Source organism: Prorops nasuta, unplaced genomic scaffold, assembly GCF_024137725.1.
Source record: "Prorops nasuta isolate Cenicafe-Biocafe unplaced genomic scaffold, Cenicafe_Pnas_1.2 PNAS00012, whole genome shotgun sequence".
NCBI lineage: Eukaryota > Metazoa > Arthropoda > Insecta > Hymenoptera > Bethylidae > Prorops > Prorops nasuta.
Window position 1 is genome coordinate 7,167,302 of NW_027116809.1, and position 62,040 is coordinate 7,229,341.

The window sequence follows — 62,040 nt, forward strand, 5'->3', positions numbered from 1 at the left end:
TCCATTTTGTCCCGTACGTGATGCACCACCGGGTACACGTCAGAAGAAGCTACTTGCAACTTTAGAAAATAAGGAGCGCTATGTTATACACTATCGTGCTTTACAGCAATGTATGCGTAATGGTGTTGTCTTAAAACACATTCATCGCGTTTTAGGATTTCAGCAGTCCACCTGGTTACGTAAATATATCGATTTGAACACTAGTTTGCGTGCAGCATCTAAAAATGAGTTTGAGAAAAATCTTTTCAAATTAATGAACAATGCGGTGTTCGGTAAGACTATGGAGAATGTTAGAAATAGAGTTGATGTGAGACTCGTGAGTAAGTGGGAGGGAAGATATGGTGCTGAAGCAATGATTGCTAAGCCTAATTTTCACAGTCGCACTATATTCAGTGAGAATTTGGTCACGATTGAATTAACAAAATTAGCAGCTAAATTCGATAAGCCTATATACGTAGGTATGAGCATTCTTGATATTTCGAAAACATGTTTGTATGATTTTCATTATGATTATATGCTTCCTACGTTCGGTAGCAAATGTAAAGCGTTATATACCGATACGGATAGTCTAATATACAGCATTGAGTGTGATGATATTTACACTATTATGAGGGAGAATCTTGCTAGATTCGATACAAGCGATTATTCTCCCAACAATCAGTACAATTTACCTCTAGTAAATAAAAAAGTCCCTGGGCTGATGAAAGATGAGAATAATGGGCAGATAATGACAGAGTTTATTGGACTGAGATCAAAAATGTACACATTTAAAGTACAAAATAAAATTATCAAAAAAGCTAAAGGTATTAAGACTTACGTTGTTGCTAGAAACATAACCTTCGAGGACTATAAGGACTGTTTAACAAATTTTACTGTACAAGTCCGCAATCAAAATTTAATTCGCTCAAAATTGCATAATGTTTATTCGATTACGCAACGGAAAGTAGCTCTCAGCCCATACGATGATAAGCGTTATATCGTGCACGGAACTGTATCGACTCTACCATGGGGTCATTATAGAATAAATTAATTATATTTAAATTGAATAATTTTATTAATAAATATTGTTTTTACAAAATATTATCTTTATTTATCCATGAATTATGTTTATTATCGAATCCTAACCACTTCACAAAGACCTTATCACCCTTCTTACGTAATACCTTCTCCACTAGATATACATTAGGATTAGCAGTTTTTAAAAGTTCATATTCGTAGAATCCTCCGTATATATCAGTACCACTAGAGTCTCTAAGTAAATATGTAACAAGATTTGTTTTCTGCACTTTTATAATTTCAAATATTTCAGTTGTCCAATTTGGTGTGTATCCCTTTGCGAATACATTCTTGTATTTACTGATTCGTACAAAATCACCTACTTTGAACTTGGCACGACCAACAATCTTTATATTATTGTATACTGTAGTCAGGAGCATATTAGCATGATCTGGCGTCACATCAACTGGTCGCATTCCTATAGTACGATGTTTTCTTGCGTTGTAGTCTTCAACTAGTCGCTGCAGTATGCCTCGCCACTTATAATTTCCATTCAACGTAAATCGTTTCCACATTTCAGTCTTCAGCGTGCGATTCCAGCGCTCAACTATCGTAGCTTTCAATACGCTGTATGTTGAGTAATGATTTATTCTACGTTTTTTTATAAGCGATTTGAAATCACTATTATAAAACTCCTTGCCATCATCTGTCTGCAAATTTTTGGGACATCTCCCACTTTTCAGAATCTTCGTAAATGCGTCTGTCACTTCCTTGCCAGTTTTGGTTTTTAGTGCTACTGCCCATCCAAATTTCGACAATGCATCAATAACTGTGAGAATATAGTGGTAACCTCCGTCAGTATAATTCTTCATATCAACCAGATCTGCTTGCCAGAGGTCATCGAAGCCTCGTATTATAACTCTTCTACGTTGAAAATTCCGTCTTGCAGGTACATGCAGTTCTTCGACCAATTTTTTCTTTTCTTCACTATCCATAACTCTTCAGGTATGTGTTGGGTTTACAGGGGTACAACGAGCACTGATGGTAGTAAAACTTTCTTTTTCCTAATAAAACTCTTTGTCGAATTATTTCAAGAAGAATTCTCCTTAGCATGATTCTCCCCATGAAAAATAGCACTTTTTTTTTTTTTTTTTTTTAATTCCGCATTATCTTCATTATATGTTTCTTTGATTCAGCATCCTCTTTAGTCTGATTCTCCATGAAAATTGATACATATTTCTTTAAATCTGCATTATCTTCAGCATGTTTCTGCATGAAATTACTCAATTTCACTTGAAAATCATTCAGCCTTAACTCGGTTTCATCCAGTCTTAACGCAATACTTCGTAAAATATCACTGTTTTCTTGCATTTCATTTTTAAGGTTCTCACGTACAGCATTCATATTATCCAGCAGAACACGCATATTCACAGCACATTTCTCATCAGTAGCATCAAATCCTAAATTTGAAATAATATTCCCCTTAGCATTAAATGCATTCATACGTTTATCAAATTTTAATGTTTCATCTTCAGTTTTGCGGAAATATTTTCTCACATTACTGGCAGTGGAAATACCTCCAAATTTATTTATCGACATTGTGAAGTAACACAATCAACTGGGAAATTATGGAAAGTGTAATCTCTTTTATAGGATAATACGTTCTTCATGAAGCTCCTCAATTATTGATTGTATCTCATTATGATGATTCGTATGTCCTGCAGCAGATGATGCAATCAAAAGTCTCAAACGTTCAACTAATTCGTTCGGATCATTCCAATGTACATAGTTCACTGGTTTATCATTAACACACATATAACCGCTACCTTTTACAAGGTTCTTTGGAGGAAATAATGGGCTAATTATTTTCTTCCATTTATGACCCTTATTCCCACGAAGCTTTCCCTCGCTACTGTAATCTGCTCTGTGTACATTAGTTTGAGAAAGAATATTCTTATATGTTTTTAAATCATCTTCAGTATAATCATGTGGCTCTTTCATGAAGATCAATTCAAATAGACCAATAGTACCCTGTTAATACTCATCATCATTAATAATAAAATCTTTACGATTTACTTTAAAAGAACATTTTCCAAGTCTCATTTTCTTAAGTCTAACATCTCGTTCAATTCCAAAATTATCATCAATTAAATCCTTATTTTTACGCAGAAACATCTCTATATATTTACGTCCAATTGGTGCATATTCTGACAAAGAACTATTTAAATCTAAGGATCTTTGCAATGGTGATGATGGAATTTCTGCTTGCATTGGTGATGGTATTGCTAAATCATTAACATCCTTTTCCACTTTCACTCCCTCCTCCTCCTCCTCCTCCTCCTCCTCCTCCTCCTCCCCATCCTCTTCCAGAGAAAGGTATAATGTTTCATTAGGTCGTGAATTTCCTTGCTCATCATAATCATCATCAGATGAAGGGGTTGGAATTTTAATTCTAGAGTTGTCTGCGAAATATTTACGTTGTGGAGTCGATGAGAAATAAGTTCTTTTACGTTCCGATGGAATAATCAAAGAATTATCGCTTACAGTAGTCTTCTGTAGCGGTTCCTGTTTATACTCATATTTCGGGGACACGAAGGTCATCTCATTATGTTCAGTGAGCTTCTTCAATGGCTCAACAATTGGTTTAAAAGTTTCATTTAAATTGGTTTCCATCATTTCTCTTCCTGATTTGAGTGCACGATATTTTTCACGAATTACTTTACTTTTCGCGGCAATCTTCTTTAGCAGGATCTTTTCTTCCATTTTCCTGCTTTCCATGTTCAATCCACGTTCAATCCACGTTCAATCCACGTTCAATCCACGTTCAATCCACGTTAAATCCACGTTCAAATCCACGTTCAATCCACGTTCAATCTACGTTTCCACGTTCAATCCACGTTCAATTTAGATTCAGTCCACGTTTTTATTTCCACGTTTATACTAGGTTTATTCCATGCTCATTTGATGTGTGTGTTTTGATGGACACTTAGCTCTAAACTGAACAATCTTAAGCAAACGGTATACTATTTAATCTTAGCATACTCATCGAAACCTTTCCGATATCTACCATTTTGAATTGTACTATCCTTGTCGATCACTAGAAATCCATAATCATGGTGCCAGCACTTTGAACACAATTCATTGAATTTTTCAAATGACATATCCGTGTTTACATGATCGTTATAAATATGTTTTAAATTAGTACCATCTTGCTTAAAGATTATGAGAAGGTTTGCATTATCACGAATCATGTGTTTAGGAATTTTAGCATAAGTCTGGCAGAGGTAGAAGCAGTCAATATTTGAATGTCTACCCATGGAGAAGTAGTCTCTGATATTATCCTGCTTATCGTTAGCAACATCATCAAATATGAAAATAGAATTGGGTAACGCCTCAGTTACCTTTACAACGTCGCTATTGTTTGAAAATTTAAAATATCCAATACCTTTTAGTCCTTTTAATAACCGTTCAAGGTATTGATACTTGGGTTGTTGAAGCGACTTTGAGTATACATAAATATTTTCAAATCTCACACCGTTAGGACTTTCTACGAGACTAAGCAGTACGTTTGTTTTACCGCAATTCGAGGGTCCGCAAATTATACTACGAATTGTAGATGGAAGTAGGGATCCATGACGTTTACTCCTTCCTCCACAACCCCCACCGACAATAAAACGATCGGCGTTGGAGACACGAATGTGCAGTGGTTGCTTTACGAAATCCATAACTGTAAAACTCTATGATCATGCAAGCTATTTATAGGCTCGAAGCAGATTATCTCATCAGTTCTCATTATGTCGTTGTTAATGTTAGATGTGCTACGTTTGGAGGATTTAACTATTGAGCAGCTTGAATACATTCCAAAAATTTTACTATTGAAGCGCTTTCCAAACAGTATTCGACTTGTTTGGTGTAAATTACCTGAGCACATTCGTGCAGATCCTGAAGTGCAACAATATCGTGCCTGTACGGAACATTATAATTTACCTAATCAAGATCAGTTTGATGGAATACCGCCTTCAATAAAAAATTGCTGGATGTGCCAACGAACCCGTTAGGAAAGCATGACATGATGAGATATGGTTGTGGATCTTTTTTCAATAAGCTGCTAAATAAACTACCCTTCGAGCTGCATGTACCTGGCTACAATTATTGCGGTCCAGGTACTCGCCTTCATGAACGGTTAGCACGTGGTGATCGAGGAATAAACCCTCTGGATGATGCTTGCCGTGAGCATGATATCGCATATTCAGTATATAAGGACCTGCCCTCGCGTCATCATGCTGATAAAGTACTTGCACGCCGTGCACGACAACGTATCATAGCTAGTGACTCATCCGTAGGTGAACGAGCGACAGCGACTGCTGTCTGGGCATCAATGAATGCAAAACGGAAACTCGGCTTAGGACTGCGAGTGCCTAGAAAAAGTACGAAGAAAAGAAAAATTCGTGTACCGAAAAAACGAGGTGGTTTATTGAGGAAAAAGTCACTTACTAAAACAAAACGGGGGGGTTTATTACCATTGCTTCCGCTGCTGAGTGCGGTGGGCGCATTAGCTGGCGATGCAGCAGGTATAGCAAAGGCTGTAAACGACACCAAAGCAGCCAAAAAACAATTGGAAGAAATGCATCGACACAATCGCTTAATGGAAGCGAGACGGGGACAAGGTTTATACCTCGCACCATACAGTCGAATAGGAGAGGGAGTGAAAAAGAAAAGGAAAAGAAAATAAATGGACTTCCAAAATCTGGACCTACTAGTAATATGCAATTATCAAACGTCTGCCGTAAAATACCGCATTTTCGGGGAGTCTTTATGCGTACATCTCTACCTCAAAATGCGCAACGCAATGAGTGCGCAATTGTGAATCTTGATGACGAACAAGGTCCTGGAACACATTGGGTCGCTTACGTTAAACGTAATAAGCACGTTAAGTATTTCGATTCCTTCGGAAATTTAAAACCGCCAATTGAACTTGTGGAATATTTTGGACCTTCTGCTATAATCTACTACAACCACGACCAATATCAATCGTATGATTCAAGCATATGCGGTCAGTTGTGTGTCAAGTTTCTACGTGAACAATGTCTTTAACAGTTACACTCTCTGGCCGTGACTCGGTATTGGGGTCAGATTTTTTCCCCCCGATCGATCTTCGAGATGGACATTATGAACTCGGTCTCGTAGACTTTCAGAGCTTCAATTCAATCTCTAATGTTGATGAGACAAACAATATATTTTACGTTGATGATCAGGAGCTAACTATACCTACAGGTTGTTATGAGCTCAATGCTATAAATGACTTTTTACGTGCTCAGATGTTCGAAGGTGATGAAGAAGAAGTAATTTTAATACGTGCTAATAATAATACATTAAAAAGTGAAATAAAGTGTAAATATCAGATTGATTTTACACAACCTAACAATATAGGCTCTTTGTTGGGTTTTTCATCAGATCGTGTTATTCCACCGAACACACTAGCTGAATCAGACGAGCCCGTAAACATTATAAGAGTAAATATTCTACGAATTTAATGCAACATTACAGCTGGTGCGTACACAAACGGTAGACCTCGACATGTTATACATGAATTTTTTCCGAGTGTTCCGCCAGGTTATAAAATCGCAGAAACACGGAAGAACGTCATTTACTTGCCAGTCATTGCGAAAGTAATTGACCGTCTCACCTTGCGTATTCTCGATCAGGAAGATCGTATAGTAAATTTCGGAGGTGAAGAAATCACAATTCGTTTACATATTAGAAAATGTTGATTTACAAGAATACTTATAAATCACCGATACTCGATGAGCCTATCAGTCCAACTGCTGCAGCAGGACAGAATACATTGAGTGAAGGTAACGCTGGAGGACAAAATACATTGAGCGAAGGTAACGTTGGCGCATCATTAACAAGAAGAAATATCACCTTTCTACAATCACTGGGTTTCAACGTTAGAAATAAAAATGGATCCATTAGATGTAACCGCTCAACCGGTGTTCGACAATCGCATCACTAAAATGGAAATGCATGCATACAATCCTTATGCAAATGCCTCATTGGGAAATAGTGATGAAATTCGAATTCCTATACAACAGCAAGATTTAATTCTTCTACCCTGTGAAAGTTATCTCTACATTGAGGGAAAGATAATCGTTGGAACCCGTGCTCCAGATGCAACAGCCCAAGATGTCGTAGGACTTGACTGTAATTCCATGGCATTCTTGTTTGATGAAATTCGTTATGAATTGAATGGTATTGAGATTGATCGCTGTAAGAATGTGGGTATTACTAGCTCCATGAAGAATCTCATCTCCTTAACTGCTGAGGAAAGTGCAAGTCTACGTCATTCAGGATGGTTTCTAACAGATCACAGGTCTACGAATCATTTCAACTTTTGTGTACCATTGCAAATGCTGTTGGGTTTTTGTGAAGACTACAGAAGAGTTATAATAAATGCACGTCATGAACTCGTTCTTATTCGAGCACGTGATGATATAAATTCACTACATTCTTCGAGAAAAATCATCAACTCCAAAATTGATTTGCAAAAAGTGCAATGGAGGATTCCTCATGTATCACTGAATGATTATACAAAACTTAAATTTCTACGTTTGATTGAGCAAAACAAAAGTTTAACCATGGCTTTTCGTTCCTGGGAACTCTACGAATATCCACTTCTACCTGAAACACAGAGGCATACATGGGCCGTAAAAGCTGCAACACAATTGGAGAAACCTCGATATGTTATACTAGCATTTAGACAAAATAAGAAGAGTACGCAGCATATGAAGGTGCTTAGATTCAATGACAGTTCTGTTCGTGATGTTAAAGTCTATCTGAATTCAGAATTTTATCCATATGACCGAATTGATAGTGATAGCGAAAAAAACCGTTATTCTGTACTATATGATATGTATGTTACATTTATCCATTCATATTATGCAGGAGAAAAACAGTCGAAACCAATGCTTAATTACAAAAACTTTGTGGAATACGGTCCTCTCTTCGTCATCGATTGTTCGCATCAAAATGAATCTATAAAGTCAGGCACTGTTGATGTTAAAATTGAGATTGATTGTACTAAAAATATTCCAAGTAATACTACTGCGTTTTGTTTAATTATACATGATAAAATCGTTGAATATAACCCGCTTACTAGTATTGTTAGAAATGTAAGTTAATAGACTAGATTTATATGTATCTTACTAATGTAGTGAGGGATAAAGAAAAAATAAATAAATAAGATATAATAAACATTTATTGATGTCATTCCTTAAAAACATTCCTTACAAACATTTCCAAAATTTATCTTATGATTATCATTGGGTAACTTTAAATTCTAAATTATTGTATCGTCATCCAACATATAAGATTTTTAATGTATTCGCTGATGCAGCATTTTGAAGTTCTTTGATTAGTTCAGGCGACTCCAGTAATTTCATCATCCTTGAGGGTAGGAAGAACCATTCGTCGGTAGCCAGCTTCGCTATTAATTTCTCTCCATATTTGGTCTTAATTTTCACTAATTCAGTGATTTGATACTCCTTATTCTCCTCAAAAGTATTCAGCTTTACGAAAGTCTTAGGTTCGTAAGTTACACTTGCAAGTGCATTGATCTTGGTTAAATCCATTTTTCTGTGAAAAAACATAGAAATTGAGAAAAGAAAAATATTGAAATAGAATAGCAAGAAAAGAGAATAATAATAAAAGAATAATTCTTACCACCCAAAAGAATTTCTGTGGTACAGCAAGGAAAATATTCGGAATATAGCTTTGCACTGGATCTTTCACCTCCTTGAAGCTTCTAATGAAAACTGACTGACTGAAATTTCCCGATTGCTGACAACAAGGGTTTTAAAAATAGTGGAAGGGATGAGATGCATTCATGGAAGGGGATGAGATGCATTCTTATTGGAAGTTAATATTTGGGTGGTTGGGTATTCTTTCCCACCTACGAAATTTGCGTCAAACAAGTCGTAACACGTTACAAGCGGTTTCTCCTGAATTCTTTTAATTGCATAATCATGTTGTAGACTTTTCTAAAGTGAACTGGGGAAAATTTGCGTCAAACAGGTCATGACACGTTACCAGTGGTTTCTCCAGAATTCTTTTAATTGCATAAACGTGTTGCAGACTTTTCTTAAGTGAAACGGTAAAATTTACGAGCACATTCCTCTCGATAGCTAGGCATATAAAAAATTGAGAGAATATGAAAAAATCGAGGATTTAAAAGGTCATAAATCAAGTAACAAGTCATGACATGACATGATCTCAGGCGTCAGGTACTCGAGCATATCCGTTCTAGAAGATATCAGCACACTCAGCAATCAGTTCTCCAATCGCTAGAATGGTGCCAATACAGCTTCTTAATGTCTAGGTAAAAGTTATGTTTTGCTTTACCCTTCAAAAAAATGAAGTGCACTGACAACTCTTTCCCTTTCTAATACCTAGCCTGCTTGTTAGATGGATCGTATGATATGCTTACCTGAAAAGCTAAAAATGGCTAAAAGATAAGTCAGGGAAGGCTATAAAAATTCTTAAAACTGTTTTTTATTCAATAACTAAAGTTTTACTATCAGTTACTCATCCAGTCTCCATGTCTCATCCTCCTCCTCCTCCTCCTTTTTCATCCACATCCTCCTCTTGAAGGTTAGCTTCTCTATAGCCGTATCCCGTGGTACCGCGAATGTATAATTTTAGTCAAACATCTTTTTATCACTTTAACTAATTCGCTCGTAGAAAGGTAAATGATTTCTTGAATGAAAGTCTAGAGAGGGTCCATAGAAGGAGAGAATAGTGGGAGGATCTAGGATTGGTTCTGAATGGTCAAATAGTACCCTCTAAGGACATACTATAAGTGAGGAGCTGTAAGGCCTAATAAATTGGTGAACCTGACCTGAGTATAGTAACAGCTAGGACTTAATAAGTTGCCCTATCAAAATATTAATATTCCTGAAATTGATGTTAAATTGTTATTCTCCCCAATAGGGGAGACTATTAAAACTATGCCCTTTCATTTAGAGGATATTTTGTTATCCGCTGCATAGGTTTAGTTAAAGCCATGCAAAGTTATAATTCCATGCTCGATGGAAAGTTAATTCCTTGCACGATATCAGCAACTTATCACAATAGCTATCTACAATTTAACTAACGAGAAAAGGGGGGATTGCGGTAGCCACCTAGCGGCAATTACTGGTACTATCAATTAAATTGAACTAGTTCACCCGTGTGTGTAATTACGTAATATTAAAATACCATTAGCGCGAAAGAAGATTAAGGAAGGCAGTCACCTAGCGGTGACTACTGGAACTAGCAATTAACTCAACCTAGTTTATCTGTGTAGCAGAGTCGGAAATAGTTAGGCTACGTAAGGTAACTAACCATCGACTTCGAAGGGTGAAAAAACCTTCCCTCAACTAGGGCCCCGTAGGATAACTTAGGTCCCCGTAGGATAACTAACCAACGGTACCATAGGGTGAAAAATACCACCTCCCTAACCAAACCCGGTCCCACTATAAGACCTTCCAACTGTGACATAGGGTGCAAAATACCCCCTACCTAACCAAACTCGGTCCCACTATAAGACCTTCCAACTGTGACATAGGGTGAAAAATACCCCCACCCTCCCTAACCAAACGCGATCCCACTATAAGACCCTTTCCTTCCTCATCCCCACCACTACCACACTAAGAGAGTCTTATCCCCACCCATCCCCCTTCCACACCACAAAACAGCTTCCCCCACTCCCTGTCATCGGAACCGCATAGCTCCTCTACTAACGAAAACTTGAATCGACCAACACCTGTAGGAAATCTAACCGCTAATATGGTATTACATACCCCTATAAAAAATTTGATCGAAGTACAAGCCGCTGAATTCATTCGACCGGCAACCTTACTCTTCGACACTGGAGCCGATGTCTCCATAATTAAAATAAGAGTCCTGCGCAAAGAAACAATAGCTGACAAAACTCCAATTACGCTAACAGGAATAAGTGGAACACCCGTGAAGACACTAGGGTCAGTTTACCTACACATAAAAGTCGGAAAATACACTATAACCCATAAATTTCAAATAGTACCAGACACCTTTTCGCTAATAGCCGACGGACTAATCGGCATGGATTTCTGGAAAAGAAACAGCTTCCATTATGAAAAGGATGTGTCCTTGACGATGCTGGGACACACCTGGCCAATGAAACAAGTAGTATCACGTACGGTGTCACTAAAACCGAGATCACAAACATTAGTAGCCGCGTTAACTGATAGTAAACAAGACGGTATTGTATACGGACACCAAATACTACCTGGAGTGTATATAGGTAACTGTGCCACTAGGCCAACCAACTCTACCTGCTGCGTCAGCATTTTGAACATCACGGAGAAAGAACTCGAGATACCCTTGCCTACAGTTGTGTTAGAAGATATTCCGAGTCCACCGACTCAGGGCGACGACCCTTCTGTACCCATAACCGTATACGCTGTAAATAATTGCGCCAGCGATCGACTCGCCCGGCTAAAGTCTCAATTAGAACTAAATCATTTAAATCAGGAAGAATTGCGCACTCTAACAGAACTCTGTGAGGAATACAATGATATATTTCACTTAGAAGGTGACAAACTCCTCACCACTGAAGCGGTAAAACATACCATTACTTTGGTAGAAAATACCAAACCTATCTTTAAAAAACCCTATAGGTTACCTGAAAAGCATAAACAGGAAATTGATAAACAAATTTCTCAGCTAGAAGCTGACGGAATAGTACGGCCGAGCCGAAGCCAGTGGAACGCGCCACTACTCGTGGTACCCAAGAAACCCGATGCACAAGGAAATATAAAAATGCGCATCGTCGTAGATTTTCGCAAGCTAAACGAAGCTACTATAGGTGATGCCTATCCATTGCCAAACATCACCGAAATATTGGACCAACTAGGCTACTCGAAATATTTCACCACCCTTGACCTAGCCTCTGGATTTCACCAGATAGGCATGGCCGAAGAAGACAAGGAAAAAACAGCCTTCTCCACACCCCTAGGGCACTACGAATACAACCGCATGCCCTTTGGATTGAAAAACGCGCCAGCTACGTTTCAACGTTTAATGAACACCGTATTATCCGGACTCCAAGGGATACAATGTTTCGTTTACCTTGACGACATAGTAATTCACGCCCCTACTCTAATAGAACACAATAAAAGACTGAAACAAGTGTTCATTCGACTGCGTGAAAATACTCTAAAGCTGCAACCGGAAAAATGCCGTTTCCTTCGCAAGGAAACTTGCTACCTGGGTCATATAATTACAGACAAAGGCATCTCTCCAGACCCAACTAAAATAGAAGCTGTAAAAAATTTTCCAGCACCCAAGAGCGTAAAGGACGTACAATCCTTTTTAGGCCTAGCAGGCTATTACCGAAGGTTCATTGACCATTTTGCTGACCTGTCGAAACCCATGACGAACCTATTAAAGAAAGGAGTGAAGTTCAACTGGACCTCCCTAGAACAATCATCATTTGAAAATCTAAAGGAAAGATTGACTACTGCACCACTTTTACAGTATCCAGACTTTCATCTTCCTTTCATTCTGACCACGGACGCCTCCAATAAAGCAATAGGAGCCGTGTTATCGCAAGGCGAGGTAGGCAAAGACCTCCCCGTTGCTTACGCCAGCAGAACGCTTAACAAGGCCGAAGTAAATTACAGCACCACGGAAAAAGAATTAGCAGCTATAGTTTGGGCTGTACAAAATTTTCGACCTTACTTATATGGTACTAGATTTACCATCATCACCGATCATCAACCACTCACTTGGCTTTTCAATGTAGAAAACCCAGGCTCCAGATTGATGCGTTGGAGATTAAAGTTAGCCGAGTACGATTACGAAATTAGATACAAACCAGGTACTCAGAATACAAACGCAGATGCGCTAAGTCGTATATACGTGACCACGCGCTCAAGAGCACGGCAAGCCGCCCCAAGGCCAACCGACTCAAACGAAGATGCAACCTCAGCTAACTCCGACGCCGAGGAAGAAACAGCTGATGAGAAACCATCAACCTATACTCCCGCAATGATAAATCAAATCCTTTACGAGTATCACGATACTCCCTTCGGAGGACATGAAGGCGTAAATAGAACTCTGCAAAGAATTAAAATTAAACACGTCTGGCCAAATATGAAAAAGGACATTGAAGAATACATAAAAAAATGTGACAAGTGCCAGCGCAATAAAACAAGCAACGTGAAACGTGCACCAATGCAGATAACAGACACGCCAGTAGAACCCTTCGAAAAGGTCGCCCTAGATATAATAAGACCATACCCTGCGACCAAACAAGGAAACAAGTATGCCTTAACCTTCCAAGACCTTTTTACAAGATACAGCATAGCCTTACCAATTCAAGACCAGTCAGCCTCTACTGTGGCACGACTATTCGTTGAAAGGATCATTTTTTCTTACGGGTTACCCCAAAAGGTTTTAACTGACCAGGGTACTAACTTTCTAAGTAACCTCTTTAAGGACGTCTGTAAGCTATTAAAAATTGACAAAATACAGACCACGGCATACCACCCACAGTCGAATGGTGCGCTAGAAAGGTCGCACCGAACATTGGCGTCGTACTTAAAAAACTTTGTCAACGAAGATTTAGATAACTGGGACGAATGGTTACCCTACGCCATGTTCACCTATAACGCTACGCCGCACACAGCCACAGGCCGAACGCCTTTTTCATTGCTATTCGGACGCGAGGTTGAATTACCGACCACGCTCAAATATCCGCCGCAACCTACATATACATTCGAAGATTACTATAACGAGCTTCGCGAAAGAATTCGCTCAACAGGTAACATAATGAAAGACCAATTAATACGGGAAAAAGAAAAATCGAATATCTATTACGATCACAACACACAAGAATCAAATTACGAAGTAGGAGACCAAGTATTGTTAAAGCGAGAAATGATTCGCGCTGGAAGACCGAAGAAATTGGAACCTCTATACGACGGTCCCTATACCATAACCGCAAAACTAAGCGAATTAAATTACGAATTAGCAGTGGGTAAAAAGAAGATTGTAACCCACGTCAATAGGCTAAAGCCTTATCACGTGTAGTTACCGACTCGACCACACACACATACCATCCTCTCTCCTACACTTTCCCCTTCACCCTAATTTACTTCTTACTACAATTTCATTTCATAATTACCACTAAAATTTAATAATCATTATATACTAAAACTAGTTAACTATAATAATGAACTCTTCTACGAGTAATCAACCTTACCATATTTTTATATATCAAAATCAACTCTTAAATATTTTCATTACAATTAATAAGTAAAGCTCGATTCAAAAAAAAAAAGGGGGGAAAGAGATATATATACATAATTTTAATTCCTAAGATATTTTTATAACTTTCCCCCTCCCTTATTATTATTAGAATTTCTCTAATTTCTCCCTCCTTCCTCTTGCCCTAACTATCTCTAAAACTTAACTAACAGGGAAAGGTACTAAAATTAGAAATTAGACATACATTTTAAATAAATTGAAATTTATTCAAGAACAAAGGAATCACCTCACCGTCTCTGACAATTGTTAAACAAAAAATTTTTTAAATATAAATACATTTGTTTAAATTTTTAAGATACAAAAAAAAAATTTTTTTTGGCTAAATTAAGCCATGGTATCGGAGGACATCATTTTCCTCCAAGGGTGGACCCGTCCACCCCTCAACCTGCTGGTTGGGGTACCCCCAACCACGGTAGGGCTCCACCCCGGTGTACTGGAGCCACCTTATCCCAAACAGGTCGAAGACGACCCAGAAGCTATCCTCCAGGCAGTCATAATCCCACTCATGGTACCTCTGGATGCGGTCCGACATTCGGCACATCCTCCGGAACTGCACCGCACCCACGTTGAAGATTATGACTAAATAAACAAAAGAAAAGGGATAGAAACAACGAAATTAAAATTAAGTAGAAACAAAAACTAAAACAAAAAAAAAAGAGAGAGACACTCACCATTATCTAGCCTTAAGAAAAGACGACGCCCCTGGCCGTCAATCTCCCCTCGGTCATACATATCCTTCCGCTTATAAACTTGTACAGCCATGTCACTGTCGGTTTCGGGAACTTTGAGAATCGAAATGAAATTCCCCGTACGGAAACCACTAATATATAGTCCATTCCCCACTTCGCGCAAATTCACGCAAAAAGGCTGACCCAATGTCTACGAACCAGACGCACCTTCGAGACCGACTAAAATAACTCCCAGTAAAAAATAAAACTTGTTAAAATTTTTCACATTAAAACTCCACAATTAACCACACTTACCCTTTATTATAGGTGCATGCTGACCATTATGGTCATAACGATCCACGGAAGTTCCCAGCAAGTCCAAAACATTCCCATCAAAGGTCAACCGGGACTATTTTATGAAAAATTCGGCACGGTCAATTTTTATAAAGAAAAATGGAAATTAGTAATAATCACCGACATAGTAGAATATCGCCAAAGACTCGCGCAACTAGACAAATTCCTATATGATCAAACCCTTTGCTACAAACAAGAAGGAAGAAAAATCTGTAAACACCCCGTTCTTGATACCGTCTACAAGCTAGAGACAGCCGAAAAGAACCTAGATGAAATAGATGAAATAACATTACACCAAGAGAGAAACAAACGAGGACTAGCAAACGGAGTAGGATCAATCGGAAAAATTTTATTCGGAATAATGGACAGTAACGACGAAGAAGAAATAAATAAACATCTACAAAGCATAGATCAAACAGTAGAGACCAACAAAATAGCACTCCTGATACAAATACAAATTATCGACCAAACTATAGAAACTTATAATAACACGATACAAAAAATAGATGCGAACGAAAAAATGCTGATGAAAGCAGTACGTGATCTAGAAGCCCAAGCGGACGAGCGAGAAGCTCTATATAACATTAATCTTACATCCGAAGAATTAATGATAGACACGGAACACTTACTAAATTTCGTAATACAGGCGAGCCAAGGAGTAATAAATCCGAAAATTATACGATACAAAAAAATTCTCGAATACCTTAAGGATGCGATCCCTCACATCCCTCCTGGCACGCAATTCCCTTTTCCATTAGAAACACTAAATATACATTTAATTTCAAAACTAATGAAACCCACAATTTATTCCAAAACCAACAAACTAATTGTAGTATTTCATATACCTCTAATAACGCCCAAAGAATTCGATCTTTTGCAAATATATCCAATTCCAATCCCTATTCAGAATTCTACAACACTACACTCCATAATAGATTTAAAACAGGAATACATAGCAATAGACAGCATTGCTGAACATTATACAGAGTATACCGAAGACGAACTACAAAAATGTTATACGATAAAAGATAATTATTTCTGCCCTACGGATAAACCATCCAACAAGATAAAAGCAGTTAATCCATGCGAAATTGCATTATACTTAAAATACATAGATATAAATACGTGCGAGCATAAACTTATACATTTAGTGCAACCGATGCTAATTCCCATGAAAAACCAAGCCTCGTGGATATACTCCACACCGCGATTAGAAATTGTAGAAGTAATCTGCAAACAGAAACCTACCTATAATATAGAATTAATGGGCTCCGGAGTAATTAATTTATATAAAAATTGTATCCTAACAGCTACTGATTTTGTTTTGGAACCCGTACAAACCTCCAAGCCCAACAAACATAAACACTATATCCCGCACTATAATTTCTCTTTGAGAGCCATAGATCCTGAAAAATAAGTAGCAGCAATCAACAAAACCAAAATTCCCAGGCTGCATAACATCCTGAACAAGGTCAACGACCTCAACACGCTCAGCATCCAGCTAAAACAGCTGAAACGGGATGTACAAAACGAAGACCTAGGACAACACCACACCTATCAACATATGGCCATCTCATATTCTACTACAACGTTAATCATCATAGGATTAACCATCTACATAATCTGGCGATATCTTCACAGAAGACCAAAACCTAAGCCAAGGCTCAGGTCAATACAGGCATTGCCATCCAATGCCATCGTAACAGACGACGCCGCCGCCCCAGCAACGGACGACGCTGCCCCGACGCACTTGATTATCGTCACACCTGAGCAAGCAGCAAATCTTCAATACGACCCCAATTATTAGCCACCCACCCTCTTTTTCCAGGGGGGGAGGGATGTTATGTACTTAGAGTAAACATACATAACTCATTGTTACAATAAGCATAATATAATTAATATATTTAATATTATTTTCATTTGAAGACATAATTAATAAATCTAAATTATCATAGTTATACTAAAATACCAATAGCCTCATTGTAAAGGAGAAATACTCCTAATAGCGACAAATTTCTGAGTGTAAAGGTACGATTTCACTTGTCGCTCGTCGCTAGCGATAAATATAAGATGATATAGTATATGCAATCCAAGATGGACACTAGCGACAGAATATGCAGTTTATCTCTCCTATGTTTTCACTTGTCGCTTGTCGCTCGTCGCTAGCAGCGATATATTCTGAGGCGGGTTCTGAATGTAGGAACGAAGGAAACGGGTAACCGCTAGCAGCAATCGCATAATGGTTTCTTAGGTGTAGTGACTGTGGTGTCGTGTTATGGTATATGACATTTGAATTTAATTTGCATATGTATAAAAAAATTGTGAATATTATAATAATAATCAAAAGTTATGAGGTATGCACATATATTGAATGAGGAATTAATAAAGGTTTCATATATATTTGAAATGAATGTTTTCTTAAATCCTTGTTATGAAAATAATTCCTTCATTTTCGTATATAGCATGAGAGGATGAAAATTATATAGTTCATATATCAGAAAATAATAATTTACATTAGTAAAGTTATGATTATCCCTAGTTTGATAATTTTATTAGTAAAATTAATTGTTGCTACATGTTACTCATAATAAAACTTAATTGAATTTATTTTGTAATAAAAATGTTACAATTTAAGATTCTGTTTTTAGTAAGAAATCTATACAGGGTAAGGAACTTAAACCGCCCCAAAACATTAGTAGAAAAAGATGCATATCTTTTTAACTATATAAGAGATATTCAATTTTTATATATGACCTATGCGAAAGCAAATAACAAGAGAATTCGAGAAGGTCCTATGCACAAATTGAATATCTTTTATAATTAAAGAGATACTCGTCTTTTTGCATCTATATTCTAGGGCGGTATAACCGCTTCACTCTGTATATATGCCGTATTATTTTACAAGCAAAGCCTGTTTTTTGGGTTAATTATATTCAACGTTTCTTATATATTAATTACAATAATTATTCATTATTTTATTTTTTAGCTTCATATGTATCGGCTTGCTATAAATGTGACAAATGTATTTTCAATTTGAATTTCCATCCATTTTTCAAATTTAAAATTCACACGATCCGCCTGTTCCGTTCCGTTGAATACATACGAGCAGCGATACAGGCGATACGGGCGATACTAGCGATGTCGCTGAAAAGTTGGATAAATCCAACTTTATTTCAGTGTCGCTAGCGACAGAATAAGCAGAAAGTGTAGTATACTTTGTCCCACGTGACCATTTGTCGCTAGCGACGAGCGACAAGTGAAATCGTACCTTAATACGAAGCGCCAGACGCAGCTCGTTCACATTGTCGCCAAAGCTAAGTCCCGAAACGTGGCAAATGCACTTCGACGGCAGTCGAATGTTCTACAACAATGACGCATTTGACCATTGGGACCCGCAAATGTTACCATATAAGGTAATGTTTGACGCTGCACTTTGAGGGTAAGAGCCCCAAACGTGCAGCCCCAAAAATCAGTTCGAGTAAAAAGCTAGAAGGAACAAGTCGAGTCTCCTAGGACCTTCAGTCCTCTTATCTCTTAATCTTATCCAGGCAATCCTTTGTCTCTTAAAACTATAATTATCTAGCTCATAGCTCTGGTTATCAACTTATATAAAGAAGAAACATTGTAAATCAAAAATCAATAAACCTTATTATACAAGAGAATTTCAAGTTTGTCGTGAATCAGCGATTGAACCACAACATTACTGACAGCTGATATACTGATGGTATAAGTGAATAAATAAAGTGACGAAATTTGTAAAATGTACATAAAAATAATTTTTAAAAGTATATAAAGGACTAAACATTTTAGATAAGTATAACAATAAATTTTATAATATAAAATGTAAGATATAAATATTTTGTGGTACTTTGTGGGATTTTATTTCAGATTAAATTATAGTAATGTGTTTACTATTTCACTGTGCTGAGGATGGAGCTATACGGATTTTCAAAATTAAAATAAAGGAATAGACTAAACATAATGTGTTTATTGTGTCATCGTTGAGATTCAAACTATGTTAATTGAGACGGATAATAAAATAAACGAGTGAAAAAACTGGGTAAATACAATAATAAATAAAGAAGCTGACAACTTAGATATATAATATAAAATGTAAGATATTTTATAGTACTTTCTGGGATTTTATTTCAGATTAAATTATAGTAATGTGTTTACTATGTCACTACTGAGGATGGAGCTATGTGGATTGAACATTAAAATGAAAGGAATAGATTCACCATATTATGGTTACTGTGTCATCGCTGAGGATCAAACTGTGTTAATTGAGATGAATATTAAAATAAACAAGTCAACACAATGGGTAAGTACGATACAAATAAAGAAGCTGACAGATTACATTTGTAATTTCAAATGTAAGATTTTATATAGTACTTTTTGGGATTTTGTTTCAGATTAAATTATTGTAAAGTGTTTACTATGTCAATGCTGAGAATGGAGCTATGTGGATTGAACATTAAAACAAAAGGAATAGATTCACCATAATGTTGTTTCTGTTTCATCGCTGATGAGGATCAAACTGTGTTAATTGAGACAGACATTAAAATAAATGAGTCAGCAATTTGGGTAAATACAATAATAAATAAAGAAAATGACAGAATAGATATATAATATAAAATGTAAGATGTTTTATAGTACTTTGTGGGATTTTGTTTCAGATTAAATCATAGTAATGTACGTGTGTTTACTGTATCACTGCTGAGGATGAAGCTATGTGGATCGAACATTAAAAAAAAAGAATAGATTCACCATAATGTGGTTACTGTGTCATCGCTGAGGATCAAACTGTGATAATTGAGATGAATATTAAAATAAAGAAGCTGACAGATTAGATATATAATATAACATGTAAGATATTTTACAGTACTTTGTAGGATTTTATTTAAAGTTAATATATGTAAAATAAAATTTTTGTTTTCTTTTTACAATTGTATCTATATTAATTACTATTTGTTGCAATCTCTTAAAATTAAGCCTCTGCTTTTATTAGCAAACTAATAGTTCCACACGGCAGTGATGCCAGAATCAAGCTTTTAGCAACACAAATGAAGATAAGCGCTAGCAAGCAGCAGTATAGAAAATTTAAAGGGAAGCGGTACAAACACAACTATGCCTGGAGAGCATAGGTGTGATTTGGACTTCAGGCAACATTGGCTTTAGAAGAAGAGCGACTACCGCTAACCGCGACATTTTGACGTGTCATCCGTGTGAGGTGGTGCTGCGTTTACCTAAAAACTCAAAGCAAATAAAAATGCTTTTCCTAAAATGATTTTTAATTTTGATAAAATGGTCAAATGTAGCCATTAATTAATTAGATTTGGTAATAAATACAGAAAATGCGTTTTATTATAACAAATGAGTTGAAGTAAAATAAACTCAATGTTTTTATATTAATCTGTTAACAAATGCATTTTTTATTTATTATTGAGTCCAATAAATTAATGGTTATTAAAAAAAAAATCCTTATAATGAAAAAAAAAATGAAAAAATTTTAAACTTCACCATGACTCGAACACGAGCCCACCGCATCATAAACGGCAACCTTACCGCCTGCGTTACAGCGCTCACTTGATGTACCAAGAGCAAAACAGCCTTTTAAAGACTGACTACAATTCTTTCACTAACTCGTCATAAACGATCAAGAATTAGCTGCAATAATAAATACATTTATCTCCACAGCATTATTGCACTAAATTTATTATGTTTTTAATTTGAAGCATATATTTTACATGAAGATACGATACTTTAAGGGTGTTCATGCAATACTCTAAATACAAAACTATTCATATGCTCGTTTATCATAGTTATTCGACTACATATAACAAATATTATAATATTACTTAATTAATTTATGATAGTTGAGCATATCAATAGTTTTTATATAAAGTACTGAATGGTTACCCTTAAATTAACATATCTTCATGCAAAATGTATGCTTCAAATTAAAAACAAAAAATTTAGTACAATAATGCTATGTAGATAAATGTATTTATTATTACAGCTAATTCTTGATCATTTATGACGAATTAATAAAAGAATTGTAGTCAGTTTTTAAAAAGCCTGTTTTGCTCTTGGTACATCAAGTGAGCGCTGTAGCGCAGGCGGTAAGGTTGCCGTTTATCATGTGGCGGGCTTGTGTTCGAGTCTTGGTGAAGTTTAAAATTTTTTCAATTTTTGTTTCATTACAAAGATTTTTTTTTTTAATAACCGTTAACTTATTGGACTCAATAATAAATAAAAAAATGCATTTGTTAACAAATTAATATAAAAACATTGAGTTTATTTTACCTCAACTCATTTGTTATAATAAAACGCATTTTTTGTATTTATTACCAAATCTAATTAATTAATGGCTACATTTGACCATTTTATCAAAATTAAAAATCAATGTAGGAAAAGCATTTTTATTTTATTTATTCACTTATACCATAAGTACATCAACTGTCAGATAGATCAAAGCTGTCACTACTCCTTATTTCTTTATTGCACTTTATTTTTCCGTATACTAACATTTGTCTTCGTTCATGCCGTTCACGGTGACAGGCTGTGAATATAATATATATAATTTTTGATATATTACGTTCTGCATTTAAGATGGCTACTGACGTATTTCCGCTGGCAGTATACTTTGTGCAGTCTGCATTCCTTATATCAAAATTCACTTACTATAGACCGTAGTAATATTCAAGATGGCGGACTTGGCTACCTTGGTACGTCATCGGGACTTCAGCCGCGCTCACACCTCTTAGGCCGCGTCCACCCGTAGGACCTAGCGTAACTCACCAAGACCGTGTACCGCGAAACGGAGATTGTATTGCGCATTTCTTTTATAATAAAGAAAATTTAACCGAGATTAGCGAGTTATTGTATTAGCACCCCATCCCCAATAGTCGCGTACGAGGGTTAGAACCCCCTCTGTATAAATAAATATTCGGGTATTAATAAAAGTACTTCGAAGGCGCCCGGGTCTTGTAGGAAGTCGCCTATTGGGACGTGAACGCGATCGGTGAGGGATCACTCCTCCCTCCCCTTCTATACTATTCCCAAGGATAGCCAGTAGCGTCACAATTTGGTGCCCAACGTGGGGCCCACAGAGTGAGGTCTCGTACGCGGGGTAGAGTGCTATTTTTTTTTTGGATTAAGAACAATTTTTTTTATATAGTAGGTCGACTGGCGGAAATTTTTTTTTTCTAACACCCCTACCGAGGATAGAATTTTTTTTTCTTGTAGTTTTTTTGCGGGATTAGAAATAATTTTTTTTGTTGTTTTGGGAGATTAGTATCGGAAGTAGTATATTATGTCGGATTCCGACAAATCGAGTGGAATGTCAGTACGCGATCGCGAAATATTAACGGAACGTAATGAATTACGACGGTACGCGAAAAATATGCCGCGTAGTAAATTAATCATTGCTCTGACGGACGCGGAGCTAAATACACGCGATAGCTCGGAAGATCAACTACGCGATCGATTTGTGCGTCATAGGTTACGTGAGAGTTTCGGACCGGAAGCAGCTCAGTGGAATCCGCGAGTGGATGAATTGGAACCATTCCACCCCGCCGTCCCACCTCAGCCGCTTCCAACACCGTCGGCGATATAAACCAACGATGACGAATTAGCGACACCGAAAACGAACCCGAAATTAAGTCGGCAATCGGAAGATGCGCTTCGTGAATTATTTGAGACCCCGCGGGGAGGGGAAACGTCGCGACAGATAAACATGTCAGAAGAGAGTAGCGACTCGAATTTGACATGTATTGATAAAAATCGCAAACTAACGCCGAAGCCGAAACGAGGGGTTACGTTTGAATCAGATTCAGACAGGTCGGGCTTCCGAAGGCGTGATCTTGATGAGCGGTCTTCGGAACCACCCAACCGAACCCCAGCGAACCCGGAGTATTCGAGGGAACGAAATGCACCGGTAGGAGCGGGACATTCAGCATTAGGAGCGGTTCCGCCCGAATTACTAGCTAGCATCGTACAGTTAGTAATTGCGTATCAGTCGGCAGGAGCGCAAGGGTCTGCACCGATCGAAAGGGCACCGGAGATGCCTCAATCCCGCGAAATTAGTAGAGATTCGCCGGGAACAAGCCGGGGTGCGACTAGCCGCCGTCGACAACCCTCTGAATACCGATCACGAAATAGATCATCGAGTTCGGAAAGATCGAGCGAGTCTAGCTCACGATACTCCAGCCGGAGAGCAACACGGGTAATAGATGCTTTCCGGAAATGGGGTATTCGATTTAAAAATCACGATGCTGACGACGCCGAAGACTTTATAGAGAATTTAGAACATTGCCGCAATGTTTCCGACCTAACGTTTAGTGAGATCAGGGAAACCCTCCCCGTCGTGTTGAGCGGGGAAGCCAAAGCCTGGTTTAAGGTCGAAGGCAGCTCCTGTTCAACATGGCGTGACTTCCGCGAGGCCTTCCTCAGCCAATTCGGGGATGAGGAGGATAACGACGCGAAATGGGAGAAGGCGCGACAACAGACACAAAGGGAGGGCGAATCGATCAAGGCGTATTTGGTGCGTATTCGGTCGATTCTAAAAGAAATTAGGCCGACCCCTTCCGTCTCGGTTCAATTGGACCTGGTTTATCGAAACCTACGTCCCAATTACCGTCGTAGAATGTTTCGTAGGGATTTTGATTCATTCACGGGTTTGCGCGAGATAGGTCGGGAAATAGAGAAGAACGCGGAGATAGACAAGGCGTTTAAACCACCGCCTGGAGCTACGAAAACGCGCGAAGAGGATAAATCGTCGCGTAAAAATCGTGAAGCTCTCTCTGCAGCTTCCGAGAAAAGCGAGAAATAGCCCGAAAAACAAAAAAAAAGCAACGCAACCGGCAAGAACGCGAAGAAATCGGACGAGGAGAAGCCGAAAAAGAAGAAGTCGCGTTCAAGGAGAGGAAAACGCGGTAAATCCAAACGACGCTCGTCTGGATCGACCAGCGACTCTAGCTCGGGGTCAGATAGCCCGCGGGAATCTCCTAAGAAATCGTCTAGGAGATCGTCCCGAAGACATTCTGACAAAGGGAGTAGGAAAGAGAGCTCAAGCCATAGCGGACACCGTAGCAGTTCGTCGGACGAGCTAGTTGCTATCGCTGCAGCTCCAAGACAAGGTCAGTGAAGACCAACCTCCTCCTCACGAGCGCCGGGAGGACATGTAGCGGGTCAGTCGCGATATCAGGATCGTGGGGGTCAATTCCGCGACGCAGCGATATGCCATCGTTGTGGAGGAAGAGGACACTACGCGAGAGAGTGTCCTTCGCGTAAACCGACTCAAGCCGCGATTGCGCATGCACCTTGGTGGGCTTAATAAGCCGCCGGGATGCAGGCGCCGATGCCACCGCAAACGGTGACCACACCCGCGCTGTCTTGTAATCAAGCGCAGTGGCCACCAACAACATCCGCGTCGACAATAGGTCAGAGCCTATTGAATAATGTATACGGGAATGCGAGAAATCCGGGAAACGGGCAGTAGGGCTCGCGGAGGACGCTCGCGCGGGCCCGGCTGATAATCTTCGTAAATCGGGTAGGACAGTACGATTTACTGACCCCGAATCGTGGAGGGACTCATCGGTGAGTAGCACGGATTACGAAGATTACGCGTCGGAAAGCGAACAAAAAGATTTGCGGGACTCTTCGACTTCGGAGTCAGAAGATGAGCCTAATTCGACGCGACCGGACTTTAGCGCCGAAGATTCTAGTGAAGAGAGCGTTTATAGTTTTACCTCAGAAGTAGGAAGACGACCTTCATTAGAAAGTAACCCTGAAGATTCGATAAATGAAACGGAACCGAGTAGTTTATCCGATCATTTGTGTGCTTTGGACGAATTATTGCCCAAGAAGCGCACCGCGACTCTTGGCCAGGTAGGGGGGAAAGGGAACATCATAATCCGAACTCGTCGCTGTGTTCGGAGTGATGCGTTCCCTAATCAACCGAATACCGATGGCCGCTATTATTTGCAGTTAGAATTATTTGGACAAATTTTTCCTGCACTAATAGATACGGGAGCATCGCGATCTTACCTCGGACATCGAACGCTGGAAAGAATCCAAGCGAAGATTGACAGGTCGCAAGATAGAGTCATGCGTACTGCCGATGGTACGGAAACACGAGTAATAGGGGTTATTGCGCTAGAATTAGAGTTAGGAAAAACGAAAAAAGTCATGTATTTCCGCGTGGTACCGGTTTTAGACTACGACTGTGTCCTCGGTATGGATTTTCTCCGATTATTCGGAGTTATAATTGATACTTCGCGCGATTTATGGAAAACGCGCGACCGAGTAAATTTGAGATTCGCGAAAATAAACGCGGCAAGCTCAAATGAGACACACGTATCTTCGTGTTTTGCTATCGCTGAAATGACTAGCGAGCAAAACGCGGTATTAGAGAAGTTTTTAAGCGATAACTTCCCCGAGATAGTTGGACCAGTCCCGGCGACTACCCTGGTCAAACACCATATAGATGTCCAGGGTCAGGCTCCAATGCGCCAAGCGGCAAGGAGAGTGTCGCCGGTGATCTATAAAGTAGCGCACGAAGAGGTCGATAAATTATTGGGTGAAGGGATTATCGAACCCTCCACGAGCGCGTGGGCCAGCTGTCCGGTTATAGTACCAAAACCGGGCGGGAAATATCGATTTTGCATAGATTTTCGACGCGTGAATGAGGTAACGCGCAAAGACGCGTACCCGATTCCGCATATCGATAGCATTCTCGATAAACTCCGCCACGCGAGATACATTTCGACGTTAGATTTAAGTCAAGCGTACTTCCAGATACCGCTAGGAGACGAGAGTCGGGAAATTACAGCGTTTATAGTACCCGAAAAAGGACTCTTCCAATTTAGGCGTATGCCGTACGGTCTTACGAATGCTCCTGCGACGTTCCAGCGGATGATGGATCAATTAATTCCACCTGAATTTGATCCGTATGTGTTCGTCTATCTGGACGATATAATCATCGTAACGAACACGTTCGCGGAACACCTAGGATGGTTAGAGCGTGTGTTAAACATTATTCGATTCGCGGGTTTAGAAATCAATCGCGAAAAGAGTAAATTTTGCAGGTCGGAGGTTCGGTTCCTTGGGTATCTGATCAATCGTAATGGTTTAGCTCCGGATCCCGAACGAACCGCACCGTTAATGAATTATCCGCCGCCAAAAGACTTAATAACACTACGCCGATTCCTAGGGATGGTTGGTTGGTATGCACGCTTCTTACCCAACCTGTCGAAGGACAAAATTCCACTCTTCTTGTTATTGCATAAAGGCGTGCGCTGGCATTGGGATCAAGAGCAATAGACTTTCTTTGAGCGATTGAAGGAAGCGCTGTGCTCGGCCCCGGTCTTGGCAAGGCCCGATTTTTCGAGACCTTTCCAAGTACAGACAGATGCCAGCGACTATGCAATAGGAGCAGTATTAACTCAGCGACACGGAACTGAAGAGCATCCGATTGAATTCGCTAATCGAGTACTATCAAAAGAGGAGCGGAATTACACGACGACCGAGAAGGAGTGTCTCGCTGTCGTGTGGGCAATTCGGAAACTAAGACCGTATTTAGAAGGCTATTATTTTACGGTTGTCACGGATCACAGTAGTTTGCGTTGGCTACACAACTTGAAAGATCCAGTAGGGAGATTAGGTCGATGGGCCCTCGAATTACAACATCATTCGTTCGATGTGGTTCATCGTAAAGGCGCATTGCATCACGTACCCGATGCATTATCACGCGCCCTCCCAGTAGGCACCGAAAATGAATGCGTCTCCGCGGTTAACGAAGAAAATAGCGAAAATTCGAGCGAAAATTTGGTCACACAGTCGCGTATCGACTTCGAGAGCGACCCGTGGTATACAGCACGACGCAGAAAAGTAATTCAGCGACCGCGGGCTTACCCAGACTGGAAAGTTGAGGGAAACCGGCTGTATTGCCATCGGCCGGACGTGATACTCGAATCGATAGGCCGCGATTATGATGCGTGGAAGTTAGTCCTCCCGCGAGAGGCTCGACTTTTAGCCCTACAGGAAGCTCACAATAATACTTCCGCAGGACATGCTGGCGTTCAGAAAACTCACGCTAGAATCTGCAAAGATTACTATTGGCCGGGAGTTTTCAAAGACGCCGTAGCATTCGTACGCGGGCGCAAAGTCTGTCAGCAACATAAAGCTGTACAGCTTGCCCCTGTAGGACTTATGGGAACTCGGGTAGTGGAGCGACCATGGACTGTGGTTGCGGGAGACATCATGGGCCCCTTTCCACCAAGTAAGGCCCAACAGCGTTACGTAGTAGTCTTCCTCGACCACTTCAGTCGTTACGTGGAAATGCGAGCGATCCGCACAGCTGACGCCAAAAGCATATTGAAAGCTTTTAGCGAACTGGTTATTTACCGTTGGGGGTCACCGGAAATATTTCTTTGCGATAACGGTACCGAGTTCGTAAATAAGGAAGTGACCAAATTTCTAAATGAGCATCAGATTCGGCAATTTACTATTCCGCCGTATCACGCGCAAGCTAACCCGGTAGAACGCGTGAATCGGGTAATTAAAACGATGATTAGGATATTTGTAGAGAGCGACCACCGAGACTGGGACGTTCATCTCGCAGAATTCCGTTTCGCGATTAATTCCGCGATGCATTCGTCGACTGGAGTATCTCCCGCGTTACTTAACCCTCGGTCGAGACCCAGTAATTACTCCGAATCTACGGCGAGAGATTGAAGGTTCTCGTACGATACTTAGGAGCGACCCCGAAAATTGGGTGGCGCGACTAAAACGTCTTCCTTTGATTCATGATATCGTGCAGGTAGAGATAGAAAAAGCGAGTGCCCGTCAAGCCCGCTATTACAATCGTGGCCGGCGCGATGTCAGGTATCAGGTAGGAGACGTGGTATGGCGGCGCGGCAGACCATTATCGTCCTCTGCTGATAATTTTGCTGCGAAGCTAGCACCATCGTATGAGGGTCCGTTTAAAATAGTTCGCGTAATATCGCCGGTCGTCTACGAGCTTGAAAATCAAGGCCGTAGTAATCCGAAGGTCCACGTTTCGGATCTAAAACCGTTTGTCGCGTCGTTTTGCGTTCCGGACGTCGATGAACCGGGTGAGGAAACCGTTGCGGGGGAAGGGGACGACGACCCTGCACCTTCCCCAAAACCGACCGGTAAACGGAAAGGGACTCCGGGAAAACGGAAAATGTCGATCGTGAGCGACTCGTCGGATTCCGCCCCGTCTACGTGGACGGCACGCCTGCGTCCACGTCGAGACCCAACCTAACCCTCGCGAACCTGAGTGCGGACTTGTGTGTGTGAATGGATGAATGTGTGTGTCGCGCGATTTTGTTTATATATATTTTTTTGTGTGTTTTTTTTTTGTTACGGATGCGTGACGAGGCCCTCCTCATTGCAGATGGACCCCTATCTTCAGCAGGTGGTGACCCACTGCTGGCTCCAGGGGATTCCCCTACCGGGCCCCCTACCAGCAGTGGGCCCACCCACCGCCTACCCACCACCCTCCCACCACCACCAACCCTCCACCCCACACCAGCCGGGGTATCACCTCCCTCCGCCCCGCTACCCTGAGCAGAGTACCCCCTACCCTCCGGCCTACCACCAAGTCCAGGCCTCTGGGTACACCGGACCGCAGCCCGCTGACTGGGAGGCGGAGAATCGCCGTCTGCGGTGGGAGAACGAGATGCTCCGGCGGGGAGCGGGTTACCCCCGCACCCGTACGGGCACTCGTCCTCCCCCGCAGAGGGTTCCTCCGCCACCAGCGGCGGGAATCGGGCCGGCTGTACCCAAGCCGAAAAAGAAAGCGCATCGGGGCAGGCGGGGTGGCCGGAAGGGCCAGGGAAGGGCCCAGCAAAGGAAGCGGGCGGAGGAGAGGAAGAAGAAAGAGGAGGCGGAGGACGAAGCTCGGCGACAGCGCATCTGCGCTGCCGTCGAGAAAAGGAGAGCGGAAGAGAGGGAGAAGAGGAAACAGGAGGAGGCGAGGAAGAGGGAGAAGGAAAGGAAGGAGCGAGAGAAGGAAGAAAAGAAGAGGAAGGAAGAGGAGGCTATGGAGGAGGACCTCCTCCTCCTGAACGTCTAATGTGTCCGCGTCTAGTGTTTAAGTTTTTTTTGTTTTGTATAGAATCTATTTTTTTTTATGATTAATATTTTTTTTTTTTGTATCGAGCCGGATAATTATTTTTTTTTTTTGTTTATGTAGGCCGAATTTTTTTTTTTTTTTTGTGTGTAATAAAGTATGTGTGAATGTTAAGCGAGCGTTTTTTTTTATTGTAGGATTGCGCGCACCAGGAAAAAAAAAAGTAAATCGAATCAGAGACACCCCAGGGTCGACTTCAACCGGGAGGAAGTTGACCAACCCCTACGTTGGTCCCAACGAGGGGAGAGTTGTAACGTTGCGTTCTCGCAACGTTACTATAGCTGCCATCTAGCGCTTTGCTAATCTCAAGCGCTAGATAGGCGGGTCGCGTACGAACTAGGGAGTTATCAACCGATAAGTATTGATCTAAGATCGATAACTTGTCGGCTCCCTAGTGCCGCGCGATGGGTGTAGCGGGGCAGCGGCGGGACAGGCGCAGGGCCTTACCTGCTTCCGCGGACTGCCCCGACACACGTAGTTTGGATGTCAAAGGTGACACTGATAGTGCCTAATAGTGCCCCGTCGCCGATATAGTGCGACCCCACCGACAGCCGCCACACAAAGCAGGAAAAAAAATAAGAAGGTGCAGCGACTGCCAAGGAGCCGCGAACCCATATGGGACGACGGGACTCCCTAGCCCTTCGGGCCAGCCACCAAGGGCGAAAGCGATAGAAGGAGAGAGAGAGAGAGAGAGAGACGAGAGGAGAGCGAGATAGAGAGAGAGAGAAAAGAAGAGAGCCAGCCCTAGAAAGCTGAAGTAAGGGTGATTATTCGTTTTGTATCATAGTCCTGTGACGTCCCGGGGTGTGCTAGGGCTTTAGGGCTCGTAGCACCGAACGGTTTTATAGGGAACCGCTGGCCCGGCTCACCTGTCAAGGGTAAGCGGGCAACTTAGCGGAGTGGTCATTCCGTCGGACCTGTACCCCCTGTCATATTGTGTAGAATCGCGAATTAGCCAGAGTGTTCGCGATTACATTGACTCGTTGTGTGTTCGACCGTTGACTGGGACGTTCCCTTCAGTCATTTAAAGGCCGCGGACTTAATATCATTATCGTGAGGACTCGCGACCTTAGGCTTACGGAAGTAAACACTCCGGGTCGTTGTTGTGTTTAAGTACGCGGGAACGGAGTGAGTGCGAATAACCGTCGCGGAATGCGCACGCGCGGAAAGTGGGACTTATCAGCGTTGCCAAGTGTAGTGTAATTACACTACGTAGTGTCCATATCCTATAGCGTAGTGTCCGAAAGGACACTACGCTATAAGATGTGTAGCCTTTGGGATACTACGCTATAAGATATGTAGCATTTGAGATACTACGCTATAGGATGTGCAGTATTTCGGATACTACGCTATAAGATGTGTAGTACGACACTATAATTTCTGTTAGTATATTAGTTTTCTATAGTGTAGTAATAGTCTTACGAACAATACTTCGTAATACTTCTATCTTCCTCGTGTATTTTGACAGTTTATCTAGAATTGTTTGTTATTATTGAACTTTGTAAAGAATATTGAAGTGAAAATTGTTCTGATAATGCATTTATATGCATATATAATTACCTAGTAAATTGAAAATTAAATAAATTTTTAAATATCGTGTTGGTCATTATTAAATAAATAATTTTATTCTTTTATTTTATCCCGAGGATGAATGATCCCTTATAATAATGTTGTAAAAAGTTTATCCTTTTTATAATTTTTAAGAATTTTAAAAAGTATGAAAATTTATTACTCTTGTATAATAAATAGTTGTTTTTCTTGTTTATATGAATTTTATTGAAATTAAATGTCTTTATTTATGTGAAAATGATCGTTGTGGAGATTATAAATTTATGTAAATGTCAACTGAGTTCTTTTTCCTGTAAATTATTATTAAGGGGTGATACTCCTGTAAAACGTTGTTTTTTAAAGAATTTTTATTACAAGAAGAGTAAAATATTTATTGATTCGCCGTAAAGTGCATGTTAATTAATATTAAAGTTAAACGTTGCTGATTCACCCAATGCTGATGCCAATGAATAATCCATCGTTATGGATATTTACAACTCCGCATAAAGAAATTCTATAAGTAATTTGTAAAAACAAACCTAAGTTCAGCATAGAATTAGTGGGCTCCGGAACGATTTATTTACATAATAATTGTTTGTTAACAGCTACTGATTTTATGTTGGAAACAGTACAAACCTATAAAATAAGCAAGTGAAGGAATTATATTCCAAGCCATAAATTTTCTCTTAATACAATTGATCCCAAAAACAGCATAAATGCAGCGGACACCAACAAGATACCTCGATTCCACACTATACTAAGTAAACTCAACGAACATATAATACCCTCAGCGCACAGCTCAAGGACCTCGAGAAGGACCTAGATCAAAGTTGCCAAGTCCGCCATCTTGAATAGTACTACGCTCTATAGTAAGTGAATTTTGATATAAGGAATGCAGACTGCACAAAGTATACTGCCAGCGGAAATACGTCAGTAGCCATCTTAAATGCAGAACGTAATATATCAAAAATTATATATATTATATTCACAGCCTGTCACCGTGAACGGCGTGAACGAAGACAAATGTTTATTATACGGAAAAATAAAGTGTAATAAAGAAATAAGGAGTAGTGACAGCTTTGATCTATTTGACAGCTGATGTACTTATGGTAAAAGTGAATAAATAAAATAAAAATACTTTTCTTAAATTGATTTTTAATTTTGATAAAATGGTCAAATGTAGCCATTAATTAATTAGATTTGGTAATAAATACAAAAAATGCGTTTTATTATAACAAATGAGTTGAGGTAAAATAAACTCAATGTTTTTATATTAATTTGTTAACAATTGCATTTTTTATTTATTATTGAGTCCAATAAGTTAACGGTTATTAAAAAAAAATTCTTTGTAATGAAACAAAAATGAAAAAATTTTAATCTTCACCAAGACTCGAACACGAGCCCACCGCATGATAAACGGCAACCTTACCACCTGCGCTACAGCGCTCACTTGGTGTACCATGAGCAAAACAGGCTTTTTAAAGACTGACTTCAATTCTTTTATTAATTCGTTATAAATGATCAAGAATTAGCTATAATAATAAATACATTTATCTACATAGCATTATTGTACTAAATTTATTGTTTTTAATTTGAAGCATACATTTTGCATGAAGATATGATAATTTAAGGGTAACCATTCAGTACTCTATATACAAAACTATTCATATGCTCAACTATCATAAATTAATTAAGTAATATTATAATATTTGTTATATGTAGTCGAATAACTATGATAAACCAGCATATGAATAGTTTTGTATTTAGAGTATTGCATGAACACCCTTAAAGTATCGTATCTTCATGTAAAATGTATGCTTAAAATTAATAACATAATAAATTTAGTGCAATAATGCTGTGGAGATAAATCTATTTATTATTGCAGCTAATTCTTGATCGTCTATGACGAGTTAGTGAAAGAATTGTAGTCAGTCTTTAAAAGGCTGTTTTGCTCTTGGTACATCAAGTGAGCGCTGTAGCGCAGGCGGTAAGGTTGCCGTTTGTCATGCGGTGGGCTCGTGTTCGAATCTTGGTGAAGTTTAAAATTTTTTCATTTTTTTTTTCATTACAAGGAATTTTTTTTTTAATAACCATTAATTTATTGGACTCAATAATAAATAAAAAATGCATTTGTTAACAGATTAATATAAAAACATTGAGTTTATTTTACCTCAACTCATTTGTTATAATAAAACGCATTTTCTGTATTTTTTACCAAATCTAATTAATTAATGGCTACATTTGACCATTTTATCAATATTACAAATCAATTTAGGAAAAGCATTTTTATTTGCTTTGAGTTTTTAGGTAAACGCAGCACCACTTCACACGGATAACAGGTAAAAATGTCACGGTTAGCGGTAGTCGCTCTTCTTCTAAAGCCAATGTTGCCTGAAGTCCAAATTACACCTATGCTTTCCAGGCATAGTTGTGTTTGTACCGCTTCCCTTTAAATTTTCTATACTCCTGCTGGCTAGCGCTTATCTTCATTTTTGTTGCTAAAAGCTTGATTCTGGCACCACTGCCGTGTGGAACTATTCGTTTGCTAATAAAAGCAGAGACTTAATTTTAAGAGATTGCAACATATAGTAATTAATATAGATACAATTGTAAAAAGAAAACAAAAATTTTATTTTACCTATATTAACTTTAAATAAAATCCCACAAAGTACTGTAAAATATCTAACATGTTATATTATATATCTAATCTGTCAGCTTCTTTATTTTAATATTCATCTCAATTATCACAGTTTGATCCTCAGCGATGACACAGTAACCACATTATGGTGAATCTATTCTTTTTTTTTAATGTTCGATCCACATAGCTTCATCTTCAGCAGTGATACAGTAAACACACGTACATTACTATAATTTAATCTGAAACAAAATCCCACAAAGTACTATAAAACATCTTACATTTTATATTATATATCTATTCTGTCATTTTCTTTATTTATTATTGTATTTACCCAAATTGCTGACTCATTTATTTTAATGTCTGTCTCAATTAACACAGTTTGATCCTCATCAGCGATGACACAGAAACAACATTATGGTGAATCTATTCCTTTTGTTTTAATGTTCAATCCACATAGCTCCATTCTCAGCATTGACATAGTGAACACTTTACAATAATTTAATCTGAAACAAAATCCCAAAAAGTACTATATAAAATCTTACATTAGAAATTACAAATGTAATCTGTCAGCTTCTTTATTTGTATCGTATTTACCCAATGTGTTGACTTGTTTATTTTAATATTCATCTCAATTAACACAGTTTGATCCTCAGCGATGACACAGTAACCATAATATGGTGAATCTATTCCTTTCATTTTAATGTTCAATCCACATAGCTCCATCCTCAGTAGTGACATAGTAAACACATTACTATAATTTAATCTGAAATAAAATCCCAGAAAGTACTATAAAATATCTTACATTTATATTATATATCTAATTTGTCAGCTTCTTTATTTAATATTGTATTTACCCAGTTTTTTCACTCATTTATTTTATTATCCGTCTCAATTAACATAGTTTGAATCTCAACGATGACAAAATAACCACATTATGTTTAGCCCAGATAGCCTTTCCTGAGCTCCCAGATTATAGCAGAAACCTGCAACAGATTCAGTTAGCAGAATGGTACCAGATTTGAAACCGAACGGGTATTAATCAGTTTCTGCTAACAGATTGAAAGCAGAATAATAACAAACCTGTTGGCAGAGCCTGTGACAGATAATTACCTAAATCGTAACAGACTTTGACTCATATGTTGGCAGAACCGGTAGCAGATTATCATCAGAAGTGAAGCAGATCTGAATTACTCTTTTTTAAAAGTCTAACACCTTTTGACGCATGCGCAAAGCGAGTAACGTGACGTCATATTTTAGTACAAGCTAAAGGGACTAGATGGTGCGTCATTTGCACTTTTGAGTTTGGCAGAAAATATGAAATTAATGACAGTATTCTATTTTAATAAAGGTTATGCATTAGCAGAGCAGGACCAAAGGGATTATATATTTCTTCCAATACTGGTAAGGATCACTTTCATAATAAATTATGGTTATTTATCTTATATTTATTTTCAGTTAATATTTCACAATGACGAGCTGTGGTTTGCCAAAAATTTAAAATAAGGAGAGAAGAAAAGTTTTGATATATCTGTGCAGTTTCTGGACTAAGTTAGTTAATTATTTTTATTCAAATGTTAATTCATAATTTCTTAGAAATTACCTTTATAGTAATCTTTTATTTTTGATTTTATAGTTGTTCCAGTAGAAAAGATGTCTGGTTCAGCTATATAAGAATTGATACGAGTAAGTTATTATAAATTAATAGAAGGAATTACTCGTTTAGGTGATATGGTTACCAATTTCAGCAAACAATATATTTTTGGTTTTTATGAGTCAATCTCTTTTTTAAAAACTTTTAACCTACCTAAATACTTATTTACTTATTACAGATTTACAAAGAAACGAGGGGTGTGATTATAGGAGATCCAGTATTTAGAACAGGAAAGCCCTTCTATGTTGAATTGTAGCCTGGAATTATTGGCAGTATCTTCAATGATATTCAGCGTCCATTCAAAGACATCAACAAGCTTACTAGCTCCATTTATATTCCAAAGTATGTTAATGTGCCTTACTTGTTTCATACTACACATCCTGGGAATGCAATTCATTAAATGTTAAAAGTGGCGGCCACATCGCTGGTGTTCATTTGTATGGAATTGTTCAGGAAAGCACACTGGTAAAGCACAGTATGTTACCATCCCGCTAGAAATATTGAAGAGCTTTAAACGAATTCTATGACAAGAAGTTTCCTGAATTTGTCCTCCTCACAGTAAAAGTTAATCAGATTCTTCAGGATGAATAGGGTTTGTCTTCAATCAAGTTGTTAAAGGACGACTTCTTGCAACAAAACAAGTAATTTCAATGATTCTATAATGTGCAAATTAGGAGGGTTTGTTTGTAAATTCTATTTTTTTTCTCTCTCTAACTACTTATTGTACAAGCGTTTCTGTCCATTTAACGAAAACCGTAGTAATGTGGCGAAATATGATTATATTTTACGATTATTATATATGGTATTTCTATCTAACGATCTATTTCTCACAGGAGCATGTGGAAGATGGTGATGCAAAGGTTTGAGCAGACTTCTACCAACTTCACGAAGACACTAAACTGGCAATCGGAAATCAGAAAGATTAATTAACTCGAATCATTCAAGAATTAAGTTGTTTGTACGGATCGATGGCCCTCGACGATTTATAAGAATCCGGTACTCCATTTTAAAGTTTCTGGAAAAAGGAAGAAGAGTGAAAGAAAACTCGGTATCACATATTTCTTATTTAATTGCTATGCTTCAAACACTTCATTCAATTGTGCATGAGGGCAGTCCTCTTTATCCTTAAAATCCGTTTATAAAAATGTACGATCGTTTCTGTCCATTCAACGAAAACCGTAGTAATGTGGCGAAATATGATTACATTTTACGATTATTATATATGGTATTTCTATCTAACGATCTATTTCTCACAGGAGCATGTGGAAGACGGTGATGCAAAGGTTTGAGCAGACTTCTACCAACTTCACGAAGACACTAAACTGGCAATCGGAAATCAGAAAGATTAATTAACTCGAATCATTCAAGAATTAAGTTGTTTGTACGGATCGATGGCCCTCGACGATTTATAAGAATCCGGTACTCCATTTTAAAGTTTCTGGAAAAAGGAAGAAGAGTGAAAGAAAACTCGGTATCACATATTTCTTATTTAATTGCTATGCTTCAAACACTTCATTCAATTGTGCATGAGGGCAGTCCTCTTTATCCTTAAAATCCGTTTATAAAAATGTACGATCGTTTCTGTCCATTCAACGAAAACCGTAGTAATGTGGCGAAATATGATTACATTTTACGACTATTATATATGGTTTTTCTATCTAACGATCTATTTCTCATAGGAGCCTATGGAAGAGGTTGAAGCAAAGGTTTGAACAGACTTCTATGAACGTCACGAAGACATCCAATAAGCATTACTGAAATTGTCGTACTGAGAGCAAAAGTTTATAAGATTCTTCAGGAAGAACAGGATTTGTCTGAATTCGTGCAATTGGTTGGTAAAGCTTCCCTAGTTCAAAGAGACAAAATAACTCTGGAAGTTGCCAAACTGTCGAAGGGCGACTTTTTGTAACAAAGCAGGTAATTGCAACGATTGGCGTGTATAACGTTCAAATTATTAATGATTATCCGTAAATTCCATTTTCTTTTTTTTCTCTAGCTACACGCCATATGATCGTCTCTGCCCATCCTATAAAACCGTATTAATGTTGCGAAATATGATCGCTTTTTACAATATGGCTAGGCAAGCTGTAGAATCGACGGCTCAGCCAGACAATAATCAAATGACGTGGAACATTATTTGGGATAGCATGGTAAAAATTCTCTATCAACTTAGCTTTATTAAGTTTAAGATAAATTTATTACAATTATTTTCACATTATTGTGTGCAAATCGTATTCCTATCTAACGATCTATCTCTCTTAGGAGCCTGTGTAAGACGTCGAAGCAATGTTATGGCCAGACTTCTATATATCAACGTCACGAAGACATCCAACAAGCATTCAGAAATCTGGAAGATTAATTCACTCGCATTATTTAAAGAATAAGTTGGTTCTGTGTATTGATGGCCCTCGGTGAGTTAAAAATGTATCCTGGTTCATTTTAATGATGCTAGAAAAGGGGAGGAGGGTGAAAAAAAACTCACTCTACCAAGAATGTCTCATCTAATGTTAAGTTTTAGTCACTTAAATTCAAACGCTTCTTTCAATTGTATACAAAGACAGTGTATCTTATGCTTAAAATTCGTTTATAAAAAAAAACAGGGCCTCTTATAACTATTTTTATCCAATGAAGCTCGGAGATCCTTAAACATTATTTGAGCTAGATTACAGTCCTATATTTCATGTTGTTGAAAAATCTTGCACACAAAGATGGAACAATCTATAAATAGCAAAATATATATTGGAAAACGTTGCAACTTATTCCTGCGCGATTTACCTCTTCTCTTCCTGTCAAAATTCTGCGAAAATAGTTTTCTGCGATCTGCGTACCAACCATTTCAATAATATCATTCCCTTTAAATAATTATATTTCACAATTTTCAACTGATATGCTAGCTGTCCCTTTTCTATGTAAACCGAAACATCCGTGGTTTAGGTATTTTTATATTACCGAGTCTATAGGATCCTGCTGTATAATATATTTAATGCTATTTTTCTATGCTCTTTCAATTAAATAAAATAAAAGGTTATTATAAAAAGAATAATTTATCCAATAATATCTAAAATCTCTCACATTTCAAAATTTGGCGGTCATATGACGTAGCTTATGGGCAAAAGAATTTAAATGTCATTGGCAATTATGATACTAACCCTTATGTAGAAAATCCTACGATTGGACGAGACACGTAAGCCAATGGTATTCATTAATATTCAATCTTCCATGTACTTCCACCCCTCGTAACTGATTTTTCCAGGTCGTTCGGACTGTTCGTTCTTTCTGAATCCGTCTATCGAGCTGAAGACATTGTGACAATTGTGACCATCTATTTCTGAGAACTAACCGCCGCTTTTATACCATTGATAGGAGAAATACTGCAAATAAGATAAGCATAATTAATAATTAATTAAATTTTTAATTATTCAATTTATTAGGATGAATCGATCTACCATAAAATATTCCATCTCACGGAAACCGTTGCATTATTTATCTAAAGCACATAGAAGAAGGTTAATGACTGCGATAAAGGTCAATTTAAATCAAAAGCATGATCATTCAAATAGTACTGAAAAGACACGTGAAATTGTTCCGTCATCATCAAGTGCAGAATACAATGACGATTTGATCACTGATTCAATTCATATAGATAATATGCATATGGTAGAGGAGGATTGCTGTTCTAATTCTTCCACTTTTTCTGAAAGTTCAGGCAACAATGAATTAAATTTTGACCTTCAAGAGCCTGTGTCATCGTTTTCTTTTCAGAAACGTTTAGCTGCGTGCTTTATAGACAATAAATTGAATCACGTACAAATAAACAGCATATTATCTCTCCTTCGGACACACGCTTGTTTTTCTAATTTGCCAAAAGACGTTAGAACTCTTTTGAAAACACCACGTGATCCCATCAGCATTTCTTGCGTACAGCCTGGCGAATACATTCATTTTGATCTGGAAGAAAAATTAATCCATTATTTAAAGACATTGGAAAATATTAAATTAAATAGATTGGACCTAGATATACATACTGATGGCTGTAATTTGGATCATTCAGGGGCCATTCATTTATGGCCAATTCAAGTAAAAGTTGCTAACATTGAAAGTGCTAAACCAATTATTGTTGGTATATATAAAGGTGCAGAGAAACCAAACAATCCCAATACTTTTTTTGATAAATTTGTTACAGATGTTGCAAATTTGATCAGTAAAAATGGAATCACTTTCAATAATATTAAAATACCAATTCATTTAAGATGCTTTATAGCAGATGCACCAGCAAGAGCTTTCATTTTGAATCATAGAGGACATAATTCTCTGAAACCATGCTCAAAATGTAAAGTGGTAGGTGTGCGATTTGAAGGTCGAAGTGTTTTTAATACCATTCATTCTTCAAATAGAGTTGATAACGATTATCCAAGATGCCTTGACAGCGATCATCACAAAGATGGTAAAAGTCCTCTATCAAATCTTCCAATCGGAATGGTTTCACAGGTTCCATTCGAATACATGCACCTTGTTTGTTTAGGTGTTGTAAAAAAAATCTTAATGGCATGGGTACAAGGAAAATATTCTCGTTTGTCTAAATTGTCCAACAGATGTATTTCAAATATATCCAATAGATTGGAGATTTTAAAAACATATTGTCCTTCTGATTTTGCAAGGCCTCCACGGTCACTTCAATTTTTTTCCAAATACAAGGCCACAGAATTTCGACAGTTTCTTCTATATACAGGTCCTGTAGTCACATATGGATTAATGGATAATCAAATTTATCAACATTTTTTGTTTTTGCATGCAGCGATTAGAGTTCTAGTTTCTCCTACTTCTTCAAGTTTCATGCTAAACTTTGCAGAACTAAGTTTGCAAAAATTTGTCCAAAAATGTTATCACCTCTATGGTCCAAGTTTCAGCACGTACAATGTACATGGTCTTCTTCATCTCACTGAAGACGTCAGACATTTGGGTAATTTAGATTCATTCTCTGCTTTCCCATTTGAAAACAATATGAGAATTTTCAGACAAATCTGCAGAAAACCAGGTCTTCCTCTTCAACAATTCTATAACAGAATGAAAGAAATAGAATTAAATACAATACCTAACAATAAACCTCATGATATTTCTATTCCCAAGTTTGTCGAATATCCTGCTACTGCTAAACGTAGTAGATTTTGCAAAATTGAGTATTCCAATTTCATAATTAGTACAGAAACATGTGATAACTGTCTTCTTTTACAAGATGGTTCAATTTGCATAGTGTGTGATATTATTAATAGTGAAGATTCCTATATTCTTTGTGTTAAAAAATTCTTATGTAGAGAAGACTTTTATGATATTGGTATAGCTTCATCTGATATTAACATATATAAATGTTTCACCTTAGATCATCAAATCCTTTCTATACGGTTAGGTGACATTTCTTCCAAATGCTACAGGATGCCTTTATTCTCCAATGTGGCGGAGGAAAATTCAAGTGATAGTGAAGATGATAATCTGCAATTTTCAACATTTGTTGTTATTCCTATTTCACACATAGAAAGTTATTAAGATTAAATATAATTATTAATTTTGGAAATTATAGTCATATCAGATCTTAATAACCACCTATTATACGTGTCAGATTTGTGGATAAATAAAGTTTGTTTTCTACGTACTCACATTATTGTAGCAATAACTATGGACCGAAGAGGAAGGCCAATAGTTAAACCTGCACGGTATGAAACAACTTCATCAGAGGAGGCACCTAAGGCTAAACGGTCAAAAGCCATTGTAGTGGACATCCAGGAGGATATTGATCTAATCCGTAGGAGGCTACAAAAAGATAAGGAAGAATATTACAATGCAAATTCTTTACCTATATGTGAAGCTACAAATGTGATTAACCATAATCAAACTCACATTCAACATTCGCAGCCTAGCACTCAATATTCACAGGCTCAGTCTCCTTATTCAGAGGCTCAATCTCAGCCTTCTCAGCTTCATGTTGAATATTCGCAGGCTCCCAGTCAACATAATCTGCTGTTTAAAAATGCCACTTCACAGCCTGGCAATCAGGATTTGTTGGCCTACACCCACCAAATGCAGCTGGACACTCAGCATTCGCAGCATGTTGTTAGGAATACAATAGATCCTACTTTGCATTTTGTGCCACAACCTGAAAATTATTATGAACCACCTTTATATAATAATACCAACAATAATGCACTAAAACAAAACATGGTATATGAGGCAATGAACAGACACACTATATTAAAATCAACAAATGACATTACACGTCAAAATGCCTTATATACTGATCCAGTGCAAAATTTGTCTTCACCTATGTACTCAAAAGGCTCCACAACTGCAACTTGTGTCTCTAGTCAGAGCGACTATGTTACACCTGGAGCAACTACTTCCAGAAACATCAATTACTCCCAGATTACTGTTCCAACTGCTTCTCAAACTACTGGGACAACAAATAGATTGGAACCTGGAAGAAACAGAATTTGTGGTGAAACAACTGATGAGCGTTTGGATAGATTGGAAGCCAAAATAGAGTAAGTTTTGTCATATGTATTTCTTATGTAAGTATTGTGAATAAGATAATGTTTTTACCAATAATATATTTGCAGTAATATGAACGGTATTTTGGAAAAAATTGCCAAAGGCTTGGAGAGGAAGAGGCGAGCACCTTCAAAACCACAGATCTTGCCAATTTCATCTGTTGAAGAAATGCAACAATTTCAAACAATCAGCGATGAGGAATATTCAGATGTGGTAAGAAACAGTAAATAAATTAAATGTTTTTTATTACCATTATGTCAATGTTAACTAAATTCAATATTGAATTGTTAAGAAAATTTATAAATATATAGGTATGCTTAAATAATTAAAAATTTATTCACCTTTAGGTGGCCTATTTCGAATATCTGGGCGGATTCAATCTTCGAGAGACTATTAATTTCTGCTTGAAGGAAGGATTGAAAGATTCTGTCACTGCTTTCTTCACCTGGTGTGGTACGGATAAGCTAAAGCCACTGAACACCACTAGATTCGTCAGGGCAATTTATGGTAAGAATTTATTTCAATATAATCAAGTATTAATTAATATGTTTATGTATTCTGAATGAAAGTCCTTCGCTCGAATACATTGTTTATATATTGACTGACCTGCAAAGTTATTTTGATGAATTTTAATTGTTGACGTATCTATCTCGACGCACTATACTTTACACACATATAAAAACACTTCAAATCACAATAACATTTTTCTTGTTTACAGATGCCACTTGTCAGAACTCCTACTTCAAGATGCCAACAAAAGCGGAATTTAAATCCAATTTCGTTGAGTCATTCAAAGCGGCCAAAGAAAGACTGCGATACTCAAAAAAAAATGCAGGCGAATCACATGGCAAACGGGTCGATCGAAGTCATCATAGCAACTTTTGGAGCGACGACCGAAATGATGAAAATGTCGAATCAGATATGCCTGATGATTGAATGTGAGTATTTAACCACTTCACTATTTTTTTATTATTATCAGTTCTTTAATTTTAACAGTTAATAAATTCGGAGCGTACTCTATTACTGACTGACGTCATCGCCACGGCGTGGCACAATGTGGCAACACTGTAACTTTTCTTTGCATGAAACGAGGGTGTGCTCCGAATTACGCATATATGCGCTTAAAGCTATCAACTAGAATTAACTCAATTGAGGCTGCGTTCGTTTATTAATTGCAAGTACTAAAACTGTACAATGTATGTCACGTAAAATATAGGTTTTCAGTACTGGCAGTATATAAACGAACGCAGCCTTAGTAGTGATCTACTTTATAATAATTTATTGTTTTCTTTTAAAATTACAGATATAAAGAAGAAAGGCATTAAGAATATGGCAAAAGAGACCGAAAAAAGATACGTTCCACAAACATTTGCTTCAATTTTTTTTCAGCATTTTGCATGTTGCATGTTGGTGGAGGGAGTTTTAGTTGGTATACCATCCTTGGGGATATTTAATATCGTCAAGGATGGGGAGTCCAACAGACCCCCCCGTTCAGTTGGGTTGACAAACCCCAGGGGGACATGCTTAACGCATTTCTCCACTCACCTTAATCCAAAAAATTAAAAAAAAAAAATACTAAAAACTTTTATTTATTAAACTTATATATTTCTTCTTCGCTGTCATATAAATTGAATTTCAATGTTGGTTTTTCTATATGCTTTCAGAGATCTCCTGCTGTGTTTAGTACCCTCCAAAACATGCAATCGGTTACCAAAACTGGAAGAAAAACTAGAGGGAGCATGAGGTCGTGGTTACAGTGAGAGGACAAGATTAACACTGTGAGCAACTGCAAAGGAAGACTGTAGATGAACTAGAGAGGGATGATGTTGTTACGTCTTTTCATAATAAACATAAACATTTTAAAGTGAGTAGATTGTTAAAAATATTTCTTTTTGTTTAAGACAAACCTTTATACAAGTCTTCGTTTCATGGTTTACAGTCTGATGCCAAACCAATGCCAAACGTCCCAACAGTTTTCCTGGAAAATGCAAGCACCAGATGGTACTACTGGATTTACAGAGGAATGAGCAACAATTCCAGACAGATACTCCTACGTTTTATAATAAAGTGGATAAAGATGATGAGGAAATCAACACTGTTAGTTTTGAAGTAAATCAAGAGAAGTTTAAAACAGTCCTAAAGAGAGATTTATAGAATTTGGAGCATCCTTTACTAGCACAATATTATTTTCGAGATGATGCTGTTAATTCTGACATCAATATTGATTTAAAACTGTCAACATTTTTAAGGCTTTATCAGGAGATAAAGATTTTCAGAAAGATGATTGGCAATAATGGAAAAGTTTAGTAGGAGTCACGGCTTGCTGAACAGTAAGGTGAATAAACATTATATTTATGGTCCTACTAGAGTCAAAGTGAAAGAATATATACAAATTTACAGATCTCTAAATTTGATACTTAAAGGTTAATACTATATTTGTAAGTAAAGTAACAGATACGTCTTTTGATTTTTTCCAGAGGCCATTGTTCTTGTACAAATATCATCGCATGGTGGATCTCGAAGACAAGAAACATAGTGTTTGGAAGGAATTTTGCGAGCTAACAAAGGTTGGATCTTATTGGTAAAATAAGTTAGAAAATTAAAAAATACTTTTGTTTCGTTTTCATATGAGCAGTTGCCGAAGGATACAATGCATCCTTTAATACATTGGTATCGCAAAAAAGAAAGTTAAAAGGAATTTTTATAGAAGACTGCGTTGTTTTGTTTCCTGATGTATTTTATTGAAAATTCTTTAAGTTACAATATAAAGAAAAATTAATTTTTATATGTATAAGTGATTACAGTAGAATTTATAATATATGTTAATTGTGACTATGTATATTAAAACTTTTAAAGCGTATAAATAAAACAATATTTTTGTATTTATATAATATATAGTGTTAAAAAAATTCTACCACATATATATATAACTTATGCTTTGTTCATGTTGCTTGTATTTCCTGCACTTTTCATTAAAAAAATGTATATAGTATTTATTTTATAGAAATTTGTATGAAATAAATAATATATACTTTTTTAAAAAAAAGTGTAGAAAGTGCAAGTGACACGAACAAAGCTCAAAAACTAAAATAGTTAACTGCGACATTTAAAGTGCATTTAAAGACCTTTAAACAGATCCTGCTGTCAATCTGCTACCAGTCTGCAATCAGGTTATGTTGCAGATCTACTTTACCTCATACGTCATTCTGCTAACAGGTTATGGAGCGCAGGATCTGTCACCAGACTGTCGACAGTCTGCGCATACAGTTGTATGCAGACTGCTAACACAACCTAAATGATTCTGGTACCAATCTGAAAGCAGTCTGCGTACAAAATGTTATCTGGGAGTCTATTCCTTTATTTTAATTTTGAAAATCCGCATAGCTCCATCCTCAGCACAGTGACATAGTAAACACATTACTATAATTTAATCTGAAATAAAATCCCACAAAGTACCACAAAATATTTATATCTTACATTTTATATTATAAAATTTATTGCTATACTTATCTAAAATGTTCAGTCCTTTATATACTTTTAAAAATTATTTTTATGTACATTTTACAAATTTCGTCACTTTATTTATTCACTTATACCATCAGTATATCAGCTGTCAGTAAGATTAAAACTGTCACTTTATTTCTTTATATTACTTTATAACTTGCGGTATGTATATTGTATGTACGATACAATAATACTAACATTTGTCTTGGCTCACGGACCATGCATTATGTATTTTGAAATTAGTAATTAGAAATATCTATATTGCGGTCCCTCTACAGTCTCTACCCTCTGACGTATTTCCGCCGACCAGTAGTATCAGCAGCGACTATAGCGTAGTACCCAAAATAGTACTACGCTATAGGATATGTCGCTTTTGGGTACTACGGTAGTACCGAAAGTACTACACTTGGCAACCTTGACCTAGATAAAAAGGTCAAGGGAGAGGTCACTACCTGTTTCCTATCAATTTATTTTATACTATTCAACATTGTAAAATAACTCTACGAGGACAGAATAAATTTAGTTGTACCAATGTGATTGAATTTGCTTATCGCAGTGTAAACCCATAACAATATAGTGAAATTTAACAAAAAAAAGTCTAAAAATTAAAATTTAAGGTTGTTTTGAACAGAAATGTCGTTTTTTTTTTATAAACAAAAGGAGAAAAAATTTATTTATAATGGTTTTTTTAATGAAGTTTGAGGTATACTTTGCTTATTGCTGAGGCCAATAAGTTAAAAAATGTATTTGCAAAATTTCCAGTAAATTAGACAAATAATTTTTTATTTGCATTTCACGACGCGAAAAATTAAACGTTTTGAGAAAAACGCGTTTAAAGTTTTTGGACTTAAAAGTTCTGTTTACTAACACTTTTATGAATTTCATCCTTATCAAAGTTTAATCTGTTTGCGTACATGTACATATATGTATTGAATAATATTCAATTAGCAAATTATGTATAAAGCTTATTAGGCCAAACAAGGCATACGACAAAACTGCGAACTCGTTTTCTTATTTCATCTAATATACGCGTTTCGAAAGTATAGCTTCGATAGATTTGTAAAGATTCTTAAATTATTTTTTTTCACTTGAATCTTTGGGAATATATTCTTCACATGTTAAAGAATCTTTTTACAATAAAAAATTGTTAACAAACAATTTGTAAATTATTCTTCCACCTTAATAATAGTCATACTTCTTTAAATAAAGTATCTATATATACAGGAATAACGAAAAGTGTGGAATGTTACATGCTGCCTCACTCTCCAGTATCACCATATATGAGCTAGACGAAATAAAAAATAAAGCAATGATATTTGAATATCAGGCAGACATTGAACTTAACTTATTGATATAACTATATTAAAACATAGATTTTAAATAGAATATACATTGGAGTAAACATTCCTATCCTGGGTGCAAAGAGAGCATCCCTATACCTTCTCTACCTGCATTATCGCTTATAGAGCAATAAACCATGAACTGTCTATACAATTTACCCTTTTCAAACATCTTTTTTTACATACGGGGAAATCCATCTGCGGTGCAAATAAGCCACCCGGGAGTTTCTCTTTTTTTATGACTATCTACGAAAACCCATCCTGCGATGCAAACATCCTGCTATCGCCAACTTTGTTTTTGGGAAAAATCTTCCTGTGACGTAAAAGAAGTACTTCCCGTCCAGAAAAAATATCCTTAGCCTTCCCTACTCGGTGTACCAAAAATTTCCTCAGCAAAGGAACAACATTCGCTAAACTGAAGATCTGATTGGTCCACAGGGTGGACGATGGACCCCTTCATTTTCTTCTCAAGGAGGGATAATTCATTAAAAGCCCTCGTTAGCCCTTAGGCAATGTCTTTTTGTCTGTTTCGTCTTTGATCTTGTTTTTTAAGTTTTTGCTCTAAACGTATCAGCGAAAATCGATAATTATTTTAAATTAATTTCTTCATTTACTGATTTCTTTGGTGAAGTTTAGTGTAATTGTGTGAAAACATTTTTAAAAATAGTAAAAGTGATAAATAAAGCAAAATATAAGCTTTAAATTAAACTACATCATTCAACTACCATCTTCATTCCAATTACGCTTAGTGACACAGACGGTATCTCGAATATACAAATCATCAATAATAAAAATCTCTTTGTAATCCAAAGAAATACGGTTTATGGTTTAATCCCCAGATTAAAACGAGCTGTAGCGGTAAAGCAAAGTATCGTAAAACCGTCCTTTGTTCGAATTAAATAAGTGTTCGATTAGTGGATTATCAATAACATCTGTGAAATACATTTGAAGCAAATATCAGAAAAATAGGGGTAAGTTTGTTACATAAAATCTCTTTTCGTCGCTTCTACTAACATTCTTTAATTTTTAAATTTGTAACAATTTCGTTGATATTTCTTTAAAGTATTTTGATAATGGAAGCTGAGCAAGAATTTTCAGTAAATGCCCTGTCTGAAAGCAGGGGTCAAACGTATTGAAAGATTTGGGAAACGGATCCTGCTTTGAAAGATTGGCTTCAGCCTCACGCTTCCAACAAGAAAGCATTATGCTCTATGTGCGAATCTTCCATTTCAGCGCACTATCATACATTACGAAAACACGCTCGAAGTAAGAAACATTTGGATTTGATGAGGCGTACAAGTAGCACAAATAGTTTGGACACCGTAGAAACTGCTTTAGAAATTCAAAAAAAAAGTAACAAGAATTGAATTAATGTTGACAGGATTCTTTGCAGAACATAACATAGTGTATCGTATAGTAGATCATCTATTACCTCTATTAAAACATTGTTTTCAGGATGTAGATGTTTGCAAAATGTTACGTTTGGGAAGAACAAAATTAACCGCGATGACAGGTGTAATAGCATCTTCGTATAATAATAAATTATGTATTACTTTACAAAAACGCAAATTCAGTATAATGACAGACGAAAGTACAGACGTCTCCAATGTTAAAGTAATTTGCATTATTGTTAGATTTTTCGATGCAGAAATACAACGTATTCGTTGCGCCTTATGGGATTTAATTGAAATTTATAGAGATGAAGATAGCAATGAAACAGCAGAAAATTTATATAACAATATTATTAATTCATTCACTGTTTGCAACATTCCTTTAGAAAATATAACCGGATTTGGTTGAGACGGATGCAATAGTATGATGGGTTCACATAATTCAGTAGCGTCTAGATTTAGAAATGATTGTCCTAATATTACTATTTTGAAGTGCATATGTCATACTGCACATTTATGTGCGAATTATGCTTGTAAAACATTACCACGTGAATGTGAAGATTTAGGGCGCAATATTTATAATTTTTTTAAACTTAGTAGTAAGCGGCAACACCAATTTAAGGAATTTCACATTTTGTTGGATGCTGAAGTCCATAAAATGTTATATAGTACTCAAATGCGATGGCTTTCATTAAAAGCAGTTGTAGATCGAATTTTAGAGCAATGGGATCCTCTTCAAATGTATTTCACACAGTTGTGGGAAGAACAGCATTTACCAGCAGCAGAGATAATTTACTCATCCATTCGTGAAATGTTATTATTTGTTCTTAAAATGGGTATTACCAAAATTTACAAAATTTAATTAACTATTTCAGTCTGAAAAAGTTATTATTCCATTAATTTACAATCAAGCAGCAGCATTATTTAAAGATATTCTAATTTGTTATATGGACAATAGCTATGTTCTCAGCACGAATGTGAAGGACATAGATCCTGATAACGAGCTTCATTTTCTACCAATAAATGAAATTTATTTAGGTTTAAAGGTAAATACCGAATAGCAGAAACCCGAGATAATACAACAAGCGGAACATGTACAGAATTTTCGTCTGAATACGTTTAATTTTTTGAAAGAAGCAAGCAAAGAGTTATAAAAACGTTTTGATTTTAATGATTTACGTTTGAGAGATTTGGAATGTTTTATTCCTCACAAATCTATTGATCCCCAATTTCATGTAACGGTACCAACATTAACTTCTATTTTTGAAATGTTTCCTCGTAATTTAGATTCTTCCTGTTTCACCAGGCAATCAGTAGATGATGAATGGCGTCTACTACCTTTCGCACAGCTACCACTCGACATTACAAATGAAAAGTTAATAGATGTTTTTTCGGTTAAATTATTAAATTATGATGATATTATGGACCTACAAAAGTACACGAATTTATCTCAATTTGTTTTAAACTTGCTTTGCTTACCTCATTCAAACGCTGAGTGCGAACGACTTTTTAGTAAAGTTAATTTAACGAAAACGAAAAACAGGAACAAAATGAAGACAACTACATTAAAAAATAATTTGACTGCGTGGGAATGTGTTAAGAATAGTGGTACTTGTAAATTATTTGAACCATCCGCAGATATGATAGATCATTGCAATCAAAGCATGTACAATTTTAATACATCAAATACAGATAATGAAAATGAAGGTGTTTCCGATGAAGATTCAGAATTCTTTATGCTGATGTAACGCCCGTTTCTCAAAATTGCGTAATTTACTGATATTTCAATTATTATCTTAAATTTAAAAAGAATATATAAATTTGTAACTTAATCTATAGTTTTTATTTGAATCTTCGATATTTGAAAATTCTTTAAATTTGTAAAAAAGTTATATGCTTTTAAATAAATAATGTTTATTCTTACAATGTTTTTCTTCATCTCATTTTCATTGCATAAAAATAATATTTTATTTATAAATATATAAAAACAAATAGCTAGATTTCATACAAAAATTATTAATATTATGAAGCACTGTTGAAAATTTAATTAAGATCGGTTGAATAATTTTTAAATGAGAGCTTATGTTACTTCCTAAACTTTGAAAAACTATACATCATATTATTATTTTATTGAGTTTTTGTTATATGCATCATCATATTAATGACGAAAATAGCAGCTAATACAGCCAACGAAGCTAGCCAAGACGCCAAAGACCGATCCTGTTAAAATGGAATTTCAGCTTATCAAAGTCTTAACAAAGATAAATTTTTCTCGATTGAAACTTCCATAAAAGACATTACTCTTCATCCTAAGTAATTAATAATATGATTTTATGTGTACTCAGTTAATTGGCGTACGATTTTCGGCACAAATCATCAGTTTTGCAGGTACGGTAATCGAAATCTTTTAATTTGCAAGTGACTTTTGTAACGTTATTCCCGTCAGTGCGAGGGGCCACTCACACTACGGGTTTTCCCATTACCTTCGCCCGTCCTTTTCTATCAGTATCAGGGCGCCAGTTGGTCAGTTGGGTGGCCAACAACCCTACGTTATCAATTGGGTCCTTCGACCCCATTCTCTATGCATCTTATACGGCCCTGCGGCCATGCATATGGACGGTAGCGGTAGCCAGGGTCGCTCAGTATGCTAGGTCGTGGAGAGAGGGGAGGGTTCCTTACGGAAGTCCGAGCCTCGCAGACCTGCCTGCTGAGGGGCATACATTTCTTCCTCACCACCCACACACAGGTGGTGGTGAGGAGTGCGGGAACATGCGGTATCAATTGCCAAAGCATAGCGTTTTGCCAGGAGCGGACCACCACGGAGGCAATGTTCACGGCCCGTCCAGCCATAGCGCAGGCCTATGGGATTACGGAGGGCACCGGGACACATTCCAACGGGCTAACTACGCCCCTGCACAGCCCACTATGCATTGGCCGGTATCCAGTCGTGACGTACGTGCAGGCTGGCCTATAGCACACGCCTCACGTACGCGAACCGACCCATGGCTGTCTGAGTGCCGCGTCACGCGCTCACCAGCACGTACGGACACATCAGCCCAGTCCCATGGTCGCGTTCCGACTGCCTGCTATGGCAGTCTGCGCACGACATTCGCGCAGCCTGCTTGACGCGCGTAACCAGCGTTCAAGCCAGACTCGATGTTCTATTTCCCCTCCTCGTGGGGACTTATAGACACTGTCATTCTTTTAGGACTCCCCGAGGCCGCTTCTCCGTATCTCAGGTTGCCTGGGTTGTTTGGCATGGCCCTGCCTTGCTCCCCAGGACAACCTGGACATCGTTTCTTGAAGCGCCGGTCTTTTCATTCGGGCCTCTGCCTGTCAACGGGGTCTATCCTTGACGTTAACTATAATCCACTCGTGAGCCTATCTCACGAGTCGGTAACGTAGGGATTAATAATATCCACTGTTCGGTAGCTTTTATGTTCTTTATTCGGTATCTCGCATACGTACCGGGGAACTTCGTTACATACCCCCCTCCGTAACGGAGGTTTCGACCCGAAACCGAAAGCGCCCGAACACGAGTTCGTTTTTCGCTGCCACGCCCAAGCGTGCAGTGATGCACTTCAGTCTGGGTTTACTCTTGCGGTAGCTCAGGCTTGTATGGCTTGATGTCTGCCGTAGACATTTTGCCAGTGACGTTTCCTGCCAAATCAGACAATTCTACAACTGTCTCCGATAACTTCTTCGCAATCATAAACGGTCCACCGAATGGTTTGTTCAGTGCAGCCGATATGTGTTTTGCGGAATTCGAGAGCTGTCGGTTGCGAACTAAGACTAACTCGCCAACCTCATAGTGCTTTTCACGACGACGTAGATTATACGGTCTTGCCTGTCGTTCGTGCGCTTCTTCGAGAGCATACTTGAAAACTGTTCTAAGTGTTTCCAAGCGTTTCATGCGTGCCAACCACTTTTCTGTCGGTTGCTGCATGATTTCGGTATCGCCTTCTAATTCACGTCGCATCGACCTTGCCGATTCTGGTTCTCTACCCAGATTAGCAAATGCAGGTGTAGCTTGCAGTGAACCATGGTGGGCAGTATTGAATGCAAATCTAAATGCATCCAAATGCTGATCCCACTCTCGATGATCAGAATCGAGAAAGGCCCTTATCATCATCTTCAGGCTTCTATTCACCCTTTCGGTGGGGTTTGCCTGGGGATGATATGGAGGTGTCGTGGTTTGCCTCATACCCGTTAATTGTAATAAAGCAGTTATGTCTTTATTTACAAATTCGGTACCATTGTCGGTAACTAAAACTTTTGGTGTACCCCATCTATGAATCACCAAGTTTTCGATAGCTTCTGCAATCTTTTTGCCGTTAGCGCGTCGAAGTGGAGCTACTTCGATCCATTTTGTGTATAGGTCTTGGATTACCAACACATACGAGAACCCTTGTTTACTTGGCGTCAGTGAGCCCATAATATCTGCCGATATTACAGTCCACGGCTGTTCAACAATTCGACGTCCCATGAAGCCGACGGGAGCTTGTTGTTCTACCTTGCAACGCTGACATTCGTCGCAGTGACTGACGTAAGCCGTTACATCTTTGAACATACCTGGCCAGAAGTAATTTATCGAAAGGCGTCGATATGTACGATCGATACCTTGATGGCCGGCTTGCGGTAACTTATGGCATTCTTCGAGCACTTTCTGCCTGTACTCCCTGGGTATCACCAGTTTCCAAGCATCAAGATCTTCGAGCTCGGCATCTGCCAAATCTGAACGTCGTTGATGATACATCAACTCTCCATCTAATTTCCAATCAAGAAATTTTTCTGGCGTTCTTTCGATATCCTTTACGCGCTTTAAATACCACGCATCCTTGGTATCGGCGTAAGACGGTAGCAAAGCATTTAAACTTTCCGGTGCTCTTGACAAAGCATCAGGGACATGATTTAAAGCTCCTTTACGATGTACGATCGTAAAATCGTATTCCATCAAGGCGAGAGCCCAACGAGCAAGTCTTCCAGATGGATCTTTTAAATTATGCAACCATCGGAGACTGCTGTGGTCGGTAATTACAGTGAAGTGGTAGCCCTCAAGGTAACATCGAAACTTCCTTATCGACCACACCACTGCCAAGCATTCCTGCTCGGTTACGGTATACTTTCTTTCGGGATCCGTAAGCGCTCTACTCGCGTAGGCGATTACTCTTTCTTGACCTTCGATAACTTGTGTCAAAACAGCACCTAAGCCAACATTGCTAGCATCGGTCTGTAATGCAAACGGGATCGAAAAATCTGGGCATGCAAGCGTTGGCGCGCTTGTCAAACATCCTTTCAGCGCGTCGAATGCTGACTGCTGATTGGCTGTCCATTCCCATGACTGATTTTTCTTTGTCAATTTCGTTAGCGGTTCAGCAACTGTCGCAAATTCTGGAATGAATCTTCTATACCAAGATGCCATTCCCAAGAATCTACGAATTTGCTTTAAATTCTTCGGTATCGGGAACGTGATTACGGCTTCTGTTTTCGCCGAATCCACGCGAAGACCTTGACTGTCTACGATAAATCCGAGATATTTTACTTCCGTTCTACAGAAGAAACTTTTCTCCCTATTTATCGTCAGCTCAGTTTGCCTTAACTTTTCGATAACTTTATCCAACCATATTAAGTGTTCGTCAAATGTTTTGGTGACAATGATAATGTCATCCAAATAAACGAATACATGTGGATAAAATTCGGGACCCAATAATTTATCCAGAGCACGCTGGAATATTGCGGGAGCATTAGTTAATCCATAAGGCATTCGCTTAAATTGAAATAAGCCTCTGCCTGGAACAATAAAAGCCGTGATACCACGTGACTTTTCTGCTAGCGGTACCTGCCAATACGCTTGACTCAAGTCGAGCGTTGTTAAATAATTGGCCTGTCGTAACTCATCTAGGATCGCAGCCATGTTCGGTAATGGGTACGCATCCTTTTTAGTTACAGCGTTAACGCGCCGGAGATCCACACAAAAGCGGAGCTTGCCATTGGCTTTCTTCGCCATGACTACCGGGCTCGCCCAATCACTTTGCGACGGTTCGATAATGCCATTGGTTAGCATATCGTCAACCTCTTGCCACATAGCTTGGCGGATTTTATCCGTGCACCTATGAGCTCGCTGTCTGATTGGCTCGTGATCTTGCACGTCAATTATGACTGCCGGTAACTTTGAAATTCCAGGTTTTCCAGAAATGGGGGGCAGTTTAATTTCTAGAAACTCTTGTAATTTCTTAGCGTTATCATTATCGGGAACCATTAAGCCGTTATTCACCACTACACAGTTTAGTGATTCGGCATTCGAGAACCAATGTTTATTTTGAGGTTTTTCCTTGTAAGCCCATTCTCCCGTGGAGAAGTCCACGACAACATGAGCATCTTGTAGGAAATCAAGTCCCAAAATAAAATTACTCGACAAGGAAGGCATCCATAGTGTGTCAACTATAGTTGTCTTCCCCTCAAGAAATATCGGGATCTTGGCGGACTCAATTACTTTACACGTGTAATTGTTGCCAACGGTAACTCTTAAGGGTTCTATCTTATTGGCTTGTATACCAATTGAATTAAACAATTCAATGGCTACTTTGCCTGCAAACGTGCGTGAGGCTCCCGAGTCCACCAGCGCACGCAGCTTTTCCCCTTGTACGGTGATCGTGGTGTAGAATGCTAGTTTCCTAGATCCATCGCCAAACGTCGTAATTACTATATCAGTAATATCACCGACCGGTAACTTATCGACCGATTGATCATCGTTCGAATTTTCGGTAGCAACCACTCGAGCGCTTGTGTCCTCTGAGTGTTTGTTTACATTCTCCGTCTCCAACATAACATGTTGGTCTGACAAGTCGCGGGAGCGATAATTATGGTTAATATTCACACATTGCTGTACTGAATATTCTTCGACATAATTATCCGGGAATATATTATCTTGGTTTTCACCCAAGATTTTCGGTATCATGTTTTTCCGCTCTTGGAGTGTCGTAACATTCTCGGGAAATTTTACTAACTCCTCTTGGCGTTTTTTGAACAGCATTTAGGGCACTCCGCCGTAGAAACCCCTTTGCTGCCACATCGGTAACAGAACATTGTTCTCTGCTCTTTACACGCACTCCAACCGTGTCCAGCTTTCCCGCAATTAAAGCAGGTAGCGCTCGGGCCCGGTTGTTTACGTTTTGAGCCCTGCCGGCTGTTATTGTTGCCAGCTGCCTTATCTAACGAAGGTTTCGACTTGGAACTGGTTCCTTGTCGGTTCCTTGTTGATTTGAAGGCTTTCAATTGCTCTTCGTTATCATTCGAATCTTCCGTTGTTGATTCGTCGGTATCAGAGCTGGATGTTTTATCCACTTCTAGGGCACGCACACCGTGTCGCCTAGACTCTCGGGATCTTCCATGACTGCCGGTATACGCCAACTCAGGAACTAAGCTTTCCTCAGGCGCGGCAGGTGGACGGTATTTTAATGACGGCCTATAAGCGGCTTCGAAAATGAGCGCCAAACGCTCGAATTCTCGATACGTCATATATTTGTGTATAGCAATGCCTCTTCTATACACCGGTAACATATTCTTGTGCGCGATAGCGATTCGGCTCCAATCCGATCTTTCTCTGCCTATTTTCCGAATATACGACTGTATAGTCTGCAAATAGGCTCGCACAGATTCGTTAGCACCCTGAGTTCTTGTTAGAAGCTCAGTCTCCAGTTCTTCCTCCCATGTTTGTGATCTGAAATAAGACCTTAAGGCGGACTTAATGTCAGACCAGGTTGAGAATTCATTATCCTCAAACCACATCCTCGCCACACCTGTTAGGATGTGGGGAAAGACGTCAACCAGGTCGGAATCTCTTACCCTGAGAAGGTTCAGGACGGCATCGGTTCGAGAAATAAAACTCTCAACCGCCTCCGTTCCATCGCCCGCAAAGGTTAAGTTTGACCTCTGGAGAGATTCGAGAACACGCCAACGGGGCATACAGTCATCCCCTTGGCCAGTAGCTTTTCCAGGTTTTCCCTTCAGGACCCTCGTCCTGTAGGCCCCCTGGAATATCTCAGCCGAAGCATCGTCTGATGTCGGATGAGATTCGAGATCATCGCTCGGCCTTGTCACTGTCAACAAAGGTTGACCCTGATTGGCCGATGCCGGTAGAGCGGCCGCGGTCTTTCGCGGTCGGCCTCTAGCGCGCTTTTCGGTAGCAGAAGCAGCTGCCACTGCTGCTTCTTCGGGAACAGTCTTATTTTTCAGCAGCTTGTCAAAAGCCTGCTGGACTTGAGAAATGAAATCTTGGAAAGACCCTTCCAGTTTTTCCATTCTCTCGTCTAGACTCGAGATCTTCTTCTCCAGGTTTACCTGGGAAGCATCGGTAGCTGTCGGTTCTGCGAACTCATCAGAGTCGCCCGACCCGGTACTCCTCTTCCGTCCCGTGGACTCAGCCATCTACGTATGGATATAATAGTGCGTGTTGTTTGTAGTCCAAGGGTTGTCGCTGGAGTGATCCGGCAAAGTTTTGTTTGCCCCGTTAGCCGTCCGTCGGATAGGTTACCCCCACCCGAGCTTTGGACATGCGCAGACGATCTAAGTGAATCTCATACTCTCATGTATCGTTCTGCTCGATAGCAATCGTCTTTCGAATTAGACGTTCGAGATCTTTATTTCATTTGCGGACCCTTAGATGTCAGCACTAGGATCAAATTCTTGATCCGTGGTACTGTCGATCACCGCAAGCGATAGCGAAGCGTTATCCTACATTGCCAAATTTCCGAATTTCCGTTCAAACTCGGTAATTATGTTTGGCAACATATCGATAGCTGGCTAATTGAAATGCTCTGACAGTTAGCTGGTCGGCTCCGCCAGGCAGCGTGGCTCAGCTCAGCCGGTCGACTTGTTTACAAACAAGCGCTCAGCTGTCACTTGCCCAGTCAAGTAGCCTTTTCGGTAGCGTTAGATTTTAACACGGGCGAATATAATATTAAATTATATTTGCGCCCGTGGTTCTCATCCAATTTTCCGTTAGCTTAGCATGGGTTGCTCGAATTCTACGTGAACACGTCAATTCGATCAGGCTATCAATTCTTAACAGAATTTGATCCCTTTTACAACCAGATGATCTTTTCATGCTTTTTCAGCGTTTCCGAGCCTCCAGAAAATAGTGGGCCACCTATTCCCTGAAAACTCCAACACTTCCGGTAACTTCTCGGACTTGTGGATTATTCGTTCGCCGAATAATTAATCTATTATAAGAAACCACGTTGGGCGCCATTTGTAACGTTATTCCCGTCAGTGCGAGGGGCCACTCACACTACGGGTTTTCCCATTACCTTCGCCCGTCCTTTTCTATCAGTATCAGGGCGCCAGTTGGTCAGTTGGGTGGCCAACAACCCTACGTTATCAATTGGGTCCTTCGACCCCATTCTCTATGCATCTTATACGGCCCTGCGGCCATGCATATGGACGGTAGCGGTAGCCAGGGTCGCTCAGTATGCTAGGTCGTGGAGAGAGGGGAGGGTTCCTTACGGAAGTCCGAGCCTCGCAGACCTGCCTGCTGAGGGGCATACATTTCTTCCTCACCACCCACACACAGGTGGTGGTGAGGAGTGCGGGAACATGCGGTATCAATTGCCAAAGCATAGCGTTTTGCCAGGAGCGGACCACCACGGAGGCAATGTTCACGGCCCGTCCAGCCATAGCGCAGGCCTATGGGATTACGGAGGGCACCGGGACACATTCCAACGGGCTAACTACGCCCCTGCACAGCCCACTATGCATTGGCCGGTATCCAGTCGTGACGTACGTGCAGGCTGGCCTATAGCACACGCCTCACGTACGCGAACCGACCCATGGCTGTCTGAGTGCCGCGTCACGCGCTCACCAGCACGTACGGACACATCAGCCCAGTCCCATGGTCGCGTTCCGACTGCCTGCTATGGCAGTCTGCGCACGACATTCGCGCAGCCTGCTTGACGCGCGTAACCAGCGTTCAAGCCAGACTCGATGTTCTATTTCCCCTCCTCGTGGGGACTTATAGACACTGTCATTCTTTTAGGACTCCCCGAGGCCGCTTCTCCGTATCTCAGGTTGCCTGGGTTGTTTGGCATGGCCCTGCCTTGCTCCCCAGGACAACCTGGACATCGTTTCTTGGAGCGCCGGTCTTTTCATCCGGGCCTCTGCCTGTCAACGGGGTCTATCCTTGACGTTAACTATAATCCACTCGTGAGCCTATCTCACGAGTCGGTAACGTAGGGATTAATAATATCCACTGTTCGGTAGCTTTTATGTTCTTTATTCGGTATCTCGCATACGTAACGGGGAACTTCGTTACACTTTTCATGATTGGTCAACGTCCTTCCAAATTGACCAATCATATTTACTCATTCATTCTCGAACGCATCTTAGGTATACTTCCAGTTGAAACTACAGTTTGTAGTCTAGACACTTGCTATACCACGTAGAGTAGTATATTTTGTTCTCGCCACTTACTATGCAGCGTAGTGTAATTCAAAATGGCGGACTTGGCAACGCTGGGACTTATCCGCGTAGCGCCGAGTAGTAGTTGACCTAGGGATCCGCCGGTGGCGCGCGAGTACCGCGCGACTCGGTGGGGCCGCCGCGGACGCCGACTAGTGGCTCGAGCGCGAGGCTAGCTAGTACGTCATCGGGACTTCAGCCGCGTTCACACCACTTAGGCCGCGTCCACCCGTAGGACCTAGCGTAACTCACCAAGACCGTGTACCGCGAAACGGAGATTGTATTGCGCATTTCTTTTATAATAAAGAGAATTTAACCGAGATTAGCGAGTTATTGTATTAGCACCCCATCCCCAATAGTCGCGTACGAGGGTTAGAACCCCCTCTGTATAAATAAATATTCGGGTATTAATAAAAGTACTTCGAAGGCGCCCGGGTCTTGTAGGAAGTCGCCTATTGGGACGTGAACGCGATCGGTGAGGGATCACTCCTCCCTCCCCTTCTATACTATTCCCAAGGATAGCCAGTAGCGTCACAATCTTTATCGCAAAGAAAAGTCTGAAGTTAGAAGTTATTGGTCGAAATTACCCTTTGATGAAATGTGGATAGCAATATGTTCGGAAAAAGATAATAATGACGAATTGAAATATCCACAATTGCGATCATTGTTATGTTTGGTGAGATCTCTTCCTCACTCAAATGCAGAAGCAGAGAGATGCTTCTCAATAATACCTGATTGCAAAACTAGCAAACGAAATAAAATTGGTGCTGACACTTTAAATGCAATATGGGTTTTAAAATACGCACTTAGGTGTAGAAATGAAGCACCTCTCACAATGAACATCACAAAGGGTCACATTGATTTAATGAAAAGTAATAATTTATACTCTCCTCTACACCAGAAATGAAAAAGAAAAAGATACATTTACAAGCTGCTTCAGATGTGCATAATGAAGAAATGGATGAGGATGAAGAGAACATATAAAAAAGAATGAAATAAACTGTAAAGTCTGCTATGAGCGACTACTCTGCAAAGCTGAAACATGTAGAGTCTGCTTTGAGCGACTACTTTGCAGAGCTAAAAAATGTAGCATTCACACAGGGGTTTTTAGTGGGTAAACATTCGGAATAGCCGAATGGAGTCCCACATAACCCTATAAGTTCACAGGGTATGCATAAAGCATTTTCCCCTTAAAAAAAAAAAAAATAGCCCCGAAAATGTTAGGATTCTTCCATACAAGTGTGTCCGAAGGTGATTGGTAGGAGAGGAAGGAAGAGCAGAAACATCGTTCGAGGAGTGAGTGCGGTGTAGGAGTTGCTGTATATTCGGAGCAATGGATAAATTAAAAGATGATTTACCTTCTATTACTCGCGAAATCACTTTAATAAAATGAAGGTTCTTAATTCTTCGATCTATTTCAGAGATCAGCTGTTCGACTTGGCCTATATTGTCTGGGTTCAACGGCCTTTAATTTTTGCTTCAGGTAATAAACACTGCGTGTTTATCACGCTGTCCTTTTCCCGCGCACTAAGCAACGGTCTCTCTCTCGCACGCTGTTTGGATTAGCTCTTCCTTGCACAGAGAGTATTGGCAGTAATCATTGTTAGTTGGCAACACTGAAGGAACCATAATGTTGGTGGTACTAGTTGCTAAGTGGTAACACTGCCCTACTGGTGCTACGCAGGGTTGCCAGATTTGGCTACTTTACGCCAATTTGGCTATCTTGTTAAGTACATTGGCGTAAAAAAAATAAATTTGGCGATTGGCTAAAATATTGGCTACCAGGGTTGTTAGATTTGGCTACTTTACTGCAATTTGGCTATTTTGTTAAGTACATTAGCATAATAAAAAATAATGTAGCAATTGGCTAAAATATTGATTACTTTTGAATGTTTGTCGAAATTTGTTAGTTAGTTTAATTTAGTTCATGGTTAACTTCATAAACTAAGGGCAGGTTCCAAAATTCCAACTCGTAGTTAACTGAAAAGTAGTATGTATATGATATGAAATATATTACTTTAATAACTATAGAAGTTAGTTGAAGATCCAATATTATAAAAGTAAACATAAGCAAACACTGAGAAAGTATTCGTTTATATGTATATCTGATTACGGTAAAATTCAAAAGACAGTTATGATATGATCGACCAATTTGCAAAGTAGATATAATCAGCACTATTTGTTATGCCAGAGACCCTATCTAATTACTATTCCGTGGCTCTATTTATATTTTGTAATTATTGTCACTCAAGCTCCAGAGAGAGAATCGGCTGCTATTATTATTTACGTCTCCAGGATTTACGTGACATAAACTCTAGATTTTGAGGCTTTAGTGAAGTGACGACTTTAAATACGGTTAGTAGTTCCCTAACAACATGATTACCATATTTTGAAAAACACTCAAGTTTTTATGAGTAACTGGCAACTTTTCAGATTTTTTGCATTTACTTTCTATATAAGATATTTAATTTGAATATCAAGTCACAAGCCACAGTGTTTAAATGTCATTTAGACAGATCGGACTATTATATGTTAGACAGGGTAACAATTAATATAAATAACTGCTGTGTATAGAAACAGTTATTAATGTTAATAATGGGCAAATATGCTAAAGATAAACGTTTCTATCGAAAAGAGTGGGAAACTATGTCGTGGGCAAAAGGTAATTATTATTATAAAGCATTCAGGGTCATTTGATCTGTATAGTTTAATATTATTTTTGTGCTAAAAATTCAGAGATAGTAAATTTGATTCAACTTTAAACTTTAACATAGATATCAATTTAACAAAATGTTTATCAATAAGAGGAAATCTAGCTGGTCTTAAATCCTTGAATTAGGCCTGGCATAATTATATTACCTAAATTTTGAAGATTGTATATATTTTAGGTTGGTTACAACAGACTAATGAATCAAATTCTAAAAGCAATACATTGAATGAAGCTTATTGCCAATTGTGTAAAACTCATCTTCGAGCCCATATATGCGATTTGAAGAAACACGCTAATTCAATTAAACATAAGCGTGCAAATGCTGAAATTCATTTTCCTCGCAAGAATACATTAGCTCATCATGGAATATGTTCTACTAGTGAGTATTATTTGTGTTTTATATAATAATCGATTAATTTATCATCAATTTTATATCTTGTTTTGTGTATTCATATATAATTATTTTAAATTAATAACATTTTGTAGGTAGTTTATCAAAAGAAATGAAAATAAATGATATTAAATTATCATTATATATCGCAACTCATGCATCTATTAAGTCGACTGATCATTTATCCGAATTACTAAAAACTATGAGTACAGGAAGTAATCTCGAGAATATGAGAATTCATCGTACCAAATGTAGTAATATTATAAAACATGTTATAGCTCCTGTTCTTTTGAAGCAATTAATAGATAATATAGGGGATCAAGGGTACTCGCTCATTTTAGAC

General features: G+C 38.6%; 2 protein-coding genes and 1 pseudogene across 2 annotated transcripts; all 3 read left to right on the forward strand.

The window, feature by feature from the left end:
* Window positions 1-23,106: 23,106 nt before the first annotated feature.
* On the forward strand, window positions 23,107-24,516 carry LOC136777904 (micronuclear linker histone polyprotein-like). The gene is made up of 2 exons (XM_066734485.1): window positions 23,107-24,146; window positions 24,222-24,516. The coding sequence occupies exons 1-2, from the start codon at window positions 23,107-23,109 to the stop codon at window positions 24,514-24,516; spliced, it is 1,335 nt and encodes a 444-aa protein (XP_066590582.1).
* Window positions 24,517-35,029: 10,513 nt separating this feature from the next.
* Window positions 35,030-37,570, forward strand: LOC136777905 (uncharacterized; annotated as a pseudogene).
* A 1,228-nt stretch (window positions 37,571-38,798) lies between these two features.
* LOC136777906 (uncharacterized) lies at window positions 38,799-40,992 on the forward strand. The gene is made up of 2 exons (XM_066734486.1): window positions 38,799-40,874; window positions 40,942-40,992. Exons 1-2 carry the CDS (start codon window positions 38,799-38,801, stop codon window positions 40,990-40,992), a joined length of 2,127 nt encoding a protein of 708 aa, XP_066590583.1.
* The last annotated feature ends 21,048 nt before the right edge of the window (window positions 40,993-62,040 follow it).

Excerpts from the sequence above, each read along its gene's own strand:
- LOC136777904 (XM_066734485.1), top strand. The coding sequence starts at position 23,107 with ATGTCAGAAGAGAGTAGCGACTCGAATTTGACATGTATTGATAAAAAT. Across the intron at positions 24,147-24,221 it reads ACGCGCGAAGAGGATAAATC|CAACGCAACCGGCAAGAACG; the intron begins GTCGCGTAAAAA and ends ACAAAAAAAAAG.
- LOC136777906 (XM_066734486.1), top strand. The coding sequence starts at position 38,799 with ATGAATCGATCTACCATAAAATATTCCATCTCACGGAAACCGTTGCAT. Across the intron at positions 40,875-40,941 it reads TGCAATTTTCAACATTTGTT|TCATATCAGATCTTAATAAC; the intron begins GTTATTCCTATT and ends TGGAAATTATAG.